This window comes from Eurosta solidaginis, chromosome 2 (genome assembly GCF_040869045.1).
Source record: "Eurosta solidaginis isolate ZX-2024a chromosome 2, ASM4086904v1, whole genome shotgun sequence".
Lineage (NCBI taxonomy): Eukaryota > Metazoa > Arthropoda > Insecta > Diptera > Tephritidae > Eurosta > Eurosta solidaginis.
Genome location: NC_090320.1, coordinates 273,828,221 through 273,889,168, shown reverse-complemented (window position 1 = coordinate 273,889,168; position 60,948 = coordinate 273,828,221). Strand labels below are relative to the sequence as shown.

Below are 60,948 nucleotides of genomic sequence, written 5' to 3'. Positions count from 1 at the left end.
AAATAAATAAAGATATGACAACAATCCTCTTATATACGCGCTAACCAAATTTTATCAAAATATCTCAAAAAGTGAGGCGCGAGTTTGCATCCAAACAGACAGTCGGGCAGACGGACATGGCTAAATTAACTCTGGGTCTATTTATTTTTCTTCAACGACTTAAAATTTTGAGATTCGTGACAAGGTTAATATACCGTTTCATTTTCATGAAAAATATAAAAACGCGATTGGCACAGCAAAAATAAAACGCCAAACTATGCTTAAACTTATTTACACATAAAACTGCTCTTATGACACACTGTGCATCGAGCGGACACTCTCCTAACTTCGTTAAAGCATCCATCTTACAGCAAGAAACAAATTACTGTTTCTCACTGGAAGTGTTGCATATTATAAATACTCCGCCAAATATACGACTACACTATAACCAAAAATTGATTGAAAAATAAAGATGTTGCATGCGGACTTCATTGGAAAGCAGCGGAACTTCACAAAATTCTGTAAGTCACTTCCACCACACCACAAACTTTAACACAATTTTTAACATTATTTAAGCACACAAAATACACTGATTGGAGTTTTAGAGACTAAAAATTAAATTGTGAACAGATTAGCTGAATAAAAAGTGTACAAATAATTGTTAAATAATAAATACAGACAGTGGTAGTTTAAAAAATTCTGCTGTGGTAAGTGGTGAATATGACCTACTAGAATTTTTTGAAGCTTTTTTCACACTATTTTTCGTCCCTGCAACATCTCTATCTTAAAATGCAATTTGTTTATATAAATTTTGCAGTTCATATCCCTGAAGACGGTTACCGCTGAGTAACCGAAATATATCGGATTTTTTCAAGAAAACTTGTGTTTTTATTTTATTTTAATTAACCTCGAGCCTTTGTTTCTCAGATTCTTCTAATAACTTATTCTCAACAAAAGCCATTGTGAGATCCTTTTCATCTCCCGCTTCTAGGGACGTGATCAATGTATCATATGTGCTCGGTAAACTGCTCAAAAGCATTGAAATTATCCAAGTAACCACAATGTTTTCTCCTAAATATTGAAGACGGGAAAAAAGTAGCTTCATTTGAGATATATGTTTTTCAATATTATCAGCTGCGTGTAGCTTTAAATTAGCAATTGAAGCATGATAAAATTTCGTAAGCGCCAACTTTAGACCAGCCACATCGTAAAGTATCAATAGAATTACCGAACAAATTACATTTTTAAAAAATTTCACAATGCAGGTTATGGCCCTATTGCAAAAATATTAACTTGTAATAAAACAATTCTATATTCATTATTCATCAGATTCAGTTACAAGAGTGAGACTTTTCCGTATTATATTAAAATGTCTGCCAATTACTAGTGATAATATACAAATATTTAACACTTAACACTTCCTCTGTCTCTTACTATGCAGTGTGGGCGATACATAACCTGCGCAGTCCTGGTGACAGTTATATTTGAGATCCGGTTTGGAAATCCCTTTGAGATCTAAAGCGTCCATGTAAGCGGTTATAACTTCCTGGGATGGATTATTAGCTCGTGTATGAATCCAAACGTCTTCTAAATTTTGGAAGATCAAATAATGTTATAAATATGTTTATATGTGATTTTTGAATGATATGTAAAATAGTGACTACGTTCGTCTACTTTTCCTGCAGTTGTCTAATTTTACTAAAGGTGCAAATGGGTTGTAGAACTCTAAGCCATTACGTAGACTTTTGGTTCAGGGACTATGTTGAAGATAAGTGTGGGAATGATTTACCCAAATCCCTTTTGGAATTTGGTTTGTTAACGTAATTATTACGATGTTCAGTGTTATTGTTTTTTTCCACCGTGTATAAAAATCAACAAATCAACTGCATTAATCATCTCTTCATCATCGGACGCAGTGATCTCTTATCTTCCAGTGATAGCGGCAAGTGTAAATGTTTTGTATAAAAATTAGTTAAACCTATTACAAATACAAATACGCGAAGCCCAACAAAACAACTTTATTTCGCTTAATGTTTGACGTATCTTAATTTGAGAGTTGGTGAAAATCCCACATTAAAAATTTGCCTACCAACTGTTGTTTTAGATTCTTTCTTCATCTAACGTTGCAGTTTTGAGAGCAAGGCTAACGTTAATTTCAGTTTTCAATTAGAATTCTCAAACACATGTTAAAATAAACAGACATATTTTTTAAGAAAAAATTAATAAAAATATTTTGTAAAGAAAAATTGTTAAAAAAATGAATTTAATTTAGTTATTAAAAGAAATAGCAGAAAAAAAACGTGTATAAAAAATTTGCAATTAAAAAATTAAATAAAAAAATAACAAAAAAAAAAAAAATGTTTAAATCAAATTAAAAAAATTGTAAGAAAATTAGCAAATAAATTATTAATATAGACGTTTTTACTGTAAAAAATAACTTATGAGGCAATTGGTAAAGAAGTAAAAAAAATTTTAAAACTTATAAAACTTGTTAATAAAAAGAAAAATGGAAATGATTTTGATAAAAACTTGATTTAAGTAAAACTACTACAGATATTTGATAAGAAAGAATTCGAAACAAAAACTTTTTCATTTACGACTAATAGAATAAATAACCAAAGAAAATTTTTGGAAATAATTAATAAAAAAAGCAAAGTATTTTATGAAATTAGTATAAAAATTAAAAATAAGTAATTAGTTACAAGAAAAAAAAAAAACTAAATATAAAAAATTCATAAAATTTATGAAAACTGAATAAAATAGAGAACTTGATTTCACTGAAATTTGCAAAGAATATTGGAAAAAAAATTTATGCAAAACAAAAGAAATAATTTTAAAAAAAACTTATAAAAATAAAAGTATTTAGTAAAAAAGTTTGGTGAAATAATTCGTGATAAATGTTTCTTAAATAAAATTTAAACAAAAACAAGGAAAGGTGTCTAAGTTCGGGTGTAACCGAACATTATATACTCAGCGTGAGCTTCAATTGTACACTTTTATTTCAGACAATTTACTTTTCTACATAAAACCGCCCGTTAAAAAAAAAGGCCTCCCCATTTCCTCTTAAAATAAAACTTGATAAGTGAAATACCATTGATTCCAAACTATTTTTTGCAAAGTTATAGCTTATTATTTTCGTCAAACTTGTTTTATATCTAAGTTGCCGTGGTCTTTAACCGAGCCCGTCTATTTTTACTTGGAAATTATGTGTACAAAATTTCATTACGATATGTTAATTTTTCTTCGAGTTATGGCTCCCGAAACATAGAAAATTGCTTAGTCTTAAAAGGGGCGGTGCCACACCCATTTTTTTAAATTTGAAGTTTTTCCTATTTATTGCTATAAATCCACTTGGGAAATAAAATACCATTGATATAAAGCTCTTTTTTGAAAAGATATAGGCTTATTTTATTCGTCCACGACCTTTTTAAAAATCTTTTATAAAAAAGTGGGCGTGATTCTTAACCGATTTCGTTAATTTTTCTTCAAAGCATTCCTTATAGTAAAGGCAACCTATCTGCCGAATTTTGTTACTATAGGTTTAACGATTTCTGATTAATAATATTTATAAAATTGATTTTATCTCAAATGGGTGGTGGCACCGTGATTTTAAAAAATGTTTTCAAATTTTTATCAAAGTCCCAATATCTGTCCACACGTCAAATTTCAACATTCTGGGTGTATTATTTACTAAATAATCAGGTTTTTTGTGTTTTCCAACTATCCGATTCTATTTATATTCATATCGCTCAAATGATCTCGCATTCAGTGACGAACATGCATAGTAGGGACCTGTAATGGAATTCACTAATTTATAACGATGCGATTTGTCGAGATTTTAATTAACGATTTTGTCGCTTGCTTTATCGATTTTACTATTCACTAACTTAGCTTTAACGACTCGATGCAAAAAGCACAAAAGGAAAGTCAAAAATAAATAACTTCCGTATACTAAGTAACTGCTTTAAAAAGTCATTATAGTGTAAGTTTTTACATATTTTAAAATAAAATAATTAAAAAAAAATTTTAAGTTAAACGGTTTTATTGAAAACAATACTTACATGAAGTAATAATAATACTAAGAGCTAGAAAAGAATTAGGTAAGCCCTAGGTACAAGTCATCACAATCCTCATCAATCTAGGGATTAGATCAGACAATTAAATAAAAGCGTTGGGCGCGTGAAATTTCTAAAAATGTGAAGCGTGGCATAACCTGATTAAGGTTCAGCTGGTTTTACTTATGACTATCAATAGAAATACGACGCATCCAACGCTTATATTTATTTGTCTGATCAACGCCCTAGATTTATAACGAGTGTGATGACTGGTACCTAGGACCTACCTAATTATTTTCTAGCTTTTCGTATTATTATTACTTGATGTAAGTATTGTTTTCAATAAAACCATTTAACTTAAAAAATTTTTTTTAATTGTTTTATTTTCAAGTGTTTAGTCTTTATTTAATTGCCTATTATTTCTCATTTTATTTAGTTAATTTAGTGACTCATTATTACAAGGACTCTTTCCTGACAATTTGTTACAACCTAAGTCCTCAATACATAATCCTTCCAAAGACTTTACTCGACTCTCTGCCACGTATGCTTGTCCCTCCTCCAACTCAAAAATATTTTGATGTCAATTCTACCGGACTGTATGCAATATTTGTTCCAAATATGAGCCAAATCGGGCATCATTGGTCGCTTTCTATTCATGTATGTATTATGTGTTCCAAATATGGACCAAATCGGGCCACAAATACGATTTTTGTGAATATCTCGATCCTTGAGCCACCTAGCGGCGATTTTTTTCATAAGTCGCTTTCTATTCTTGTATGTATTGTAACGAATTTAGTGCAATTCCCCTTATTTGCAACCTTCTACTAACGTTCGAATCACTAATCTGTTGAATAAATAACTCCACTATTCAATAATGCAAAATGGCCCTTATTAAAATACTTCATAATAACACTTATAATTCGCAACTGTAGCTTGCTTAAACCAAACTGACTCTCGCGCCTCAGCCTGTGCCGCTTTTATAATCTTCGGTTTCCTCGTTCACCCATTTCTCCTAAGGTCCAGTAATTTCGTGAACCTGATGCTTGTTTACCAGCTAAATACACGTATATTCGCAATTTGTATCCATACGCGTATGTATATGTGAGCGGCTGATGATGACATTCGCTCGTGAGTATCTCTCTCTGTTGCCCCGCGCGTATGTGTGCAGACATAATGATTAATTTATTTACGTACACACAAGTTTAGCAGCTTGCTTTATTGTTGTTGTGGCTTTATTTACTTAGTATCAGATTAGTGATAGGAGTATCACTTAGTGTCACTGATATTCGTCACACTGCCCTCCACCTAAGTCTGATCGTCCCGATCAGACAAATCTCTCGATCTAACCGCTGCTAGCCTCTCCAAATGAACCACCCTTCTATTTCGTGGTTTCCCAATTGTTTGTATGCGGTAGATGACATCTCTGATCCTCTTCACAACTCTGTACGGGCCTTCCCAACTGCACCGATATTTGGATGGAACACCTTTCCGCCGGTGAGGGTTGTATAACAGTACCAAATCTCCCTCCAAGAAACCTTCCGAATTAAAGTTCTTGTCGTGCCAGTGTTTCATCTTACTACTCATTACCCTGGGCCGTTCCCTCACACTCTGTTCTTTGGCCAATGAACAACTACTTCGCAGAGCTTGATTTTGACGGATTGACTTGTATCATCAGTATTGTCTTGACGTTAGTAGTGCGCTCTGGCAAGAAACCACCCTTGCATTCTTTCTGGAAAATTCTTTCAGTCATTCTAGTGCATCCATTAGGGTTAGGCAATGCCAGTGTTTTTCTCGCAGGTACTTTTGATTTCGCTTTATTTGGCCCATTCGATCCATCAATCTTTGCCTTTGACTTTCGTGGTCTTTGTCGAGCTTTCTCCACCAGTACTCGATTACTACTGAACCCTTTCTCCAAACTGAAGTTAGGTGGTATATCCTAGTTCTTATAACGCATAATCCTTCTCTGAATGTCGATGCTGATGTCATGGTCAACCAAGAAGTCTACTCCCGTATCTACAGCCAGTACACGCTCCTTGCCATCCACATTTCCTTTGACGGTAAGACTGCTCGATTTCCTTCCAGTTTGTGAGATAGGTATCACTCGACATTCAATAGCTGGGGCAAGTTCTCGATCTTTACATTTGGCTCGCTCTTGCTTATCTCCTCCAGCTTTGCGTTTACGACCAGCCAAGTTGGAACTACCATGACCGGTGCTGTATTGACGTGCAGTGTGACTTGGGTTACCGCACTTGAAACACTTCATAACTCCGGCATTTTTTTGTTGTAATCCCTTCAGTGCTACCAAAATTGTGTCTACTCAATCTGGCGTTTCCACTTCCACGCGATGAGCTATGTATGCGGGCTTACTCAAAAGTGACGCTGTTTCCTGAGTCAGTGCATGGGATACCGTTTCAGCAAATGTTGGCTTTGGGTTCGCATATGTAGCTCGTTTCGTTTCGGCATCCCGTATTCCATTTATAAAGCTCTGAATTTTAACCATTTCGGTGTATTCCACGGGTGCGTCTGCATTTGCGAGATGAGCCAATCCTTCAACATACTCCCCCTGTGGGTTAGGGGTTAGAATATGCCCACGGTAGGTATACCGGTCGTAAAAGGCGACCATAATACCATGGGTACCCAATCCATGAGTAAGGTGTTTTACTCGAAAGGTAGCAGGGTGGACGCGGTGTATCACCCTGTGGGACCCTAGGCAAGGTCTTTATAAAAACTGCTACCGCGGGAGCAGGAGAAGCCAGTGTGATCTGGTGCACTGCATCAAACGATGCTTTGTACTCAGGTCTCACCTCCTCTCCTGGGATGGCCCCCTTGTGGGAGCATCGCGGTGGCTGTGGTTTCAAATAGAGTTCACTTATGACACACGCTCTGAGTAGACTTGTTTTCCCTTGGGGCGTGCAAACCCAAGGGAATTCGGTCTCATGCTTGCCACGGCGGTCCCAGTTTCATTGAGAAGCTGACCCTGAGGGGCAGATGATAGGTTTGTCACATCCCTTAAATTGTGACAAAATGCTGAAAAAAAAGTTGACGAAAGATGGTGAAAGAACGCATGTCTATCGTCAGCCAAAAAACAATCGATAATTGTACGAGTGGGCCGGTGCTCATCTCGTCTTTTGAGATGTTTGAGGCTGCTTTAGACTGCGTAAGCGAATAGGAGGCGTTCGCTGTGTGGATGGCCACATCCTATATGTGGCAAGATTTGACGTTGTCGAATTACTGCAGTGTGGCGGACTGCAATGCAAAGATGTTACATTGCTTACAAGTCTGTGAGCGGAAAAGGTTGGCCACATACCTTAATTGTGGTAGGAGTGTATTTGGAGGCAAACCGGTGCATAATTGTTGTGTAATTGAGTGGAAATTGGAGCGAAATTAGTAGCGAAAATGGAAGCCAATAGTAGACAATATGGCGCACAATGTTTGTCAACGTAGTGTGGCCTCAAGCGATGTCGAGGGGCATTGTTGAGGCGGGCACTCGGCACTCACAGGTCTGTGTGCGGAAAAGGTTGGTCACATCCCTTGATTTAAATTGTGATGGTGTTTGAAGACGGAGCATAATTGGATGCCAAGCTCACTTTGTTTGTCAACGTAGTGCGGCCCTTTAAGCAATATCTAAGCAAAACCAAGCTCCGTCGTTAACAATGTATTTATACATTGTTGTAACACTGCAGGACAGAAAAGGTTGGTCACATTCCTAAATTGCGACAAAACACAATATCTCAATCTGGTTAACTTGTTAACCAGATATCGAGATATCAAAATCAATGAAAGAGCGACCTTGAGGCAAGCACGGAACTCGCGGTGGAGTTGCCGTGCAACCGGGTGCCATTACCCGAAAATGGAAGAGGAGGATGGATAGTCCTCCTCGGCCAAACCTAGGCTGGTTGACTTGAACACCCCAGCTCACCGCATTGGTACCAACTTGTTGGGCCGAAGATCAACGGACATTGATCTGTGTTTTACACCGGAGGTAAGTCTTCACGACAGGGACTCCCGTAATACACGTTCTTTCGTCTTTCAACATCCGACGAAACTCCTGCAAAGTCTCATTCGCCTTTTGGTAACGGTTTTGCAACTCAATTTAGTATATCTGTTTTCTATGCTCGCTTCTATAACGTCTCTTGACAGCGGCCATCAATGCTTCATAGTTGTTCCGCTTTCCTTCGGGAATCGTCTGTAGTATTTCGGCTGCTGGCCCCTTCAATGCTACGAATAGAGCTGCAACTTTATCTTCAGCATTCCAGTTGTTCACTGCTGCGGTCTTCTCAAACTGTAGCTTAAATACCTGGAAAGGAACAGAACCGTCAAAGGATGTTGTTTTTACCTTTGGATTGCTTGTTGAAAGAGCTGGACGATTTGATTGCAGCTGCTCCATACGACCCTTCAAATAATCGACTTCTGCCTGAAATTGAGCGATTTTTGCATCCTGCGCTTCCAGTTTTGATGATATCCTTGCTTCCTGTTCTGACAGTTGCGAAGATATGCGAAATTCTTGTGCTTTCAACTGCTCAGCCATATATGTCTTCTGTTCTTCTAACTGTGTTTCCATCTTAGATGTAATCTGTGTCGACATTTCTGAAATACGCGTTTCTTGTGCTTCAATCTTTGGTGTTATACGTGTCTCCTGCGATTCCAGTTGAGATGACATTCGCGGTGACATTTCTGAAATACGTGCCTCCTGTGCTTCCATCTTGGATGTAAAACGTGTCTCTTACGATTCCAGTTGAGAGGCCACTGTCGATGTTTGAGCAGATATTGCAGCCAAAATCATGTTCAAGTCTGTGCTCGTAACTGTCTGCGATGTTTCGTTTTTCTATTAAGTTTTTGTTGTTGTCTCGTCGCCATCAAGATGAAAGATATATTCTACCACGTTAATTCCTTCTAATTCCATTGCCTGTCGTAGTCGTTCCTGAAGTTCTAGTTTAATGCCGGTTGTATTCAATCCACGGCTCTCCAACTCCTCCTTCAGTTGCTGGATGTGCAATTCACTTAACTTTGCCATGTCCAAGTTGTATTCGAAATCTCTAGAATTTATTCAACAATTCCTCTTCTGACACCAATTGTAACGAATTTAGCGCAATTCCCCTTGTTTGCAACCTTCTAGTAATGTTCGAATCACTAAACTGTTGAATAAATAACTCCACTATTCAATAACGCAAAATGGCCTTTATTAAAATACTTCACAATAACACTTATAATTCGCAAATGTAGCCTGCTTGAACCAAACTGACTCTCGCGCCTGTGCCGCTTTTATACTCTTCGATTTCCTCGTTCACCCATTTCTCCTAAGGTCTAGTCATTTCGTGAACCTGATGCTTGTTTACCAGCTATATACACGTATGTGAGCGGCTGATGATGACATACGCTTGTGAGTATCTCTCTCTGTTGCCCCGCACTTATGTGTGCAGACATAATGATTAATTTGTTTACGTACATTCAAGTGTAGCAGCTTGCTTTATTATTGTTGTGGCTTTATTTACTTAGTATCAGATTAGTGATGGGAGTATCACTTAGTGTCACTAGTATTCGTCACAATATTATGTGTTAGAAATATGAGCCAAATCGGACCACAAACACGATTTTTGCGAATATCTCGATCCTTGCGCCACCTAGCAGCGATTTTTCTTATTATTGCATTGTCATCGGGTTCTGAACTATATTCCAAGTTTCAAATTTGTAGCTTATCGGGAAGTTACTTAAATTTCAATAACAAAATTCGTTCACAACGGCCGTGCGGCCTGCCTGTCAAGTCAAGCTAAATAAAACCGTTTAAAAAGGTAAGTAAATGCGGTATTAATTTCTTTTTTTTCTCTGCTGATATCGCAGTTATTCTTGTACCCCTTAATTAACCATCAAGTTGAGAAATAATTGCATGAGCCAAGTCTGGGGTTAGTCGATACAGCTTTCGAAACTCCGTTGCATTCAAGTGGGATGGATTATCTACTTCTCTAAGAGATTGTCTGTCTACGGGCGATGGACTTAGTAATTCTTCATCTTGTGATAAGACGTACGCCAAGTACTCAAATGCTATTTGATTTATAAATAAAGCTGCTTTTTGCGTTTGAAAGTATTAAATTAAAATTCGGATTTTCTTTTTTAACTGAAATTGCCAGAAATATTTTTTTCGTGATTTTTAACGCAGCTAATTTACTTGCCGTTTATTTAACAACACAGCTGATCGTCGATAAACAAATATCGAAACAAAATAGTTATCGAATCGCAAATAAAGCGATGGCAAATATGGTTAAAAAAGATAGTGGATTTCATTACTGGTCTGGCGGCGTTCGGACGCAGACACAAATTGAAATGCTTACTCAAAACAAAAATTACTAACCGTCGTATTGTCCCTCTGGTAAATTCTTGCAGGAATAGGTGATAAGATATCTGTTGTAAACCACACTTAGAACTTTGAAATTGATAGCTGCAAAATATAAATAAAATTTATAGTTTACATTTCTCAGAAATATATGGTTATAATAACATACGATCTATTCCATCATATTGTATTTGAAATTGTCCATCCTGAAGGAAAGTAAGTATTCCGATTCTTTCGTTTATGCTATTGCTAATAAATGTGAAAAAATGTTTTAAACTGCTATGTATATTTTTAAAGTGAACAAGTAAGGAAATCTAAGTTCGGGTGAAACCGAACATTACATACCCAGCTGTACACTTGAAGAGCTGTTGTTCTTTGTTTTGTGTGCTTAATAGTGTTACAAGGCTGCGCAATAATACATATACATATGGTTCTATTCTGATCTAATTTTCGTTTAAAAGAAGCAAAAAGGATACAGGGGCTAACACCGATGACCTTGAGCGGGTAATAATGCAGTTTTCCTTCAGATATGGGGATTTCCCTACTATTTGTTATAAAATAAAGATATAACCGAACAATAAACATAAACACACAAGTGTCATTGTACTAAAAATTGTTATAGGCAGGGTTATTAACGAAATTTTCCAAATTTTACTAGAAATAGCTTATTACCTGCATCTACGCACTTTTTCTAAATCTTTTATAAAAAAGAAGGCGATTTATCCGAATTAGTCCATTTTTACTGAAAATATTTCCTATTAAAAGGCATATATGTTCACCAAATTTTTCGTCGATTTATGGCTCCAGAAGCGTTGGGAAATGCATTGCAAGAAAGGGGCAGTGCCACGCTCATTTTTTTCCCATTTCTTGTTATAATGGCACAAAATACGATTGACACAAAACTATTTTTCGCTAAAATTTAACTTATTATTTTTGCCTACGACCCTTTTTAAAGTCATTTATATAAAAGTGGGCCTGGTCCTTAACCAATCTTATCCATTTTTATAGAAATATTTCCGGTTATAAGGAAAATATGTGTACCCAATTTTGTTACGATATGAAAATTTTTCTTCGATTAGACAAAAAAGAGGGGGTCCCACTCCCATTTTCAAAAATTTTAGTGTTTTCCAATTTAATGTAATAATTCAATTAGAAAGTAAAATTCTATTGATACAAAGCTCTTTTTCGCTAAGGTATAGCTTTTTATTTTCGTCTACAACCCTTTTAAAAATCTTTTGCATAAAAGTGGGCGTGGTTTTTGACCGATCTCGTGCATTTTTTTTTTTAGAAATATTTCATATTATAGAGGAAATTTGTGTACCCAATTTTATTACGATCCGTTAATTTTTCTTCCAGTTATGGTTCCCGAAACATAGAAAATTGCTTAGTCATAAAAGGGGCGGTGCCACGCCCATTTTTTTAATTTGAATTTTTTCCTATTTACAGTTAAAAATTAACTTGGGAAATGAAATACTGCCGAATTTTGTTACTATATGTTTAACGATTTTTGATTTATGATTGATAATATTGTAACGACATTAAGCAAACTCCGCTTATTTTGCACCTTCTACTAACGTTCGTATCGCTAAATTGTTGAATAAATAACTCCAATATTCAATAATGCAAAATGGACTTTAATAGATTACTTTGAGAGTACTTCACAATCACACTGATACTTCGCAACAAATAGCGTGCTTAAATCAAACTGATTTCCTGACTACTCAGCTTGCGCTCTTTTATACTCTCTGCTGCTTAATTCGCATATTTCTACTAAAGTCAAAACGTTTCGCTTGCTAGAACTGCTGTAATTATCTCCTAGTGTGGCTAGCTTCAATGTTTTTGTGTTGGGAGTTTATTACTAGTGATGGCAATATTCGTCACAATATTTATATACTCATCGTGCTTTGTACACAGGGTATATTAACTTTGATTGGATAACGGTTGGTTGTACAGGTATAAAGGAATCGGGATAGATATAGACTTCCATATATCAAAATTATCAGTATCGAGAAAAAAATTGATTGAGACATGTCCGTCCGTCCGCCCGTCCGTATGTCCTTTAACACGATAACTTAAGTCAATATTGAGGTATCTTCACCAAATTTGGTATACGAGCTTATCTGGACCCAGGTATTGGTATTGAAAATAAGCGAAATCGGATCATAACCACGCCCACTTTCTATATATATAACATTTTGGAAAACACAAAAAACCTGATTATTTAGTAAACAATATACCTAGAATGTTTAAATTTGACGTGTGGACTGATATTAAGACTCTTGATAAAAAATTTGCAACACTTTTTTAAGATGGGCGTCTCACCGCCCACTTGTGGTAAAATCAATTTTACAAATATTATTAATCATAAATCAAAAATGGTTAAACCTATCGTAACAAAATTCGGCAGAGAGGTTTCCTTTACTATAAGGAATGCTTTGAAGAAAAATTAACGAAATTGTTTAAGGACCACGCCCACTTTTATATAAAAGATATTTAAAAGGGTCGTGGACAAATAAAATAAGCTATATCTTGGCAAAAAAAGGTTTATATCAATGGTATTTCATTTGCCAACTGGACTTAGAACAGCAAATATAAAAACTTCAAATTTAAGAAAGTGGGAGTGGCACCGCCCCTTTTATGACTAAGCCATTTTCCATGTTTCGGGAGCCATAACTCGAAGAAATTTAACGGATCGTAATAAAATTGGGTACACAGATTTTCCTTTAGCAGGAAATATTTCTAAAAAAAATGGCCCAGATCGGTTAAAGACCACGCCCACTTTTATACAAAAGATTTTTAAAAGGGTCGTAGACGAAAATAATAAGCTATACTTAGCCAAAAAGAGCTTTGTATCAATAAAATTTTACTTTTTAAATTGAATTATAACATTAAATTGGAAAACACTAAAATTTTTGAAAATGGGTGTGGCACCGCCTCTTTTATAACTAAGCAATTTTCTATGTTTCGGAGCCCATAACTCGAAGAAAAAATAACATATCGTAATGAAATTGTGCACACGTATTTTCCTTATAGCAGACAATATTTTTATTAAAAATGGACGGGATCGGTTAAAGACCACGGCAACTTAGATATAAAACAAGTTTAAAAGGATCGTAGACTAAAATAATAAGCTATAACTTAGCAAAAAATAGTTTTAAACCAATGACATTTCACTTATCAAGTTTTATTGTAAGAGTGGGGGGGGGGGGCATGTTTTTTTTTTTAACGGTCGGTACCACGTGTTATGTAGAAGAGTAATTTATTTGAAATGAAATGTGCAATTGAAGCTCACGTTGAGTATATAATATTCGGTTACACCCGAACTTAGATACATTTGCTTGTTCAAGCTAGATATAGCTTTTTTTCTTGGTTTATAGCATATCTCCACTTAGAGATTTATTCGAGATCTGCTCTTAAATTAAAATATTTTCCAATCAAAAATTACATGACATGAATTGTAGGTTACCATATCTGAGATATTTGTAATGATTGACCAAAATATTGAAGTTTTGACTTATATAATTACTAGCAGACCAGTCAGACGTTGTTCTGCCCTAAATTTGGTCTATCTGCATAAATTTTAATAAGCTTTTTCCGTCTAACAGCTTCAATTTGATAACCATAATGTAAAAATACATCCTAGTGTTACCGTGATCCACGTTTTGGCCTATATCTCGAGACCCTTCACAAATAGGTAAGAAAACTACCCTGTACTAAAGCAGTCATCAGCAGATTTCATTTGTTATCCATATTGTATAAACACTATCTAGGGGTACCCGGGTCAACGTTTTGGCCTCAATCTCGAGACCCTAGTCACCAATAGGTATGAAAACTACCCTGTACTAAAGCACTCATCAACAGATTTCATTTGTTATCCATATTATATAAACACATTCTAGGGGTACCCGCGTCCACGTTTTCGCTTATATCTCGAGACCTTAGTTACCCGCGGGTACGAAAAATACCCCGTATCAAAGTACTCATAAACAGCTTCCATTTGATACTCACATTGTACAAACATATCCCAGGATTACCCAGGTCCACGTTTTTATTTCAAGACCCTAACCAGAACGGGATAAAAATTATCCTATGTCTGTCTCCTGGTTCTAAGCTACCCCTCCATCAATTTTCAGTCAAATATGTTCATCCGTTCCTTCCTCTTCAATCACTCTTTTTCTATTAAAAAAAGCGCATCAAAATCCGTTGCGTAGTTTTAAAGGTTTAAACATTCAAGGGGACATAGGGACAGAAAAAGCGACTTTGTTTTATCAGAAACGATATAATATAGAGACATTGCAGGGACGAAAAATCGTGTGAGGCAAGCTTCACAAAATTCTAGTAGGTCACATTCACCACTTACCACAGCAGAATTTGTTATCCTACCACTGTCTGTATTTGTTATTTAACAATTATTTGTGCACTTTTTATTCAGCTAATGTGTTCAAAATTTTAACTTTTACTCTTTAAAACTCCAATCAGTGTATTTCTGTGCTTGAATTATGTTAAAAATTGTGTTAAAGTTTTTGGTGTGGTAAAAGTGACCTACTAGATTTTTGTTACGCTCCGCTGCTTTCCACTGAAGTTTGCGCCTGCAACATCTTTATTTTCGATAACCTTTGGTTTTATACTATGTAGTGATGTACATCCATACATACCTATAAACCTACGCTCGAAGTTAAATAACGCAGCGAATGCTATATATGTACGTATGTATGTGTCGCATCAAGCCTCACTCAAAAGCGATTAGCGCGCACATAACACAGCGAACAACCACACAAACACATTTTTTGGTAAAAATGTTACTTTTGTTTAAATAATTTGGCTGATATAAGAAAGGAAAAAAGTATTTTTTTGATGCAGATCGAAGGTAAATATTTCAAAGTTTTACAGAAAAGTAGAATTTTTGAAATCCATCCATCCGTTTATGAGTTATAGCTGTGTAAACAAAAATTGTATGATTGATATTAGAGAAAAATTGTAAGTTTACAAACGGCGATGGTTACTAGGACATGTTTCTGAATTTCACTTCTTCATCAGCTAGCTTTTCGGGAGCTGAGCGTTGAACTCGAATCTCCAACATTCATATCAGTTGGAGATTCGAGTTCAAAGATCAGCTCCCGAAAAGCTAGCTGACGAAGAAGTGAAATTCAGAAACATGTCCTAGTAACCATCGCCGTTTGTAAACTTACAATTTTTCTCTAATATCAATTACAAAAACCATTGTATAAAGCAATATGAGCAAAGCTCGCTAATTAAAAATTTTATGATTTTTTACTACATTTTGGCAATTTGCCACGTCCCCATAATATATATCTTCAAATTATATTAACTGTACCATCTCACGTAGCTAAGCTTTCAAATGCAAAAACCCGTTTTAAAATCGGAGTATTATGTGTGAAGTTATGTGCATACATGGTATTTAGCGAATTTATTTTATAAGATTTAAGAATAAGAAGATATCTTCTCCGTTTCGAGACTTAATTTTGTATGATAAAACTTGTGAGATTTCACGTCAAATCCTTTAAGATACCTAAATCTTCAATAAAGCTCTAAATGGAGATATGATATAACGTTTAATCTTACAAGTTTAATCATACAAAATTAAATCTCGAAACGCAGAAGATTTAAGTGAAATCTCCATTAAATCTTCAATTATTACAAATATTTCAGGTATGGCAACCTACAATTCATATGTCATGTAATTTTTTGATGGGAAAATATATAAAGGTATGAACAATTTTCAAAATTTTTTTTTTTCAAGACTTTCAAGTTTAGATTTTAGTTGCCAAACGTGGGTAAAATAAGAGATATTTCAAAGTAGAATATTAAGATATGTTTTTTCTTTGTAAAACATGTGAAAATGTATGTGTTTAGTTCAAAAATATAAATATTTTTGGTGGGTGAAAAACTTCACAAAAATTTAAAATGTGAACGTGGGCCTACTTTATAGTTTTTTGAATACGAAAAAATAAAACGTCATATAAACCTACAGTATGGGATTTAATAAATCTTAACAGTTAAATCTCTTGGTGGAGATATGCTTTTAGCTTGCGAAGTTGCGATTTCGCTTTAAGCTTTTTTCAGCCTTTTTTAAGAAATTTTTTAGCTCTTTTTATCTTTTTAGAAAATTTTGGAAAATCTAGATAAACAGCTTTATGTAGATTCAATTTTAAGAACATTGAATGAGTTTTGGCTAGATCTAAAGAATTTTAAAGGCTAAGGAACAGATAATGTTGGCACTATGGTAGGCAGAAATCGAGGCGTAGTAAATTTATTAAGGGAAGATCAACCTAATATCATTTTCGTTCCTTGTGTTTGCCACCCGATTCTTTGACTGTTTCATCTGCCTCGAAACCGCTTCCGAGCGAAGTCGAATTTTTTGTTTTCCGAAACATTTAACTGGGTTTTTTAGTCCACATGTAGACTAAAGAAGATATATGCTGTGTAAAACTCCGCTCAAATAGGATAACTTCTTGTTTTTCTGTACTTATGTCAACAGGCACAATATTTATTTGAAAGGTACCGTTGTAAGCAAGGCCTTAGCTCTTATAGAGTGAAACTTACGTAAAGAATTATTATGGTAGAATATAACAACTTTATTATAAGGCTTATGGACCAACAAATTTAAGGCCTAATTATATAAGGCCTTATTAAAAGAAACTGTATTAGGTCCGTTTATATAAAGATTTTATATAGGCCACCCAAAATAAGGCTTACATAAGCTGTTATAATAAAGAGATTGAATAAGGATTGGTGTACCATAGTATAACCTTGTCATACGTTTTAATGCACATATAAAATTGCTTGGGCTTATAATAAGACACCATCTCATTTCAAACTCCTTTATTCATATTCATAATAATCTGTTCCAAAAATTTATTTAACCAGGGGTCACCATTCGGCAGTGGTTCGGCCAGCTCAGAAAGTGTGCTGAAAATATTCCCTCCAAAAATTCATTTGCGAGATATCGTTTGAAGTCGGTGTAAAACACAGCGAGTGTGGAATGTAAAGCTTATATCTTTCATGGGTTCTTTAAAAGGACAAAAAGTAGATGTCCTTATTGAGAATAGTTTTATAGGCGTTCTTATTTTACAAACAAAAAACCATTTACCTTAAACATATTACAAAATCTTATAGACTATAGTGGAGCTGGCGACCACCGAGGTGTCACGGTAGCGTGCTCCGCCTACCACACCGAATGCCCTGGGTTCACACCCAACAAGCAACATCAAAATTTTAGAAATAAGGTTTTCAATTAGAAGAAATTTTTTCTAAGCGGGGTCGCCCCCGGCAGTGTTTGGCAAGCGCTCTGGGTGTATTTCTGCCATGAAAAGCTCTCAGTGAAAACAAATCTGCCTTGCAGATGCAAATTGGAAGAGAAGCTCGGCCTTAGATCTCTTCGGAGGTTATCGCGCCTTACATTAATTTTTTTATAGTGGAGCTTTATTAATCATGTATCCCTTTTAAATTAAAACACAGATAGCATCTGCTAACTATTTTTTTTATTTTCCGTGAAATTGGAGTAAAAATTAATTTAAATTTTTATTCTCTTACGTCATTTATAAAAAAAATTAATAAAACGCATAGAAAGTTGCCTTTATAGCATATCTTCACCTAGATCTTCAACTGAGAAAATTTAATAAATCTCACATTTTAACCTGCACTGTCTCCACTGTAGTTTTGTTTGACTTTTTATTTTTTCGTATTGAAAATTTGTAAAGTGCACACGTTGTTCAGCCACAAAAATAATTTTACACGTTCGAATTAAACACATACATTTTCATAACAAAAACATATCTAAATATTTCATCTTGGTGCATTTGATTATTTTACTCACATTTGGTCATAAAATTTTAACTTAAGGATCTTCAAGAAACATACGTCATATATGAATTTAAAAACTGCTCCAACCTTTAAATATTTGCCTACCAAAAAATTAAGATGGTTGAAGATTTATTGAAGATTTATGTAAGTCAAATCTTCTGCGTTTCGAGATTTAATTTTATATGATAAAACATGCAAGATTTAATGTTAAATCTTTTTAGATGTCTAAATATCGAATAAAGCTCTAAGTGGAGATAAGCTATTAGCTTTAAATATCTTAATTATCCTTTTTGAGCTTTTCATTTTTGTCAATCTAGCCTTTTTTCTGGAAACGATCTGGCAACACTGGTTATGTCTGCATTAGGTTTCCCGCAAAATTCATATGGCTGTGCAAAATAACTTTGAGCAAGACCTTCAGCTTAGCTAGAATCCGGAAGGACAGCGGCTCAAAACTAACGAAATTTCATACTGGGCGGCCCTATCCGCTGGAAGGACCAGATGGAAAACGATTTAAATTCCTTTGGTGTTCAAATTGGCACCCATGCGTCAAATGAAGAATCGACTGGAGACACCTTTTTGGACTGCTAAGTAAGTAAGTAAAACCTCGAGTTAGTGAATTGCACTTGTAGAACTCATTTTTAGCGACGATGTGTTTTCAAATACCACTAAATTAGACCGTAGATATATCCTCGGAGATCTGACTAAACTGAGAACAAAATATTTAACCTAACGCCGAAAAAAGTTCTGAACCCTTAAAGCATGTGCGGACAACATGATTTAATCTCATCGTCCTCAATGCAGCTTCAACACGAAGAGGTGTTGAGTATTCGTCAGATCCCTAATCAATATTTTCGGAACCCTAATCATCAGGGCTGTGTGAGCCTTGTTGAGATCATTTCGTCAGACCAGCTCTCCAGTCCAGTGTTTGCTTGGCTGATTTGTGGCTTAATTTTTATACTCAGCTGAGCAGAGCTCACAGAGTATATTAATTTTGTTCGCATAGTGGTAATCCGTAACGGCACAAACTAATCGAGATAGATATAGACTTCTGTATATCAAAATAATCTGGGCGAAAAAAGAAATTCATTTAGCCATGTCCGTCGTCCGTCCGTAAACACGATAACTTGAGTAAATTTTAAGGTATGTTGATGAAGTTTGGTACGCAAGTTCCTGGGCTCTCATCTCAGATCGCTGTTTAAAATGAACGAAATCGGACTACAACCACGCCCACTTTTTCGATATCGAAAATTTCGAAAAACCGAAAAAGTGCGATAATTCATTACCAAAGATGGCTAAAGCTATGAAGCTTGGTAGATGGGTTGACCTTATGATGCAGGATAGAAAATTAGTAAAATTTTGGACAACGGGCGTGGCACCGCCCACTTTTAAAAGAAGGTAATTTCAAAGTTTTGCAAGGTGTAATTTGGCAGTCGTTGAAGATATCGTGATGAAATTTGGCAGGAACGCTTCTCCTATTACTATATGTGTGCTAAACAATAATTGGAAAAATCGTATTACGAACACAGTAAAATTTTAACAAAAAATTTGATATCTTTACAGTATATAAGTAAATTATATCAACATTCAACTCCAGTAATGATATGGAGCAACAAAACACAAAATTAAAAGAAAATTTCAAAATGGCCGTGGCTCCACCCTTTTTCATTTAATTTGTCTAGAATACTTTTAATGCCATAAGTCGGAAAAAATTTACCGATCCTTGTGAAATTTTGGCAGGGGCATAGACTCTATGACGATAACTGTTTTCTGTGAAAATGGGCGAAATCGGTTGACGCCACGCCCAGTTTTTATACACAGTCTACTGTTTGTCCTTGCGCTCGGCCGTTAACACGATAACTTGAGCAAAAATCGATATATCTTTACTAAACTTAGTTCACGTACTTATCTGAACTCACTTTATCTTGGTGTAAAAAGGCCGAAATCCGACTATGACCACGCCCACTTTTTCGATATCGAAAATTACGAAAAATTAAAAAAAATTCCATAATTCTATACCAAATATGGAAAAAGGGATGAAATTTTGGTAATTGGATTGGTCTATTGACGCAAAACATAACTTTGAAAAAAACTTTGTAAAATGGGTGTCACACCTAAAAAAAAAAATGAAAAAGTTCTGCAGGGCGAAATCAAAAGCCCTTGGAATGTTGGCAGGAACAGTATCGTGGTATTATATATATAAATAAATAAGAGGTACCCTACAGATTATGTTCTGGGTCACACTGTTCCACATTTTGGTCGATATCTCGAAAACGTCTTCACATATACAACTAAGAGCAACTCCCTTTTAAAGCCCTCATTAGTACCTTTAATTTGATACCCATATCGTACAAACACGTTATAGAGTCACCCTGGTCCACCTTTATGGCGATATCTCGAAAAGGCGTTCATCTATAAAACTAAGGCCCACTCCATTTTAAATAATCATTAGCACCTTTAATTTGATACCCATATCGTACAAACAAATTCTAGAGTCACCGCTGGTCCACCTTTATGGCGATATATCGAAATGGTGTTCACATATAGAACGATAGCGATATCTCGAAAAGGCGTCCACCTATAGAACTAAGGCCCACTCCCTTTTAAAATACTCATTAACACCTTTCATTCGATACCCATATCGTACAAACAAATTCTATAGTCACCCCTGGTCCACCTTTATGCCGATATCTCCAAAAGACGTCCACCTATAGAACCAAGGCCCACTCCCTTTTAAAATACTCATTAACACCTTTCATTTGATACCCATATCGTACAAACAAATTCTAGAGTCAGCCCTGTTCCACCTTTATGGCGATATCTCTAAATGGCGTCCACCTTTAGAACTATGGCCCACTCCCTTTTAGAATAATCTTTAATACCTTCCATTTGATACTCATGTCATACAAACACATTCCAGTGTTACCCTAAGTTCATTTTCCTACATTGTGATTTTCCCTTATTTTGTCTCCATAGCTTTCAGCTGAGTATGTAATGTTCGGTTACACCCGAACTTATCCCTCCTTACTTGTTCTTGTTTCGTTCTCCATAAATTACACTAAAGATAGCACAACGCCGAAACCGGTGTGCCTTCAAACCAAACTTGACAAGGAATGGCGGATAATGGTTCCAATTCAATTAATTGATGCATATTAGAACAATTTTTCATTATTCCTTGTTAAATTTGATTTGAATACGAACCGGCTTCGGTGTTGTGCCATCTTCAGTGTTATTTTTTGAGAATGAAAAAGGAAATTAATATTTTACCTATGCACTTGGAATTTGAAAAAAGTTTCTTTTTACACAAAAGTCTTCACTTTTACACCCTGTCGAAAAATCAACAACCCAAAGGCAACATAACTTTCTAAAACTAAAACCAAAAGCTTTGCCTGCAATTAAAAATACTTACTCTGCATTACTTATTTCGTAGTCTCTTACTATATGTTCACTGTTAGGGCCAAGAGTGTAATCACTTTTTTGGCAGCGGTTATCTCCATCGTTCTCGTATCTAGCTTGCATAAACCAGCGACCTTGGTAATTTAACTAATTAAAACATAGCTTTTAAAATGGTGTTAAAGTCTATGCATAGTACAATAAAATTGGGCTAGCTTTGTAGAGCTAACACTCAATTTATTTAAGTATATAGAACTTAATACTCACCCATTCTGATTCCACGTTTGACAAACCTCTCATATCTGGACACACACCTTGTCTTCGAACTTGTCCGGCCACCAAACATGATGATGTCAAAATAATCAAAATTGATAAAAGGGGACTGAAAGAATGAAAATAATTAAAAAATGATATTATATTGTTAAAAGAAACTTTATGGGCTGAGTATATTATTTTATTGAATTTTATTATACTCAGCTGAGCAGAGCTCACAGAGTATATTAACTATGTTCGCATAATGGTAATCCGTAACGGCATAAACTAATCGAGATAGATATGGACTTCTATATATCAAAATGATCTGGGTGAAAAAAGAAATTCATTTAGCCATGTCCGTCCGTCCGTCTGTCCTCCGTGTGTCCGTCCCGTCTGTAAACACGATAACATGAGTAAATTTTGAGGTATATTGATGAAATTTGGTATGCAGGTTCCTGGGCGCTCATATCAGATTGCTATTTAAAATGAACGAAATCCGACTACAACCACGCCCACTTTTTCGATATCGAAAATTTCGAAAAACCGAAAAAGTGCGATAATTCATTACCAAAGACGGATAAAGCGATAAAACTTGGTAGGTGCATTGAACTTATGACGCGAAATATAAAATTAGAAAAATTTTGGACAATGGGCGTGGCACCACCTACTTTTAAAAGAAGGTAATTTAAAAGTTTTGCAAGCTGTAATTTGGCAGTTGTTGAAGATATCATGATGAAATTTGGCAGGAACGTTACTCCTATTACTAGGAGTACGGATGACGAACACGCCCACTTAAAAAAAAAATTGTTAAGTCAAATTTTAAGAAAAAATTCAATATCTTTACAGTATATAAGTAAATTATGTCAACATTCGACTCCAGTAATGATATGGTGCAACAAAATACAAAGATAAAAGAAAATTTCAAAATGGGCGTAACTCCGCTCTTTTTCATTTAATTCGTCTAGAATACTTTTAATGCCATAAGTCGAACAAAAATTTACCAATCCTTGTGAAATTTGGTAGGGCATAGATTCTATGGCGATAACTGCTTTCTGTGAAAATGGGCGGAATCGGTTGAAGCCACGCCCAGTTTTTATATACAGTCGACCGTCTGTCCTTCCGCTCGGCCGTTAACACGATAACTTGCGCAAAAAACGATATATCTTAACTAAACTTAGTTCACGTACTTATCTGAAGTCACTTTATCTTGGTGTAAAAAGGCCGAAATCCGACTATGACCACGCCCACTTTTCCGATATCGAAAACTACGAAAAATGAGAAAAATGCCACAATTCTGTACCAAATGTAAAAAAAGAGATGAAACATGGTAATTGGATTGGTTTATTGACGCAAAATATAACTTTAGAAAAAACTTTGTAAAATGGGTGTGACACCTAACATATTAAGTAGAAGAAAATGAAAAAGTTCTGCAGGGCGAAATCACAAGCCCTTGAAATCTTGCCAGGAAAAGTGTTCGTGGTATGACATATATAAATAAATTAGCGGTACCCGACAGAAGATGTTCTGGGTCACCTTGGTCCACATTTTGATCGATATCTCGAAATCACCTTCAAATATACAACTAAGGGCAACTACGTTTTAAAACCCTCATTAATACTTTTAATTTGATACCCATATCGTACAAACACATTCCAGAGACACCCCTGGTCCACACTTATTGCAATATCTCGAAAAGGCGTCCACCTATAGAACTAAGGCCACTACGTTTTAAATAATCATTAACACCTTTCATTTGATACACATGTCATACAAACACATTCCAGGGTTACCCTAGGTTCATTTTGCTAAATGGTGATTTTCCCTTATTTTGTCTCCAAAGGTCTCAGCTGAGTATGTAATGTTCGATTACACACGAACTTAGCCTTTCTTACTTATTTTATTTTGCTTTTTATACCTTTCATGAAAATGAAATGGTATATTAAATTTGTTACCAATCTCGAAATTGTAAGTCCTTAAAGGAAAATAGATAGATCCATTAATAATTATACCGAAAAGATTATGATGAAGAGCTGAGTTGATTTAGCCATGTCCTTCTGTCCGTTTGCCTATTTGTATACAAACTAGTCCCTCAATTTTTGAGATATCTTGAGGTGTCCGATTAAACTTAAATTTCACCAGGTGCTTTCGTATATTGCACATATTATTGTCTCGGTGATATATGTATACAGTATATATCTCAAAGAACCATTTGTTCAGATAAGAAACTTTTCGTAATTTCTGCCCCATTTTAACGGCTAGAAGCTTCAAATTTCTCCAAATGCTTACGTATAAAGCATACATTGTTGTTCCAATTTTAGCGGCTAGAAGCTTCAAATTTCATTAAATACTTACGTTTGTTGAGACAAGTGTTTCATTGTCATAGCTATTTCGTGCAGATCACAAAAAACGTGAAACTTTGCTTCCTCTATTTTTTATTTTATATTTATCTTAAAAATCGCTTAGGTATGTACATATCGCTCATTTGCTGCAACGTCGTCATAACTTTTGAGTTGATAACATATAAACGTACCCAATATCATGATCTATGTTGTATAAAAAAATCTTCGTGATCAGTTAAAAATTTAGCACATGTTATAAAAATGAAAATATGCCTTTATATGCGCAACAACATACGGCAGTTAAAATCTTTGAATGGCTCTCCTGGAAAATTGTGTTTTTTGAGTTATGATGACGTTGCAGCAAATGAGCGATATGTTGACTTTATATTTCATATCTAATACAACCGATTATTTGGATATTACTAATGGGATAAGATTATTGTTCAGCCGCATTCATTAAAGGAATGAAGTCTTCGGCACAGCCGAAAACAGTCCCGTCCTTAATTGTTTTTATTATTTTACTAGTTAGTTTTTATTTATTTTGTTGTATGTTTTTTGAGAGGATTATCTTTTATTTAGTTGTTTTTATTTCACATTATTTTATTTTGTTTTAACTTACTTTAGTTTAGTCATTTATTTATTTTATTTTATTTTTTTACTAGCAGACCCGGCAGACATTGTTCTGCCCTAAATTTGGTCTATCTGCATAAATGTTAATAAGCTTTTTCCGTCTAACTCTCCCCTCCCGCATCTTTACTTTTTCTTAATCCTTTTACTCACTCCTCCCTCCGTCTTTTTCACTTCATCTATCTCTATCTTCGTCTCACTCTATCTCTTTCTCAGTTTCCTTCTCCTTCCCTCTTTTTTCAGGCAAATCGAATAGTACGTATGTAAGCAGGTATGTGGGTATTATTAATTCATGTCTTTATTTCGGCTTCGCATGTATATTTATCAGTTTTGCGACGTTGATGCGACTAAATCGAATATAACAATGAAAATTACTTTGAAGCTCTCAGCAACAGCTATCATTTGATATCTATATTACACACACATTGTAGGGGTATCCGGGTCCACGTTTTGGCCTATATATCGAGACAATAGTCACCCAGCGGTTAAATATATTACTCTGTACTAAAGCACTCATCAACAGCTTTCATTTGATATCCATATTGTATACACTGTGTCTATGGGTACACGGGCCCACGTTTTGGCCTATATCTAGAGACCCTAGTCACCCAAGGGTATGCTAATTATCCCTCTACTAAAGGACCCATCAACAGCTTTCATTTGTTATCCATATTGTATAAACACATTCTAGGGGTACCCGGGTCCACGTTTTGGCCTATATCTCGAGACCCTAGTCAACAATAGGTATGAAAACCATCCTTTACTAAAGCACTCATCAACAGCTTTCATTTGATATCCATATTGTGTAAACTCTGTCAATGGGTACACGGACCCACGGTTTGGCCTATATCTCGAGACCCTAGTCACCCAGGGGTATGCAAATTACCCTATACTAAAGCACCCATCAACAGCTTTCAATTGTTATGCATATTGTATAAACATATTCTAGGGGAACCCGGGTCCACGTTTTGGCCTATATCTCGAGACGCTAGTCACCAATATGTATGAAAACTACCCTTTGCTATACCACTCATCAACAGCTTTCATTTGATATCCACACGGGCCCACGTTTTGGCCTATATATCGAGACCCTAGTCACCCAGGGGTATGCAAAAAAAACTCTACTAAAACACTTATCAAAAGCTTTTATTTGTTATCCATATTCTATAAACACATTCTAGGGGTACCCGCGTCCACGTTTTCGCTTATATATCCAGACCCTATTTACCCGCGGGTTCGAAAAATACCCCGTATCAAAGTACTCATAAACAGCTTCCATTTGATACCTATATTGTTCAAACATATCCCAGGATTACCAAGGTCCACGCTATGATCTCAAGACCCTAGCCAGAACGGGATAAAAATTATCCTATGTCTGTCTCCTGGTTCTAAGCTACTCCTCCACCTATTTTCAGCCAAATATGTTCATCCGTTCCTTCCTCTTCAATCACTCTTTTTCTATTAAAAAAAGAGCATCAAAATAGGGACAGAAAAAGCGACTTTGTTTTATACTATGTAGTGATGTACATCCATACATACTTATAAACCCACGTCCGAAGTTAAATAACGCAGCGAATGCTATATATGTACGTATGAATGTGTCGCATCATGCCTCACTCAAAAGCAATTAGCTCGCACAGTTCACAGCGAACAAACACACAAACACATTTTTGGGTAAAAATGTTACCTTTGTTTAAACAATTTGGCTGATATAAGAAAGGAATCGAGTATTTGTTTTGATGCAGATCGAAGGTAAATATTTCAAAGTTTTACTGAAAAGTAGAATCTTTTAAACCCATCCATCCGTTTATGAGTTATAGCTGTGTAAACAAACATTTTATGATTTTTTACTACATTTTGGCAAATTGCCACGCCCCTATTATAAATACCTTCAAATTATATTAACTGTACCATCTCACGTAGCTAAGCTTTCAAATGCAAAAACCCGTTTTAAAATCGGAGCATTCTGTGTGAAGTTATGTGCGTACGTGGCATTTAGCGACATTATTTTATAAGATTTATATATATATATATATATATAGATTTCATATTTATTATTCCTTTTTTCAGTTTTTAACCTCTATTTTATATTATTTTTATTTATTTTATTTTCCTATTTTGTTTCGGCGGTTGTCTGGAACTTTGCGTCAGTCTCCGATATACTTCTAACAAAAATTTAAGGAATATTCGAGTTTTCTATAGTTCACGTTGATAATAGTTCAGGTTGAATAAGCACCCAATGTAATGGCGGACGCCGTGGTGTGATGGTAACTTGCTAACCTACCACAACGAAGATCCTGTTAAGGACCGTTAAGGACCGTAAAATGCAGCTTCAAAATCTTTGAATAAAATTGATTTTTCTAGAAACAAAGTTTCAATCGGTGCAAACCCTTGACTGTAATTTGGTATTTCTACCATGAAAAGCTTTTGAACGAAAATTCATCTGCTTGCAAATGCCTATCGTAGTCGGCATAAGGCATGTGGGACGGGTCCGCCAGCTTGCATAACAAATTTTAATAGTAGCACGACGCAAACACGAAGTAAAGATCGGGCTAAATCTTCTCGGAGGCATGTCGCGCGTTAGTTTTATTTATTTTTGTAACCACAAACACATAAAAGCAAGTTGATTTATATATACATAGAATCCCTAAACTATTTCTTAAAAAAGTATATGGAATTTTGGTAAAGTATTAACTTCTTTGAATGTTTGTCTGGTAATTTTGAAGTTTGTTATTTAATTAACACGAATTGCTTAACATATTTGTCAACAGATACATATGGGATACATTTGAAGCGAGCCACCATCTGAAATTATTCGAGCATTTCATGGAAAATCGTTAATTTTTGCGATTTTCCAACTGGTCTCATCATCAATTTTAAACGTCTAAATATTTTTAATATATCACACCTCAACGTTCCAAGGAAGAAAAGTTTAAAATTAGTATCAATTTAAGAAAAAAAGCTATTTTGAAAAACCAAAAAATTGTATAGAAACAAAGAGAGAGCTAAAATTTAAAAGTCTATGAATAAAACACTGAATTTTTTTTGTTTGTTTGTTATTTTAATAAACCTTGATCCAAATAGTACCAGAGGTTTAGGATTTTTCAAATATTAATGAAATTTGACCTGGCATTGATAACACTTTGCGTACTTTTTTTTACTAGAATGTTAAACATTATAAATTAATAATATTTTTCAAAAAATATTACTTAAAAGGGAAAATAAGTCTCAAAATTGACAGCTGCGTAGGAAAAAATTACTTAAGTCACCGAATACAAAATTTAGAAGAAATCGTATGAAAATTATAAATTTGTGTGGCAACGGCAACACTGATCAACGAAGTTTTCTTCAAGAAAAAGCTGGTAAAATCAACCGAGTTACAAGTCCATGCAACCGATATAGTTGTACAACTTTACCCATTACAATTAGCTATTGAACAAACTTCGCACTAGATGTTGATTCTGAATTAAGTGTTTCAAAAGTCAAATCAACAAAACAGTATTTTTTTCTAATTAAAAAAACTTTTTTTTAAAGATTTTTATATTGCTTTTCTATGGCTTGCAGCTATTGCCCAACGGTATGGCATATTTGACATTCAAATTTCCTTTGCTAAAATGTTGCCAATTTATTTTCGTTTGCCCAAAGGTCTCCCATCAATAAATAATGCTGAAGCGTGTGAAACGAGAAATAATGAGATGGGTTGTGAAACAAAATTAATCCAAGATTTTAGCGTGGGTTTTGGCTGCGCATGCTTTATCGATTTCGTGTCAGTAGTGTGACCTAATGGAATTGCTTTTGACCTCAACCCTCCAGCGCGTCAGCTTGAGGAAGTTTTTGATGTCAGTCCTTTTGACCCTAGAAAAACCAATCATAAGTTTGGCAAACACTTCGTCGCCTAAATCTACTCAAACATAAATTGCGCCAAGTATTAATTTTTTTTTCATTATTGTGTCCACGCTACAAATTGTATTCATTTTCATAAGTTACTTGTTGGCTTTCATTAAACCAAAATGACTGACATCAAAACTTCCCAAAACTGATCCGCTAGCTACTCAGGGTCAAAGGAGTTTCCATTGTTTTTCATAATTGAATGAAAGTCGATAAAACAGTGTGTGATGAAAACCAAATCTAAAAATTATATGCTCATTTATTTAAAAACCCGTTTCTCAATTTCCATTTGTTTTACAGTTTCCCTTTGTTTCAGATGATGTGGTATTTTAAATTGATGTGACGTCAGTTGTCAAAAGAAAATTGCCAACGTGTTGGCAAAATAAAGTTTTAATGCCATATTTTCTGTAGCTTTGGGCAGTTTCCGTCTTCGCTGAATAGTCAATTTAATTGCCACTCTGTAGTCATTTTGATATACGATGCTATTTGATTTACTAATCACATATTTACACATATTCACGCTGGCGTTCCCGTTAGTCCGATGATGTTTATTTTTTATTAACTTTTAGACTTTGTTTTATAATATGTATAGTTCGGGCATATTAGGTACACATACTAGTATCGTTTTTGGTTAAGATATTTTTTTATATAGATAACTCTATGGTCGTCAACGGTTTAAAAGAAAATTTCTATAGGAATAAAAGCTACTAGATTGATAAGACGAAATATGTCGAGAAAGATAATATTTCTGTATCGCGAAAATAACTAATTCGATAAGATATTTTGGATAGTTGAAATTGGCTAAGAAGATTCATACTAACGTGAGGAAATGAATATTTATATTGCCTTAGAAACTGTTAAATGTATTGACTTATTTACTTCTTGGTGATAAACGATGAAATTATCTAATAATTACTGGCAGGGGAACTTTGATATGTTTTTCACCCGACGGCAGAAATAAGCTACTGATTTTATAACGTGGCCGGATCGATCCTTTTGGTATTTTTAAATTCTGTTTGAGTGCGAACGCATTGAATGCAGCCAATAGCCTGTCAGAAATCAGATTCATCGGGCTCAATAAGGTTATGTTAGGTTGAACTGGCTGGTCCGTGAGGACCCCATCGCACATATATTATGTCCGTCTTTTGTGTTTGTTGAACGACCAAACTGAGAAATAATATTTAAAACCAGGACCTATCTTATAAAATACCTTCGTCCTTTTGATAAAGCTTTCTAGGAACTATGCCACTAGCTGTTCTATATCTGATTTAAATACAGCAAAAATTCAAAAACAGGATGTATATACATATTTCTTTAAGTTAATCCAGATGGACGTATAGTAGTATGTCCTTTACTAATATATCAATTAGATTCTTGAAATATCTTTTAATTTACAACACTATTTTATTCTGAAAGGATAATATAATTTAGTTACTTACATAGCAAATTGATGTTTCAGCATTTTTTATAGCTTTAATTTGAAGGGATCACAAGGAAATAACACTTTCTCCTTCGACACTAAAACTGACAATGTGATATTAAAATTTTGCACACCTTTTATACTTGCACTCTATACCGTTTTTTCCAGCGAAACTTCCACACACACAAAACACATTTTACCATTCCAAATAAAAACTAGTAAGGACGGGACTGCCTTCGGCTGTGCCGAAGACCTCATACCTTTCATGAATGGGGCTGAACAATAATCTTATCCCATTCGTAATCTCCAAATAATGCGCTGTATAAGATAAGAAATATATAGTGAACAGATGTACGTATCTAAACGATTTTAAGATAAATATAAAAAAATGGCAAAAACCCCCTTATCTGAACGATCGGTTGTATGGGATATATATTATATATAGCACCGATTGAAATGATTTTTTCATGAAATCTTCTATGATATATTAGAATAAATATCACCAAGTTTAACGCTTTTATATTGGAAATTAAGGGGAAATGGCCAAAAATCTTTCTATCTGAACGAACGATTGTATGGGATAGGTATATACTATATACATATAGCTCCGATCAAAGTGATTTTTTCAGAAAATCTTCTATGATATATTAGAATAAATATCACCAAGTTTAACGTTTTTATATTGGAAATTAAGGGGAAATTTCCAAAAATCTTTCTATCTGAACGATCGGTTGAATGGGATATATACTATATATAGCTCCGATCAAAGTGATTTTTTTAGAAAATCTTCTTTGAGATATTAAAATATATATCACCCAGTTTCACGTTTATATTTTCAAAATTAAGGGAGAAATGGCCAAAACTCTTTCTATCTGGACGATCGGTTGAATGGGATATAACTATATATAGCTCCGATCAAAGTGATTTTTTCCAGGATGTCTTATATGATAGATTAGAATATATATCACCGAGTTTCATGTTTATATTTTCTAAATTGCGGCAGGAATGACCAAACTCGTCTTATCTGAACGATCGGTTGTATGGGAGAAATATGTTATAGTAGTCCGATCGTACCGGATCCGACAAATGTCTAATATAATACAAAAATACATCCTTGTGCCAAATTTCATTGAGATATCTCAAAATTTGAGGGACTAGTTTGAGTTCAAACAGACAGACGGATGGACGGACAGACGGACTTGGCTATATCAACTCAGTTCGTCGCCTTTATCAATTCGGTATACTTAATGGTGAGTCTATTTTCTATATTTCTCATCGTTACAAACATCGGACCATAGTTAATATACCATTTCATGTTCATGAAAGGTATAAAAACAAAAACAGTAAGTAGCCTAAGTTCGGGTAACATTGTACATACCCTACAGAAAAAATGAGACAGTCACGAAAAGCGACAGTTTCGCAATAGGTTTAGGTCCGTCACTATCTTCTAAGATACATATACAAGTTTCCATTTTCCACATACTCTGGTCTCTGTTATGTGCATAACACAGTGTAAAAAAAGTAAGCTGATTGGCCAATTTTCGTGTATTCACAAAAGACTTTGTTTTAAAAAAACTTTCAAATTTATCAATTTAACCCTTGGTTGGTCACCCTGTGTTGGTGAAAATATAAGTGTCAAATGAATCTATCTGCTAGGTAGCTATCCTCCAGATAAAATCTACTTTAAATGGAGATTGTAAAGCGGCCCTTAATGACTACCTCAGAAGTGGTGATAATCAGATGCATATCGGGAGAGTGGGTAGCCACACTCGTATCAAAAGCGCTGAAGTCTGAACAATATGGCTTTAAATTAATTAATAAAAGTTTGCGACTATTTCAGAACATAACACTGAACCAATGTGGAACGCTCTAAAAAGGTCTACACTGAACGCGTCGTTAACTAATTCAATCGTAGCTGGTTTGAAATAGTCGCAGCTAGCGAACCAAAGCGCTATTGGTACAATTGTGAGTACTAAATGTCCCGCTCTTCATCCGATTTGTACCCGTTCAGCACTGTTCGTTTTTTCTGCTGGGTATTCATTTTTGTTCTAAAACTTATTGATGTTTATGATTCAATAACACATAATACTACTTTGGTTTCCTTAAAGTGCTTTGAAAAGGCAATTATAAGCTTCACAAATAAATTATTTACCTTTAAGAGACACGTGTTGCTTAATTTATCTCAGTCGTACACTTTTCTGCATATATTGAAAATGAGCCAAGCAAGCGGAACATAAAAAGTTCCAAAAAGTGAAAAAATCAATTTTCATCTCTTTTATCTATAAATATAAGCAGACCTGGCAGACGTTGATCTGCCCTAACTTTGATCTATCTACATAAGCTTTTATCTCTAACACTTCCCCCCTTTTTTTGTCCATTTATTCACTCCTCCCTCTGCCTTTCTCTTTCTATACGTCTCTTTTTCCTTCTCCGTATTTTCTTCTCTATATTCGTCTAACTCCATATCTTTCTCAATCTCTTACTCCGTCACTCCTCTCGCTCTAGTTCTTATTATTCTCCAAAGCCCAAGTCCCAGTCGGAGACCCTCTCCTAATCCCAGTCGGTCCCTTGTCCGTTTCCCGGAAAAAGCCTAGCAAATAGTAATCCAGGCAACGTGCTACCTAAATACCTAATTTCATGCAAATCGAACCGTGAATAGAATTTTGTTGGAATGGATACTTCCCGGGTCCCCTTTCCAGGAAGGGATTTGACAGGATTTCTCTTCGGTTTGCCATGAAGCGACCATGGAAATATTATCAATATCGGAGAATGATTTCTGAGTCTATAAGCTTCATGCAACCATACATCCTTCGTTATATGTATATTTATAGATAGATTAAATATTCTAAGGCACAAACATTAAAAAAAAATAGAACTTTTGTTTAAGATTTTAACGAAATGTTCAAAATTTTTAACGAGAGTGATTTTCAAATTTTGATGATTTTTAACCATTTATGTTGCGTTATCCTGACATTTTGGCAATTTTCCACTAGCGTGCTCCGCCTACCACACCGAATGCCTTGGGTTCACACCCCGGGCAAAGCAACAACAAAATTTTAGAAATAAGGGTTTTCAATTAGAAGAAAATTTTTCTAAGCGGGGTCGCCCCTGGTCAGTGTTTGGCAAGTACTCCGAGTGTATTTCTGCCATGAAAAGCGCTCAGTGAAAACTCATCTGCCTCGCAGATGCCGTTCGGAGTCGGCATAATGCAAGTAGGTCCCGTCCCGCCAATTTGGAGGAAAAATTAAAAATGAGCACTACGCAAATTGGTAGAGAAGCCCGACCTCAAATCTCTTCGGTGGTTATCGCGCCTTACATTTATTTATTTTTTTATAATATATACCTTCAGATTATATCGAAAATGTCTATCTCACGTTGCTAAGCTTTCAAATGCTAAAACCCATTAAAAAACCGGAGCATTCTGTGTGAACTGATGGACGTACAATGACATTAAGGCCCTTTTTATAAGATTTATAGATATAGATAGATAATAAATTAAAGTCTTGAACTTTTGAAAAGATGTAATCTCTTATACTACTTAACGTATTGGATTGCAACCTGCCATGTAGCTCTGTAAAATAGCAACTTAAAAGGAAAATTAACTTAAAATTTTTTTAACTACGTACAACATTGCTGCAAACGAACGCAAAATAAGTGCTGTAGTGAGAAGAAGTATGATAGTGTGATTCATAAATCAACAACCCTATGTTCTGTTGAAGTAGGTGCAAGCTAACTAGTAAAATGAAAAAGAAAATAAGAATTTGTGCTATCACATATGTATAGTGAAATTTTTAAAGTTAAGCAATGGCGAAAGAAATAAAGTGAAGGCAGTGTCAAGTTTAAGTGAGTTCGCTTTTGCGCTATGCAACTGCATTTTACAAACCGTGTAATGGATTCATCATGTTAATAAAAACGGTTTGTCATACAACATCAAATGGTTTGCCGTTCATTTTGACTACAAAGTTACAACTAAGTTGACCAATATGAAAACGACGATTGCACATTTACCATTCAAATTTCATTTGCTAAAATGTTGGAATTTTATTTTCGTTTGCCGACTGGTGTCCTATCATAATATAATGTTGTTGTTATTGTTGAGCTCAAGGCCGAATTAAATAAAACGCTTTTATTTTGTTTAACTTTAATTTAATGTCAATATTTCGACCTCAGTCTGAAGTCATCATCAGTACTGCAAAAAACAATACGTATTTATAACAAATATCTGTACCTAAAAACATTAATTAACATATATAATAATAATAATAATACCCAACGGATTAATACCCTCAAAAGCCCGCCCAACCGTCGCGAGGGGCGTATCCGCATGACGCGTGGATTTGCTTTTGCCGAGTTGTTGATAGGCGGAGCTTTGTTAAGCGTTGAGGTCTTAAGCTGCATTTGCACCAGTTATATTAATATTGTAACGAATTTACTTGCAAATCCTCTTATTTGCAATCCTCTGCTAAGTTCGAATCACTAAACTGTTGAATAAATAACTCCAATTTGTAGTAATGCAAAATGGCCTTTATTAAAGTACTTCACAATAACACTCCAACTGTACAACGAATAGCTTAATAACCAAACTGATATCTTAAAGGAAACTGACTTTCAAAATAATAGTGCTATTGCTCGCTAGATATCGTCTTACTCGTAACTGCTTGACAATTCAAATCAAACTGAATTACTTCTTACTCGCTGGCGCCGCTTTTATAGTTTACGCTGCATACTTCTAGGCTCTTCGATTTCCAGAAGTTACTAGTTGTTTCGGCTACAAAATCGCCAGCCACAACTACGTGCACAAATTATTGCTCTCTCTTGTGACAACTCAGATAAGGTATATGCATGTGTTTGTAGTTTACAGTCTCCCGCACACACATAAGCGTATAAGTAAATTCATCGGTGTGTGACATCTCATCTCTTGCTGCCTTGTATGTAAATGTTGCTCGTCGGAATGTGTACATATGTGTAGACGCAATTATTTATTCGTTTATGTAGATACATAATGATTGAATTATTGATGTGCATTCACGTCACGGCTTAGATCGGCTTAGAGCTGGCAGCACTCCTTAGTTTTGCTAATATTCGTAACACTGCCCTCCACCTAAGTCTGATCGTCCCGATCAGACAAATCTCTCGATCTAAACGCTGCTAATCTCTCCAAATGAACCACTTTCATTTTGGTTCGTGGTTTGGTAGTGGTTTGTATGCGGTACACTACATCGTTGATCCGTTTTACAACTTTGTATGGGCCTTCCCAGTTACACTGCAATTTCGGGGACAAACCTTTTTTTCGTTGTGGGTTGTATAGCAGCACCAAATCTCCTTCCTGAAACCCTTCCGAATTAATTGCTTTATCGTACCTCGCTTTCATCTTGTCACTCATAATCTTTGCTCGTTGCCTTACCAGATCGTGTATCTCTCTCAGCTCTTCTTCTAAGACATCAGTGGATTTCTTGACATTCCTCTCCGCATCGGCATCTATCCCATACTTCAAATCAGCTGGCAGTCGAAGGTCATTGCCAAAAATTACCTTTGCGGGAGTTTGGCCCGTTGTGTCATGTACTGCCGATCGGTAGGCCATCAAGAATAATGATATGTGTGTATCCCAGTCCTTATGGTACTTGTCGACTACTTTCCTTAAATGCTCCTCCAATGTTCTATTGAAACGTTCCACCATACCATCGGACTGAGGATGCAATGCAGTTGTCCGTGTTTTTCGAATGCCCAACTTCTTGCACAGTTCTTGGAACACAGCTGATTCAAAATTCCTGCCTTGGTCAGAATGTAACTCCATTGGTACACCATACCTGGCAACCCATTCGTTTTTAACCACTTCTGCTACTGTTTCTGCTTCTTGGTTTGGGATTGGGTATACCTCTGGCCATTTACTGAAATAATCCATAACCACCAGTACGTATTTGTTTCCGCGGTTGCTAGTAGGAAATGGACCTGCGACATCCATGGCGATCCTTTCGAATGGTGCACCTGAAATATACTGCTTCATCTGGCCACGACTTCGGGTTTTGGGCCCTTTCGCTCTGTTGCATACCTCGCAATTGGCAATCCACTCGGTGACCGACTGACGGCAACCAACCCAATAGAATCTCTGCTTAATTTTCTCGAGTGTCTTCGTGATTCCAAGATGGCCTCCACTTGGACCATTGTGCAACTCGCTGAGCACGTCAGGAATCCTCTTTCTGGGAACAACTATAAGTTTCTTCTTGCACTGACCATCCTCATTCTCCCATACTCGATGCAAGCAACCGGATATCAATTCCAAACTGTTCCACTGTGCCCAATATGACTTCGCAATGGGACTCTCTGCTGACATATCCTCTCTGCTTGGTCTTTCGTTTCGTTCGAGCCCTTGCATAACATGTGACAGATCCGTATCTTCTAGCTGACACTTTCTTAGTTGTTCCTTGTCCCATTCATCCGTACACGTTATAGTCATTAGCCGGACATCTATAATGTCTTCTTTAGCCTCGGCCTTTGAACAGTGCTTGCATTCCAAACTACATGGCCTTCGTGACATTGCATCGGCATTTCCATGGGTACTACCTTTTCGATGCTCAATGGAAAAGTCATAGCTTTGAAGTCGCTCGATCCACCGTGCCAATTGTCCTTCCGGATTACGGAACTGCAGAAGCCATTTCAATGCTGCGTGATCTGTCCTGACATGGAATCGCTGGCCGTAGAGGTATTTGTGAAAATGTTTAATGCACTCTACCAATGCCAACAGCTCTCTCCGCGTAACACAGTAGTTCCTCTCTGGTTTTCCAATCGAACGGCTGTAATATGCAACTACCTTCTCCTGTCCATCGACCAGTTGTGATAAAACGCCTCCTATAGCATATCCACTTGCATCTGTATCTAGAATAAATGTTGCTCCTGGAATCGGATATGCTAACATTGGGGCAGTGCACAAACGCTCCTTCAATGTTTGGAAAGCCACTTCTTGCTCCTTCTTCCATTCAAAAGCTTTGTTTTTTCTTGTAAGCTCATGGAGGCTATGGGCTACGCTGGAAAAATTTGGTACAAATCGGCGGTAATATGTGCACAGCCCAAGAAAACTTCTCAATTCATGTAGATTCTGTGGTCTTGGCCAATCCTGTACAGCCTCTATTTTTTCGTTCGCAGTGCAGATGCCCTCTGTCGTTACCTTGTGACCCAAATAATTGACTTCCTTTTTAAACAGCGCACACTTTTTGGGACTTAACTTCAGACCAGCGCCAGCTATTCTCTGGAAAACTTCCTCCAAGTTCTTAAGATGTTCATCAAAGTTCTTGCCCAATACGATGATGTCGTCCAGGTACACCAAGCATGTTTTCCAATGTAGTCCTTTCAGTACCTGGTCCATGAGTCTCTCAAAAGTAGCTGGTGCATTACAAAGTCCAAAAGGCATCACTGTAAATTGCCAAAGACCATCACCGACACTGAAGGCTGTTTTCTCTTTATCTTCCTCCTTCACCTCCACTTGCCAGTAGCCGCTTTTCAAGTCCAGCGTGGAAAACCATTTCGTACCAGATAGCGAGTCCAGAGTGTCGTCAATTCTTGGCAATGGGTAGCTATCCTTTTTCGTTACGTCATTCAACTTCCGGTAGTCCACGCAAAACCTCATTTTTCCATCCTTCTTTTTTACAAGTACTACCGGTGAGCTCCATGGACTAGCTGATGGTTCGATGACGCCGCTGTCGTTCATTTCTTGAATGATTTGACTCACAACTTCCCGCTTCGCCAGTGGAACCCTACGTGGAGCTTGACGGATCGGTCTCGCATCTCCAGTGTCAATTTGATGTTTCACAACGTTGGTGCGGCCTGGTTTGGAACCATCCTGGTCAAATATGTTCGCGTATTTTATGAGCAGTTGTTTTGCCTTACTCTGATAGGCTTCCTCTAGCCCATGCGTCCATGCCGTGATATCATTTGAAAGATCAGTATTACTAGATGAAACGTATTCCTGGAGCTGTTCACAGTTAATAACTACTTCGGCCTCTTGGCATCTTCCCAAAATAGCTCCTTTGGTCAAATTGAATGGTGACTTGAACTCATTGAGTACTCTTACTGGAATACGTCCATCTTGTTTTGTCATAGCCAGGGTTTTTCCTACAAGTATGTTCAGTGCTGATTTATTTGCTGCTTCGACAACCCACAATTTGTTTGTCCCACAATCTCCATTAACCTTTGCCCAGATGACTGCTTCTGATTTTGGTGGTATTTGCTGACTCTCTTCCACCAGCACTCGTTTACTGCTGTAGCCTCTTTCGTAGCCGAAATTAAGTGGCACATCCATGTTCTTATATCGCATCGTCTTGCTTTGCATGTCGATCTTGATGCCCTGGTCGATTAAGAAGTCCACTCCAATTATGATTTCATCAACAATCTCTGCCACTATAAAATTGTGTACTACCGTGACGTTCCCAATTGCGACTTCACATGATACTTCTCCTAGAACCGTGCTGTCTTCTCCAGTGGCTGTACGCAATCTTGCTCCATGCAATGGTGTTATCTTCTTGTTGACTAAATCCGCTCGAATGATGGAATGAGATGCACCCGTATCTACAGTCAGTAAACGTTCCTTTCCATCCACATGTCCTCCGACAGTAAGATTGTTTGACCTTCTTCCAATTTGTGAGATAGAGATTATGGGGCATTCAATTGAGGGAGCCAGCTGTCGCCCCTTGCGGCTGACTCGCTTTAGTTTAACGATTGAGTGGACTTGGAGATTTGCTCATCTCCTTCAGCTCTGCGTTTACGGCCACCCACATTGTTGGAGCTATTGGGACCGGTGCTGCAATGTCGTGCAATATGACCTGGGTTGCCGCACTTGAAACATTTAATAACTCCGGCATTTTTCTGTTGTGATCCCTTCAGTGCTTCCAAAATTGTGTCTACCCATTCTGGCCTTTCTACTTCTACACGATGAGCCTTATATGCTGGTTTACTTAATAGGGAGGCAGTTTCCTGAGTCAATGCATGTGATACCGTTTCAGCAAATGTCAGTTTTGGGTTCGCGTATGTAGCTCGCTTCGTTTCCACGTCTCGTATGCCATTTATAAAACTCTGGATTTTTACCCTCTCGGTGTATTCCACGGGTGCGTCCGCATTTGCGAGATGAGCCAATCTTTCAATATCTGAAGCAAACTCCTGCAATGTTTCATTTGCTTTTTGGTAGCGGTTTTGCAACTCAATTTGGAATATCTGTTTCCTATGCTCGCTTCCATAACGTCGTTCTACAGCAGCCATCAATGCTTCATAATTGTTCCGCTCTCCTTCGGGAATCGTCTGTAGAATTTCCGCTGCTGGCCCCTTCAATGCCACGAATAGTGCAGCAACTTTATCTTCCGCATTCCAGTTGTTCACTGCTGCGGTCTTCTCAAACTGTAGCTTGAAGACCTGGAAAGGAAGAGAACCGTCAAAAGATGGAGTTTTTACCTTCGTATTGCTCGCTGAAGCAGTCGGCCGATTAAGTTGCAGTTCCTGTATACGACCTCTCAATGCATCCACCTCTGCCTCGAATTTTTCTTCAAACTGCGTTATTTTCTCGTCCATACGCGCTTCGAGTTTTGATGATATACGCGCCTCTTGCTCTTTCAGTTGTGTTTCCATCATTGATGTAATCTGTGTCGACATTTCTGAAATACGTGTCTCATGTGTTTCCAGCTGGGATGCCATATATGCCTTTTGCTCTTCCAATTGTGATGTTATACGGGTTTCCTGTTCTTCCAGTTGTGATGACATGTTGGTGGATATTTGTGATGACATTTCTGTTATACGTGCCTCTTGCGCTTCCATCTTAGATGTTACTGTCGATGTTTGAGCAGTTATTGCAGCCAATATCATGTTCAAGTCTGTGCTGGTAATTGTCTGTGATGATTCGTTTTTCTCTTCAATTTTTGTTGTCTCCTCGCCATCAAGATGAAAGACATACTCTTCCACATCAATTCCTTCTAATTCCATTGCCTCTCGTAGTCGTGCCTGAAGTTCGAGTTTAATGCCAGTTGTATTCAATCCACGGTTCTCCAACTCCTTCTTCAGTTGCGGGATCTTCAATTCACTTAACTTTGCCATGTCCTTGTTGTCCTCTGGAATTTATTCAACAATTCCTCTTCTGACACCAATTGTAACGAATTTACTTGCAAATCCTCTTATTTGCAATCCTCTGCTAAGTTCGAATCACTAAACTGTTGAATAAATAACTCCAATTTGTAGTAATGCAAAATGGCCTTTATTAAAGTACTTCACAATAACACTCCAACTGTACAACGAATAGCTTAATAACCAAACTGATATCTTAAAGGAAACTGACTTTCAAAATAATAGTGCTATTGCTCGCTAGATATCGTCTTACTCGTAACTGCTTGACAATTCAAATCAAACTGAATTACTTCTTACTCGCTGGCGCCGCTTTTATAGTTTACGCTGCATACTTCTAGGCTCTTCGATTTCCAGAAGTTACTAGTTGTTTCGGCTACAAAATCGCCAGCCACAACTACGTGCACAAATTATTGCTCTCTCTTGTGACAACTCAGATAAGGTATATGCATGTGTTTGTAGTTTACAGTCTCCCGCACACACATAAGCGTATAAGTAAATTCATCGGTGTGTGACATCTCATCTCTTGCTGCCTTGTATGTAAATGTTGCTCGTCGGAATGTGTACATATGTGTAGACGCAATTATTTATTCGTTTATGTAGATACATAATGATTGAATTATTGATGTGCATTCACGTCACGGCTTAGATCGGCTTAGAGCTGGCAGCACTCCTTAGTTTTGCTAATATTCGTAACAATATGATATATGTTAATTAAAGTTTTAAGGTACATATATTTGTTATAAATACGTATTGGTTTTTGCAGTCCTGATGATGACTTCAGACTGAGGTCGAAATATTGACAGTAAATTAAATAAAAACAAAATAAAAGGGTTTTATATAAACCGGCCTTGAACTCAACAATAACAACAACAGTATATACTAACGGCCAAAAAAGAAAATAAATCATCATCATATAATGACACAGCGTGGAAAATAACAGAAAATAATGAAATAGGTTGTGAAATAAATGAACACAAAATTTTAGCGTGGATTTTGACCCTGAACTTCTTTATCGATTTTGAGTTAGTAATGTGTCAGAATGAAACACGTTTGACCCCAACTGACTACAGGGTCAGATTGAAGCAGTTTTGATGTCAGTCATTTTGACCTAATGAAAACCAAGCATTAGATATATTGGTTTTGATTTGTTTTCCATATGCTTTTTATTGTTATTGTTTTTTTTCATTAAATTTTCGTGAAATTCTCACCACATTTAACACGGAAACATTTTAATTAATCAATAAAAAACGATAATGCAGTTTATTATGGGTGCTATTTAAAGATCTATTTGGGAATCTGTTATTGAGTTGTGTAACATCTACAGAAGGCTGCGAAGGGGTGGTAATTCCCGGTTCTCAATGCCTTAGTATATGGGGCTTAATTTTTTTTAGTTAATATACCTAATTCATTCGTACAGTAAAGGATTTAGTTATAAACATGAAAGGGATCAGTCGAAGGATACAAAAAATAAAAGAATGTTCTGAAACCCTTTCAACTTTAGTCACTGGCCTTAAAACTTTTTTTTGCTATGGGTGCATTGGGAAATATTTTGTTATTATACTCAGCTGAGCAGAGCTCACAGAGTATATTAACTTTGTTCGCACAACGGTACCCCATAACGGCATATACTAACCGAGATAGATATAGACTTCTATATATCAAACTGATCTGGGTGAAAAAAGAAATGCATTTAGCCATGTCCGTCCGTCCGTCCGTCCATCTGTCTGTTCGTAAACACGATAACTTTAGTAAGTTTCGAGTTATCTTAATGAAATTTGGTGTAGGTTCCTGGGCACTCATCTCAGATCGCTATTTAAACTGAACGAAATCGAACTATAACCACGCCCACTTTTTCGATATCGGAAATTTCGAAAAACCGAAAAAGTGCAATAATTCATTACCAAATACGGATAAAGCGATGCAACTTGGTAGGTGGGTTTACCTTATCACGCAGAATAGATAACTAGTAAAATTTTGGACCTTTATGACCTTTTAAAATACTAATTAACACCTTTCAAGTGATACCCATATCGTACAAACACTTTATAGAGTCACCCCTGGTCCACCTTTATGGCGATTTCTCGAAAAAGCGTCCACCTATAAAACTATGTCCCACTCCCTTTTAAAATACTCTTTAATACCTTCCATTTGATACCCATGTAATACAAACAACACATTCCAGTGTTACCGTAGGTTCATTTTCCTACATGGTTATTTCCCCTTATTTGGTCATCAAAGCTTTCAGCTGAGTATGTAACATTCGATTACACCCGAACTTAGCCTTCCTTACTTGTCTTTAAGTTATTATTTTTCTAGTTTTTACCATTTGTATATACAAAGCAAACAAAGCACTTTAATTGAGGTTTCAATTATGAGGTTTTAAAATTAATCATCTAGTTATTTGAACAAAAAAAAAAAAAAAAACTGTTCTTAAGATATTTTCACCTGTTTAAAAGTAAACAAAGAATTATTTATTGGAAATTAAATAAAGTGGTATTTAACCTGCAGAACTTCTCACCTATTCCCAACATCAAATACTTTGCAAATGACAAAATTAACGTTATAACAATCTATTGGTTTTCACTTGGTTGCCATACAACGGCATAAACTAATCGAGATAGATATAGAATTCTGTATATCAAAATGATCTGGACTAAAAAAGAAATTCAAATAACCATGTTCGTTCATCCGTCCGTCTATCCGTTAACACGATAACTTGAGTAAATTTTGAGGTATCTTAATGAAATTTGGTATGTAAGTTCCTGGGCACTCATCTCAGATCGCTATTTAAAATTAACGAAATCGGACTATAACCACGCCAACTTTTTCGATATCGAAAATTTCGAAAAACCGAAAAAGTGCGATAATTCATTACCAAAGACGGATAAAGCGATAAAACTTGGTAGGTTTGTTGACCTTATGACGCAAAACAGAAAATTAGCCCACTTTTAAAAGAAGGTAATTTAAAAGTTTTGCAAGCTGTAATTTGGCAGCTGAGTATGTAATGTTCGGTTATACCCGAACTTAGCCTTCCTTGCTTGTTAAGCAAGAGTTGGACATTTCATTTCATTTCATTCTAAAAAGTTGTTTTATTTATTGAAAATTTTAAAACTTGTTGTGAACTACCATTCAATCAAATCTTTACAAATTTGTGTTTCAAATAAAAAAAAAAAACAAGTAAGGAACGCTAAGTTCGGGTGTAACCGAACATTACATACTCAGCTAAGAGCTTTGGAGACAAAATAAGGGAAACCACAATGTAGGAAAATAAACCTAGGGTAACCCTGGAATGTGTTTGTATGACGTGGTATCAAATGAAAGGTGTTAATGATTATTTAAAAGGGGGTGGGCCTTTGTTCTATAGGTGGATGCCTTTTCGAGAAATCGCAATAAAGGTGGACCAGGGATGACTATAGAATGTGTTTGTACGATATGGGTATCAAATGAAAGGTGTTAATGAGTATTTTAAAAGGCAGTAATCCTTAGTTCCATAGGTGGACGCCGTTTCGAGATATCGCCGTAAAGGTGGGCCAGGGATGACTCTAGAATGTGTTTGTACGATATGGGTATCAACTGAAAGGCCTAAGTGAGTATTTTAAAAGGGATTGGGCCTTAGTTCTATAGGTGGACACCTTTTTGAGATATCGCCTTATACGTGGACCTGGGGTGATTTAGAATTTGTTCGTACGATATGGGTATCAAATGAAAGGTGTTAATGAGGGTTTTCATATTTCTTTATACAGTCTAGTATTTACAATAATCTTACAGACTATATTAACAAACATTCTTATATATAAGAAAAAGTGTTAAAAATTAACATAATAAAAAGAATAACACATTTTTAAAACAAAAGCGTGATACAGAAAAATCAATACAATGATCATTGTTTCATGAGTTAATGGAAATTAGAGCGCGTGTGATCAGCCCATTTAGAGCATAATTAGACTTAAACTGGTTAATATAAAACATGTTATGTTGCCGCAGATTCCGTGATGGAACATAAAAGTTCAAAGACTCCAAAAGCATGGGACAATAGATATTGCCATTAATAATGTCGTAGATGTATATTATCGATGAGATAACCCTTCTACTCTCTAACGTATGCAGATTTATTAGCCTACACCTTGAGATATATGAGGGGATGATCAAATCTTATATCGGATAAACAGTATTTCATAAATATTTTTTGTACACGTTCAATCTTTTTGTTATGTACCTCATAATAGGGACTCCATATCATGGAACCTTATTGATATAGATTGTACAAAAGCATTGTACAATAATTTTTAGTATACGGGTCCTTAAACTCAGATCCATTTCTCTTAATAAAGGTCAATAAGGAATATGCCTTGGGGATTATAAAATTAGGTGCTCAGTAAATGTAAACGATGAATCGAATACAATAGCCAGAACTCGGATTTTGTTCACCATAACTAAAGGCATATCACTGACGTAATAAGTTGAAATCAACTTATTATATAATTTTGAGTACGTTACGCAGTAACACTTGTTGGCATTAAGTGCAAGCAAGCTTTTACAGCACCAGCCATTAAAATTATTCAACTCTTCTGCTATGTTAGGAAAAATTACACGTTTGATGTTTTGGGTCAATTTGACCCACTCATGAAAGTTCACCGCTACTACAATTTCTTTGGAAAGTTTCATACAGTTTCATGCGAATGCATTTATTATTTCTTTAAGAAAACATTGCAGATAAATAAATAAAATATAAATAAATGTATACATAGATGTTTTAGCGGCAGTTTTTGCACAGTAAGCTGCTATGTTCCTTGCACACAAATTTTTGGCACGTTGTGCATACCGTTGAATATTTATTTGAATTTTTTTTTGTGATGGCAGAAGAACCAACGTTGACGTTTTTTAGCAGATTCATGCGTGGGAGCAACACGCGAAGGCAAGGCCGCTTCCGTGGATTTATAATTTTTTTGCATATTTTTGACAATATTCTTCGCGGAAATTCCATGTGTCATTCTCTCTCTACGGACGATATGTGGCTCTATCATTTTCTTTGCAATTTCTTCTAGAAAAAGTGTGCGTTTATAAAGCTTTTTAGAGTTCCAAGATGGGTTTAATTCTGTCCAAATAACATATGCATTGTATGCCGATATATCTATCATATTTGAAAACAACGCAACTGGCCAACGTTTGGTCTGACGTTTGCACGTATAATTAGCTACTAGCTGATCAAGTGCATCCACGCCAGCTTTAGTTTTATTGTAGTGAAATATTATTTCAGAATTTTTTTATTTTCATCACTTACAAGTGCTGAATGGTGGAGCGAACTCAATGCAACTACAAAATTATATATTTTTTGGGACGTGCGACACAATAGTAACATTTTCCGTGAATAAAAATTTACTATGAAAAACGTTATTTTTTCTAACGGCGATAATTTTTTTCGGAAGAAAAGCTTTGTTCTTTCTCGCAGTTCCCACCAAAGTAATATTTCGGCGAAGTAAATTCATTGCGAGATTGTAGGTAGGTAGGTTGAACTGGCCGGTCCATGAGGACCTCACATAGACTGATTGAGTCCGTAGTGTTACCAGAAGTTTGTTTTTAACGACCAAACTGAAAAAACCTATCAAAAACCAGGACCTATGTTATAAAATAACTCCGTCCTCTTGGCAAATACTAGAAGCTTCCTAGGACTTAAGCCACTTGCTGCTTCAAGATCTAACAGCTGTATCACTCCTAATAGCTGGAGTCTTAGCCTGGCAAGTGCAGGGCACGAGCACAGAACGTGCTCGATCGTTTCCTCCTCCAACCCGCACTTCCTACATCTGCTATCACTGACCAAGCCTAGTTTAAAGGCATGTGACGCCAGAAGGCAGTGTCCAGTCAGAATACCCGTCATGAGTCTACAGTCCTCTCTTTTTAATGATAGGAGCAACTGTGTTAGTCTAAGGTTGTAAGACCTACACATAATCTTCGACACTTTACAGCCCCGCGCTTGAACCCACGCCTTTCCCGCTTGGTCGATCATGTGCACCTCTGGCCTTCGCTTAATCTCGCCCAATCTAATTGGGACATCTACGGAGCAAGCTTCAAGGGATGCGCCCTTTTTAGCTAGTTCGTCCGCTTTTTCATTCCCATCTATTCCCATATGCCCTGGGACCCAATATAGATGTATGCTTCTCCCTGTCCCGATTCTCTCCAGAGACTGCTTACACTCTAACACGCATTTAAATGCTGTGCTATGCGAGATTATTGCCTTAATTGCTGCTTGACTGTCAATATAAAAGTTAACACGGTTGCAGCTTAAGCTATTCTCTTCCAGGGTTTCTACTGCTTTGGTTACGGCTAATATTTCCGCTTGGAAAATGCTACAGTAAACCGGCAGCCTGTAGGATCTGCTTATTTCCGGATCAGCGCAGTATACCGCAGACCCTACTCCTTCCACTACTTTGGAACCATCGGTGTACACATGTATCGCCTCGTCCGCCATTTGCGCACCCTTGCGCCAACCGTCCACCTCTATTGTGGCCTTAAGATCTCCCTCGAAGCGCAGATAGGGAATCATGTAGTCTGTTCGTCTTGTGATTGATGACGCTATACTACTATGGCCATATGGTCGGCGCTCAAGCTGCCCCGAAGCACCGAGCCTGGTTGCGGTCGTTAACGCTTTGTTCTTTGCTACCAGGTCTACAGGTGGGATGTGCAAAATAGCATACAGTGCAGCCGTCGGGGTTGTTTTCAGGGCTCCCGTAATTCTAAGCATCGATAGTCTGCATACCCCCTCTAATTTTTTGAGGTATGTTGTTTTTTGTGTGGCTTTCCACCAAACAAGAACTCCATAGTATAGAATAGGGCTTACAATCGCTGTAAAAACCCAATGAGAAAGAGAGGGCGATAGGCCCCACGTACACCCCAGCATTATTTTACATGCGTAGAGTGCCGTTGAGGCCTTCTTGATCCTCTCCTCCACGTTGAGCTTCCATGACAGCTTACTGTCTAGGATGATTCCTAAATATTTTGTGCAAGGTTTCTCCTGTAAGGTCACCCCTCCTAACTTAGGCCTGGTCCAATTTGGGACCTTGTACCTCTTTGTAAACAAGACCATATCCGTCTTTTCCGCATTGAATTTCAATCCGACATTAGATGCCCAGGTATGAATATCGCGAAGTGCCCGATCCATCAAAGAACTAATCGTTGAAAGGCACTTTCCACTTATGACAATTGCAACGTCATCTGCGTAAGCCGTAAGTTTTACGGGTCCCTCATCGAATTGCCTGAGCAGTTGGTTGATGACCAGCGTCCACAGTAGAGGTGATAGCACCCCTCCCTGAGGCGTGCCCCTGTCCACTGATTTCGTGGCCTCGTACAATCCCCATTGTGATGTAATCTTTCTGCAATTTAACATGCTGCCGCTCCATCTGATTAAGGCAGGATGTACTTTAATGTAATTAAGACCATCCATAATCGCCCATTTTGCAACATTATTGAAAGCCCCGGCAATGTCCAAGAAGACTCCTAGAGCATACTCCTTATATTCCAGGGATTTCTCTATGCTTATTACCATCCTATGCAATGCGGTGTCTACCGACTTGCCTTTGGTGTACGCATGCTGTGTTGTGGAGAGCAGCTTTTCATCCACGTTGGCCTTTATGTACACATCTTTCAGCCCCTAAAAGGTTTTGAGCAGAAATGATGTTAAGCTAATGGGTCTATAGTCTTTGGAATACATGTGACCGATCTTCCCAACCTTTGGTAGAAAAGCTACACGAGCAGTTCTCCAAGAGTGCGGTACATGATTCAGTCGTATGCACCCATCCAATATTATTTTAAGCCATTCCACGACCGCCCTACTTGAGACTTGTAGCATGGCCGGGAATATACCATCTGGGCCCGGCGATTTAAACTTAGAAAACTTCTTCACTGCCCACTCGATCTTGGTATCGGTCACCAAGCCCGGCACTACTAGCTCCGTGATCGTGATGTCTGCTGGCTCCTCTAAACCGTCTCCCGATGGGAAATGTGTATCGAGAAGCACCTCAAGGGATTCCTCACTATTACGTGACCATTCCCCGTTCTCTTTCTTTATTAGTCCCTGGACTATGTTTCCCTTTGCTAGGACTTTTTCAACCGTGCTGTTTCGCTGGAACACTCTATGTCCGTACAGAAACTTTTCCAGGAGTTTCTCTTCGCCCTGGTAATTTCACGCTTGTAGATCCTCAGTAGATCCCTGTACTCGTCCCGACACGCTTCGCTTTCCGCGGTCTTGGCGACCTTAAACATTTCTTTAACCTGTCTTCTTAGAAGACTCAGCTCATTGCTCCACCATGGCGGCTTTGCTTTTCCTCTGAATCTTCTTAGAGGGAAAGCTTTGTTATACGCAGTTATAAGCGTCCTTGTTAGGAATTCATTCGACTCCTCCAGTTCCTCTACATTAGCAACCTCTTTGGGTTGTCCCAGTTTTGTTTCTACATGTTTCTGGAATTTAGTCCAGGTCGTTGACCTAGGGTTTCTAAAGGTTCCTCCCTTCTCTACCCTCTTTAGGGGGATGTTGAAGCTGATATACGCATGGTCGGAGAAGGATGGTCTATCAAGAACCATCCAATCATACCTTGATATATCACGCTCGGAGCTCAATGTAATATCCAGAACATTGCTGGATGTTGGACCAATGTATGTAGGGACATTTCCCCTGTTGGCTATCTGCAAATTGGTTTGCAGGATGTAACAAAACAGAGATTCGCCTCTCTCGTTCGTATCTGCTCTTCCCCACGCATTGTGGTGCGCATTTGCATCTGCGCCTATGACCAACCGCCCTTTGCGCCCTTCCTCCTGTACAAGCCTTTTGCACTCCATCGGTGGGATCTCCGCAGCACGGGCCATGTAGCAGGACGCCAGGATAAATGCCTGCTTATTCTTTTGCTCAACGGCCACCGCTACGAGATCCTCAGTGGTGTAATTAGGCAGCATATATGAATGCAGCTGTTTCCTTACCATTACTGCAGCTCTCACCCGTCCTTCCGTTTGCGCGTATTAAACGCCAAACCCGCGCGCGCTAAGTCCAGAAACCTTTCCTCCCGATGAGAGCCACTGCTCCTGGATCAGCGCCATGTCAAACGAACCCTCCTCAAGGGTTAGGAGGAGTTCTCTCGACTCCACTTTACTGTGTTGGAGGTTTATCTGTAGGACTCGCAGCACCATTGGGGTGTTTGTCCCCCTCCAGCACCTTCGTCTTGACGTCGTTGTCCTCCCCTTGCCCTTTTGGTTTAGAGTATTCGAGGCCCCCTTCAGCCTCTCGTGACTGTTGTGCAGGGTGTTACTCTGTGCGAGTCACAGCACCATTTAGCGGTTGGTCCTCTTCTAGCACGTTCGTGGTGACGTCGGGGACCTCCACCTGTCTTTTTTCCCTTAGGTTTTTGAGGTTCTTTTCGACTTCGCCCACCTCTAGCGTGTTAGGGTTTTATCCTCGGGACTTCTTTTCCTGAGTCGCATGTAAATTTTGCCAGTGCCAAAGGACATTTTACCAAGCTGCGTGTACAAAATATCCAACGCCTGCTTGTTTATTTGGAAGATGTAGAACTGACCATCCTCGGTAGGCCGAGATACAGTAAGTACCTTCCAATCCTGTGTCGGTATGTTCGGATTCTGATTCTGCAGAAGTCGCAGTGTATCCTCCGACTTCATCACGCATGGTATCCATACCTTAACTTTTGGTACCGTGGGGATTTGCGCTTTATCAAACCGCGCGTTCGTACCTTGCCTGTGAAGGTTTGGAACCTCTTCCTCCAGCCACTGCAAGCTCGCGATGTTGTCGCACGCTATCATCTTCACACCGTTATACCATCGCCCCGAATCAAAGGTTGGAAGGGGCTTACTTGGTTGTTCCCGCATCATCTTAAGCATTAAGCTAATAAGCTCTCTTTCCACAGATCTCCACCTTTAAGTAGTCATTTGTCCGAAAGGACTGCTACAATCAACCAGCGCCACAGTCAGTGACTGCTTTGCCACATCACTCATCTTCTCGGGAAAAACAGGAGTCTTAGTGTTATCTCCCTTTGGCACCTCCGAGAAAGCAGAAGTCTTAGCGTTAACTCCCTTTAGCACCTCCGAGAAAGCCGGAGTCTTAGGGTTATCTCCCTTTGGCTTATCTCCTACTTCCGTAATTTGAACTCCCCTCTGACTCGCAGCTTTCGAGGTAGTTGCTACCTCGCTATTGGAGCCCATCTGTCTTACAGCTTTGGGCCTACTTGACTTGTCTATGCGACTGCCCTGCCTCGCGGCTCTAGGACTGGGTCCTTTCTGCCTCTAGAAAGCAGGCTTGTCGCCTTCCGCCGAACGTTGCCTCTTCATTCTGCCATTCGACGCTTCTTCCTCCTCGTACCGGTTGCAGAACCGAGTGTTTCTCGCAGCAAACCTTTTGAACTTCCTTCAACCTACTTCCACCGCTTCATGGGCCCATTCCAAGCGCTCGATCTCCACTTCTGTTGGGTCGACCACTGCTCCCAAGCGTTGAAAAATTCTTAGTGCTGCACGGTACTGCGAGAGAGCTCTTTTACTTCCTCTGCTCCGTACCCTTCTCCACTCTTCTACACCGTTTTCAATTGTGTGCTTCTCCAACACGGATTTCATTGAATCAGCACTACTCTCGCTCCCCGAGTCCGACGCATCGCTTCATTCGTATTTGTCGTCCTTGGATTGCGACTCAGTCCTCCTCTTTACATCGTCCTTATTACAGTCAGTTAATGAGTCGTTCATCTTGGCCACCTGCCCGACAAGGCGGTCCAGTATTATATACGGGGAAAGAACCGTCCGCCACAGCAGCGCCCCTTGCTGTGGTAAGGCCATTAATACGTACGTAGATTGTACGTGGTAAAAAAATTATCGCATGATATAGTGTGACCCTTGGGAAGAGCTTCTGATAGGGAATGAAAAACACGTTCGCCTAAAGCAAGGAAGGTTAAGATGGTATAGTTTATATATGCATATCACAAAACCTTTTATAAACATATATAATTTAGGTTCGTGAGAGGCATTACCTTGGTTCCTTTCTGGTTCTGTATTTCTTGTTCGTCCTAAATAAACTTCCATGTTCCAGGCATACTTGCTTGTTGCATCACATAGAGCCCATATTTTTAAGCCTTATTTCGCGGGCTTTGGCGGAATGTGTTGTCTGAAGCCGCAAAGACCACGAGAAGGCACTAACTGTTCATCGATTGTTACATTTTCGTGTAGATGATAAAATGTTTTTAGCTGGCGATTCCATTGATCCCAAACATTAATGGAGCTAGCTTATTGCGTTGTCTTCTTTCCTCCCTATCTTGAGTCGAGTCGAAACGAAGCACCGAGGTATGCTTCCAATTCTGTCAAATCTATGAGTCTCCAATTGTCTCCAAAAATGTCCGATCATTTAGCATTGCTCATTTCAATAATCGTGTTTTTTATACTCGTAGGAATAAATATATCAAACGATGATTTGATGTCTGTAACCATAGAAATAGCACGTTTCGATGGCCCAGGCGAATGAGATAAAATCTGATTACCAGGGATTCTTCCTTTTGAAATTGAAGGTGGTTGATCATGTCAGAGAACACATTTATCTTTGATAAATTAGTTCCTAGGTTGTCTTCTTCTGTCGCATTACAATTTTCAAGCACAATATCTTCTTCGCTGTCGCTGGAAGAAATATTTGAATCCTCAGCTTCTTCTCCTGGTATGGGTACAAAATCTTCATCATCATCACTGTCGTCAAAACAGTCCTCCTCATCAGCATTTATAATTTGGTGTATTTGTTCAGTACTTAGTATCTTTTCATGAAAATCGAATTTTCAAAAAAATAAATTATAGCAACAAATGAAAAGAATGTGAGTTACCTTCTTTCTCTCAGACATTATGTAATATCTTCCTACAATTATTTTTAATAAAAAATATAGAAGCTTCTCTCTGTATGCAAACAAAATTGTAACTGAGCGATGTGGAAATTGCTCTTTTCATAAGTGCCTAAAACGGGATTCCCAGTTTTCGTAATACTTATGAAGCTTTCGATAATTGATAGAAATAGGGCCGGCCATGGTGAAATACTGTAATTTCACCATGATGTTGGCAAAAATTGTCTAATAAATAATATTCATTAATTTTTGATCGAAATATGCAATGGGGTATGGCAAAAGTACACTAAAGCACTAGGTGGGTCAAATTGACGCACCAACGCAATAAGTGTGACAAAAACATATTTACAACTTTCTGGTAATAACAAAAACTATATATTTTTCAATTAGCATGTTAAGCTGTTCTACTTGATGCAGTAAACAAATGCAAAAAGAATCAGCACGATTCGATAAGGCAAACCTAGGAATTTCCTTACATTTTACTTAAAATTGGGTCAAATTGGCCCAAATATAACAGAAGGATTAACTCTGATTGGAGAGTGAGAACATCGGACTCATTCTTAATTTTCAAAAGGATTTTAAGTCAGCAGCGTAGAAGAGATAACTGCATTGCTTGAAACAAACACTCACGTCATTTATAAAAAGAATAAAAAGAAGAGGACCTAGAGTACTACCCTGAGGTACACCTGAGGTTGCTACGTATGGTGATGATCTTACATTATCAATGACAACAAAATTTACTCTGTTAAATAAATAGGAATATATCCACTAAACAAATGTGGAACTGAAACCCAGTTTTTGTAATTTTGCCAATAGAGCTCTGTGAGATACTCTATCAAAAGCTTTGTATATGTCTGTATAGATGCAGTCAAGTTGACAGCCATCTGTGAAAGCCGAGATACAATAATTTGAAAAAATGGCCAGATTGGTAACTGTCGAACGCCCTGGAATGAAACCATGCTGATATGGGCAGATATAACATTTAACCAATGATAATAATTTACTCATCACCGTTTTCTCAAAAAGTTTTGAAATAACCGGAATCTTTGATATTGGACGATAGTTGGTAACAAAATTTTTACTACTTATGAATAGGTTGGATAAAAGTAGTTTTCCATTCATCTAAGAAAGTTCCAGACCTTAACGATAAATTGAATAAATGCAACAACGGCTCAGCAATGGAACGAATACATTGCTTTAGAATGAACGATAAGAATTGTTGAAAATCACATTGTTTTGAGTTTTTTATGGTCTGAATACTTAGAATTATGTCATCAATATTAAGAACTAACTAAGAGAAATTGAAGCATTCAACATGGCTCCACCGTCAGTCCACGGATGATCAGTGGCAAAGTTTGCTTTAAAAAATTCCGCAAACAAGTTAGCAGATTCACTAGGCGAGGAACCTTTAGAAACCCTAGGTTAACGAACTGGACAAAATTCCGGAAACAGGTAGAAACAAAACCGGGACAAGCAAAAGAGGTTGCCAATGTGGGGGAACTGGAGGAGTCGAATGAATTCCTAACAAGGGCGATTATGACTGCGTATAACAAAGCTTGCCCTCTAAGGAGATTCAGAGGAAAAAGCCGCCATGGTGGAGCAATGAGCTGAGTCTTCTAAGAAGACAGGTAAAATAAATGTTTAAGCTCGCAAAGACCAAGGAAATCGAAGCGTGTCGGGACGAGTACAGGGATCTACTGAGGATATACAAGAGTGAAATTTCCAGGGCGAAGAAAATTTCATGGAAAAGTTTCTGTATGGATATAGAGTGTTCTAGCAAAACAGCACGGTTGAAAAAAGTCCTAGCAAGGGGAAACATATTTCAGAGACTAATAAAGAAAGAGAATGGGAAATGGTCACGTAATAGTGACGAATCCCTTGAGGTGCTTCTCGACACACATTTCCCATCGGGAGACGGTTCAGAAGAGCCAGCAGACATCACTCACACTTCGATCACGGAGCGGGTAGTGTCGGGCTTGGTGACCGATACCAAAATCAAATGGGCAGTGAAAACGTTTTCTAAGTTTAAATCACCGGGCTCAGACGGTATATTACCGGCCATGCTACAAGTTTCAAGTAGGGCGGTCGTGGTATATTCGATGGATGCATAAGGCTGAATCATGTGCGGCACTCTTGGAGAACTGCTCGTGTAGTTTTCTTACCAAAGGTGGGGAAGATCGGTCACGTGTATCCCAAAGACTATAGACCCATTAGTTTAACATTTCTGCTCAAAACCTTTGAGAGGCTGATAGATGTGTACATAAAGTCCAACGTGGATGAAAAGCTGCTCTCCACAACACAGCATGGGCACACCAACAGCAAGTCGGTAGACACCGCATTGCATAGGGTGGTAATTAGCGTAGAGAAATTCCTGGATTATAAGGAGTATGCTCTAGGAGTCTTCTTGAACACTGCCGGGGCTTTCAATAATGTTTCTAAATGGCGATTATGGATGGTCTTAATTACATTAAAATACATCCCGCCTTAATCAGATGGATCGGCTGCATGTTAAATTGTAGGAAGATTACTTCATAATGGGGATTGTACGAGGCCACGAAATCAGTGGACAGGGGCACGCCGCAGGGAGGGGTGCTATCACCTCTGCTGTGGACGCTGGTCATCAACCAACTGCTCAGGCAATTCTATGAGGGGCCCGTAAAACTTACGGCTTACGCAGATGACGTTGCAATTGTCAAAAGTGGAAAGTGCCTTCCAACGACTAGTTCTTTATGGATCGGGCGCTGCGGGATATTCATACCTGGGCATCTAATGTCGGCTTGAAAGTCAATGTGGTGAAGACGGAAATCCTATTGTCAAAGAGGTACAAGGTTCCAAATTGGACCAGGCCTAAGTTAGGAGGGGTGAGCTTACATGAGAAAGCTTGCACAAAATATCTAGGAATCATCCTTGACAGTAAGCTCTCATGGAAGCTCAACGTGGAGGAGAGGGCCAAGAAGGCCTCAACGGCACTCTATGCATGGAAAGCTGGGGTGTACGTGGGGCTTATCGCCCTCTCTTTCCCATTGGGTTTTTACAGCGATTGTAAGCCCTATTCTATACTATGGAGTTCTTGTTTGGTGGAAAGCCACACAAAAAACAACATACCTCAAAAAAGTAGAAGGGGTTTGCAGACTATCGATGCTTAGCCTTACGGTAGCCCTGAAAACAACCCCGACGGCTGCACTGTATGCCGTTCTGCACATTCCACCTGTAGACCTGGTAGCAAGGAAAGGGCAGCTTGAGCGCCGACCTTATGGCCATAGTAGTATAGCGTCATCAATCACAAGACGAACAGACTACCTGATTCCCTATCTGCGCTTCGTGGGAGATCTTAAGGCCGCAATAGAGGTGGACGGTCGGCGCAAGAGTGCGCAAATGACGGACGAGGCGACACATGTGTACACACATGGTTGCAATGTAGTGGAAGGAGTAGGGTCTGCGGTATACTGTGCTGATCCGTAAATAAACAGATCTTACAGGCTGCCGGATTCCAAGCGGAAATATTAGCCGTAACCAAAGTTTCTACTCTGGAAGAGAATAGCTTAAGCTGCAACCATATTAACTTTTATATTGGCAGTCAAACAGCAATTAAGGCAATAATCTCGCATAGCACAGAATCCACATGCATGTTAGAGTGTAAGCAGTCTCTGCAGAGAATCGGGACGGGGAGAAGCATACATCTATATTGGCTCGCAGGGAATATGGGAATATATGGGAATGAAAAAGCGGATGAACTAGCTAAAGAGGGCGCATGCCCTGAATCTTGCTCCGTAGATGTCCCAATTAGGCTGGGCGAGATTAAGCGAAGGCGTGGGTTGAAGCGCAGGGCTGTAAAGCGTCGAAGATTATGTGTAGGTCTTACAACTTTAGACCAGGCTTCGGCATTTTGTGGCACAATTGTGCACACTCAATTCACACGTATTCTTATTCTCTTTAGTTTAGTAGTCACTGAGCATTTGGCGCAGCAACATCGATTGTGTGCATCGCTCGAAATGTTGACGAATGTTATTAGCAACCAACAAGCAAATATCGTTTGTTAATTTTTTCAATGCGCACAAGCGAAAAATATTTAATGTTGACCAACCCTTTTGCGCAAATACAATAGAGGGACTCATGTAATCTTATAAATGCCTCATAAAGTGTGTAAACATATAAGTTTATCTAGTGCGTAAACAAGCTGTCAAATTTTGTATGAAAAATCATTTACACAATTTCTATAAATTTACGCGAACATTTCATTGTGTAAAAGCGGTAAACTCAAAGGAACGCAACCTCAAAGACATTACAGCAAGTATTTTCATCAGAAATCTCCAACATCAGCAAGTCATTTACAAGTATATCTTAGTAAGAACGTTTTAGTTTTGATCTTTCACTTAATCTTGCCATTTTTTAATTTGTATAACAATCAAAAATGATTTTTTTGATAATAATACAGCTGATAAACAATTAAGTTAATCCAGAATATTACTAGGTGCGTTCATATAACAGCGTGTGTAATTGGATATAATTTTACACCTTATAAGTTTATATGCTTTCATGAGTCCCCCTAATGTATTTAATTATATAAACCTTTTGCTTCCCATTGTGCGCATTAAAAATATAATAACAAAGGATTTTGTCTTGTTGCTTGCTAATAAGCGAATGAATCAAGCAAACCGATGTATCAAGTAATGTGCGCGATTATCGCGCTCTCACTAACACATCTGCATTTCCAATTTGCCGACACCTGCTTTAGACCAGACATCGGCATTTAGTGGCACAATTGTGCACACTCAATTCACACATATTCTTATTCTCTTTAGTTTAGTAGTCAGTGAGCATTTGGCGCAGCAACATCGACTGTGTGCGTCGCTCGCATTGTTGACGAATGTTATTAGCAAGCAACAAGCAAACATGATTTGTTAATTCTTTCAATTCGCACAATCGAAAAATATTTAATGTTGACCAACCCTTTTGCGCAAACACAATGGCGCATAATCATAGTCAAAATAAAATAGGATTTAAATTTAGTTGCAGCTTTTTGACATAATTTTCTATGAGCTTCCCATTGTGCGTATAAAAAATATAATAACAAAAAAATTTTGTCTTGTTGCTTGCTAATAAGTGAATGAACTAAGCAGACCGGTGCATCAAGTGATGTGTGCGATTATCGCGCACTCACTAACACATCTGGTCTAAAGTGAGCAAATTGGAAATGCAGATGTGTTAGTTCCAATTTAATTTTTGAGATTGTAAAAGGCCGGAATACATATTAAATAAGTATAAATAGATTACATAATTATAATCAGCACTTTTACATAATTATTTCGAATTATTTTCACAATTTTTCAAACTTTAATTAGGTGTTTTTGCATAATATTGCAAACGGTCAAAAATTAGCGCACAAAAGTTTATTAGGCAACTCTGTCTAGTGAGAGAGCGATCAGCTGACACGTTCTTACGGAAAAAATCAAAATTGTTTTGATTTCTACGTTCCGGGCTACGTACGTACGGGCGTTGCACGTCGGTGAGTTTTCGTTTACATTGCACACTCATAAGATAGATCGTGTCAGCTGACACGTTTTTGGTACGTACGTTCGTGACTAACTGCCGAGTAAGAATATGTGTGAATTGAGTGTGCACAATTGTGCCACTAAATGCCTATGTCTGCTTTAGACTAACACAGTAGCTTTTATCATTAAAAAGAGAGGACTGTATACTCATGACGGGTATTCTGACTGGACACTGCCTTCTGGCGTCACACGCCTTTAAATTAGGCTTGGTCAGTAATAGCAGATGTAGGAAGTGAGGGTTGGAGGAGGAAACAATCGAGCACGTTCTGTGCTCGTGCCATGCACTTGCCAGGCTAAGACTCCTGCTATTAGGAGTGATACAGTTGTCAGAGAATATATCATATTATTACCCAATTTATGCCTTCATCAGGCAAGACCTCTTATAAGCGGTTTCCTCGATGAAATACGCACCAAGCGCCGAAAATGGTCCCGTTTCCGTTTTCCTCTATGTAAAATTAGTCTAGGTGAATTTTTTCAACATCGTAGCCCCCCGTAATAAAAATTCGCCTGCTTGGGGGTTAAGCGGAAACGTCTATAGATAAAAAAAAAAAAAAACACACGACTTGTTCAGAACCTGATGACAATGCAGTAATGAGAAAAAACTCCGATAGGTGGTGCGGGGATCGAAATATTTCAAAAAATATTATTTGCGGTCCGATTTGGTTCCTATTTGGAACACATAATACATACAGGAAGGTTTTAAGACCGGGGCAAACTCCTGTAGGAACGAAAACGGCGACCTTGTAACTGATGTCCAGAGAGTGCTTAGATTATAGAGGGAACACTTCTCTGCTCTCCTAAATGGAGGCAGCGATTCACCGCGCAGAGATGACGAACCCGATCCCGCAATCGATGACGATGGAATATATGTCCCCCGCCCGATTATGACGAAGTTAGAATAGCAATAACGAAAAACAACAAGGCCGTGGACGCTGATGAATTGCCTGTTTAGCTATTCAAGTACGGCGGCGAGGAGTTGGTAAGGCGCTATATCTGAATTTGGTTTCCCGGCAAAACTTATACGGCTGCGCAAAATGACATCGAGCAACACCATCAGCTCAGTCAGAATTGGGAAGGACCTCTCCGAGCCGTGCGAAACTAAACGAGGTTTCAGACAGGGTGACCCCCTATCGTGCGATTTCTTTAATTTGATGCTGGAGAAAACTATACTGCAGAACTTAACCGCACTGGAACAATATTCTATAAAAGCGTGCAATTACTGGCATATGCTGAAGGCGTTGATATCATCGGCCTAAACACCCGCGCTGTTAGTTCTGCTTACTCCAAACTGGAAAAAGAAGCGGTAAAGATGGGTTTGATGGTGAATGAGGACAAAACGAAGTACCTGCTGTCATCGAGGAAAGAGTAAGCGCATACGCGCCTTGGCAACCACACTACTGTTGGCAGCCATAATTTCGAAATAGAAAAGGACGTCGTTTATTTGGGAACCAGCATAAACACTAGCAACAACATCAGCACTGAAATCCAGCGAAGAATCAATCTTGCCAATGAATGCTACTTTGGACTAGGTAGGCAATTGAAAAGTAAAGTCCTCTCTTGGCGAACGAAAATCATATTCTACCAGTCACTTATCGTACCTGTCCTGCTATATGGGGCAGAAGTATGGTCCAATACAACATCAGATGAAACGGCTCTGGGAGTGTTCGAGAGAAAAGTTCTTCGAAAGATTTACAGACCTCTACGCTTTGGCGATGGCGAGTACCGAAGAAGATTTAACGGTGAGCTGTACGAGCTATATGCGGACATCAACATAGCCCAGCGAATTAAAACGCAGCGGCTGCGCTGGCTAGGCCATGTTATGTGAATGAAAGATGATGCTCCGGCCAAGAAAGTGTTTCTATCCGAACCCGCCTATGGAAGCAGAGGTAGAGGGCTGCCCCCACTCCGTTGGAAAGACCAGGTGGAAAACGATTTAAACTCCCTTGGTGTGACCAATTGGCGCCGGTTGGCGGAGCGCATGACATCCGTACATGAATAGAAAGCCACCTATGAAAAAAATCGCCACTAGGTGGCGCAAGGAGCGAGATATTCAAAAAAATCGTATTTGTGGTCCGAAATGGATCATCTTTGGAACTCATAAGTACACGAATAGAAAAAGACTATAAAAAATCGCCGCTAGGTGGGAAAACAATATTTACATGAAGTAATAATAATACTAAAAGCAAGAAAATAATTAGGTAGGTCCTAGGTACTAGTCATTACACTCCTCATTAATCTGTCAATAGAAATTTACGAGTCCAACGCTTTTATTTAATTGTCTGTTCAAAGCCCTAGATGGATGAGCAGTGTGATGACTAATACCTAGGACCTACCTAATGATTTTCTAGCTTTTAGTATTATTATTACTTCATGTAAGTATTGTTTTCAATAAAACCGTTTAACTAAAATTTTTTTTTTATTATTTTATTTTAAAGTTTTTAGTCTTTATTTAATTGCCTATTATTTCTCAATCTATTTAGTTCAATTAGTGACTCATTGCTGCAATGACTTTGTTCCAAATTGAGCCAAATCGGACATCATAGGTCGCTTTATATTCATGTATGTATTATGTGTTCCAAATATGGATCAAATCGGTCCACAAATACGACTTTTGTGAAAATCTCGATCTTTGCGCCTCCTAGCGGCGATTTTTTTATAGGTCGCTTTCTATTCACCTATGTATTATGTGTTCGAAATATGAGCCAAATCGGACCACAAATAAGATTTTTGTGAATATCTCGATCCTTGCGCCACCTGGCGGCGATGTTTAATTAAAATATGCGCAGTTTCAGTGCTGGATTCGTGGTGGTAGAGAAACTTTGTCGTCAAGTACAGACTTTTGCGACTGTGGAAAAACGTCTCGTCGAACAACTTTCTAGTATATCATTCATCTGCATTCAAGCACCGACGGTGGCGCCGCATTCTCTAAAAAGTCGTGCATGGCGACTTTAAAGCCAGAGTGGTCATATCCTTTTTGGATTAGAATTTTCAGCTACCACAATGAAATCTCTCCTAAAACACTGATACTGATCGACTTCGCAGGTGCTCCATGGTCATTTGCAGCACGAGTTCCATGTTATGTTATCACAACAGACTGCCAATGATTTCGCGAATCAACTCTCACTCTTGCCCTCTGAGAACACAAGTTAACACGACGGAATGCAGGAGCAGTTGGAGCATATCTCCAAAGCACGTCGTACCGCCGCCGAGGAAAAAGTTGGATGCAGACGGCCACTTTAAAATAACTGGTATTATGACTCCCGTTAGAGAATATTGATGACAATTTGTGATCGGTCGCACCTATTGTATGGGGCGAAGCACTACTACAAGAACAA

At 37.8% G+C, this 60,948-nt stretch overlaps 1 protein-coding gene across 1 annotated transcript; it reads right to left on the bottom strand.

Moving 5' to 3' along the window:
- Positions 1–1,215: 1,215 nt before the first annotated feature.
- LOC137242793 (bilin-binding protein-like) lies at positions 1,216–30,214 on the bottom strand. Its single transcript, XM_067770044.1, has 6 exons — positions 30,125–30,214; positions 21,844–21,958; positions 21,593–21,726; positions 10,532–10,611; positions 10,381–10,467; positions 1,216–1,566 (listed from the first exon to the last, which is right to left on the bottom strand). Exons 1-6 carry the CDS (start codon positions 30,145–30,147, stop codon positions 1,391–1,393), a joined length of 615 nt encoding a protein of 204 aa, XP_067626145.1. The 5' UTR covers positions 30,148–30,214; the 3' UTR covers positions 1,216–1,390.
- Positions 30,215–60,948: the final 30,734 nt, after the last annotated feature.

Excerpts from the sequence above, each read along its gene's own strand:
- LOC137242793 (XM_067770044.1), bottom strand. The coding sequence starts at position 30,147 with ATGCTGAAACATCAATTTGCTAT. Across the intron at positions 21,959-30,124 it reads CTGAAACATCAATTTGCTAT|TCCCCTTTTATCAATTTTGA; the intron begins GTAAGTAACTAA and ends TCATTCTTTCAG. Across the intron at positions 10,468-10,531 it reads ACAATATGATGGAATAGATC|CTATCAATTTCAAAGTTCTA; the intron begins GTATGTTATTAT and ends TATATTTTGCAG.